The following is a 70,911-nucleotide window of genomic DNA, read 5'->3' as shown; positions in this document are numbered from 1 at the left end:
ATAATAACACTATAAAGTTCATATTATTATCATTCCCCACTTTGCAGATGAGGCACTAAGAGGTTATGTAACCTACTCAGTATCACATAACTGAAAAGGGGGAAAGCCAGCATTCCAAGCCAGACAGTCTGCCTCCAAGGTCTACAGTCAGAATCATTGTACATTAGTCTCTAGGCTTGGGACTCGCAAGCTTCAAACTACTCAACTGTAAAAAAGGGATGTGGGGGAGAGATGGTTTCAAAAACTTCTTTCAACTGAATTGCCTCTTCCCTTAGAACTAAGATTCATCAGTCGTGTATGTATATGCTTGAAGGTGAGGAACCTTTATTGAAGACGGGTTTTGAAGAAGGGCAGAGTGTATATATGGTTCCAGAATGGGAGGTGAAAGGGACCCCAGCCGACATAGGGTGATTAAACTGGAGAGAAAACTAAGAAAACAAATGTCAACGTGCATAATTGTGTGCATACGGCCAATCCCCCTCCACGTCCATCCCACAGCCCCCTTGGACTCTGCCTGAGGACGGCCTCATTACCTGTGATGATGCAGGTGAACCTGACGTCGCTGTCCTTGGACACAGCTTGGGACTTGAGTGTGGTCTCGAATACTGGCTGGGTCTCCTCTGTTAGCTGAGCAATGATGGAGCAGAAGGTGCTCCTAGGAAAGGCAAAGAACTATTCAGAGCAGCCTCCCCACAATACACCACAGCCTGGTGTTGTCCAAGGCAGCTTAAATCTTACCATTTCCATATGTCATCCTGGGGCCATGGCCAGCACTTAACTAAGTCTTTCTTCAAGGAAGCCTAGGCCTCTTAGGTGGGGATAGCCATGGTACCAAGGGCTAAAGGGAATCCTGACCCAGACCCATTATAATAGGAAGCCTTCTGACCACAGGCCAGACTCCTGAGCATGCCAGACACCCGCCTGGAGTCCCACCCCATCCTTATTAGGGGCCTTGCTTCACCCTCCACCTTTTGCCTCCATGGAAACTCGTGCATGTATAGACGTAGCCTCAGAGAGGGAGACCTCAGCATAGCAGATCCTCCACTCATGCCAGAGAGGGAAAAGCTGGCCAACTCTCAAGGATACATAGGTCCTAGGAGCTCAGGAGCCTATTCTAAAGCTTGGGCTCAGGGAAGAAAAAAAAAAAGCCTGCATTTGCAAGCATAGACCCATAGCAGACAAAGAATAAGCCAGCCAATGCCAGGGGTCTAGACCAGTGGTCGGCGAACTCATTCATCAACAGAGCCAAATATCAACAGTACAACGATTGAAATTTCTTTTGAGAGCCAAATTTTTTTAAACTTAAACTTCTTCTAACGCCACTTCTTCAAAATAGACTTGCCCAGGCCGTGATATTTTGTGGAAGAGCCACATTCAAGGGGCCAAAGAGCCGCATGTGGCTCGCGAGCCACAGTTTGCCGACTACTGGTGTAGACCCAAGTTCCTAGGGGTATTGAAAGAGAGACTTAAATGAATTCTGACCCTAAACAGAGCTATGGACCTGTCGTGGGAAGCCAGCCATGGCCCCCTGCTCCATCCCTGAAAACCACACGCTCAAGTGAACACATGGCTGGCAGCTCCAAGACCAACCAGCAGGACTGCCAAACTACAAACAGGACTTTTAGTTCCCTGTGACAGTCCAACTCCCAGAATTCAGAGGCATTTGTGGGCTCATTGAGTCCAGCACAGACTCACCAACACTGTTCAGCATTTACAGTCCTCTCCTTCCTGGGCACAGGAAGCAAACTCCCATGCCAGACCTTTTCATGGGCCAGCAGAGACTCAATGCGTCCCTAGGCGTGAAGCGTAACCACATAGCCAGGTTGTACGGTGCACAAGCTGTGCCCAGCCTTTCTCCCCCTCCAAATTCACACACCCTATTATGAGCAGCAGGGAGGACTGTGAGGGGTAAAGTGAAGAGAAGCAGTAAGCACTGTGATGAAAAAGACAAATCATTCAAAGCTGCCTTTCTCTGTGCCTCAGAGGAGGGGGTGGTCACCCACAGGCAGTGCGTGTCTCCCCATGATCTCTCCACCAGGAGAAGGCAGGGTGAGAGTCTGTGGGAACAAGCAAACAAGAACTACAACCCTATACCTTTCACATTCAATTTGTCATTTCCGTGGAGCTCATTCTGGATCTGAGTTTGAGGAGAAAGGATGCATCCCAAAAGGAGTATCTAAAATCAAGTAAGACTTCTAGACTGATGGGTGCAGCCATCGTATCTCTACAGGAATCCAGATGCCCAGACCTTCGGGGAGGACAGGAGTCCTCCCCCACAAAGACCACCTAGAAAGGGGATCCTGACCTCTCAATAATGGAACACTTGAGTGAGGTCACAGTTAGACACTCCCTGCAACCTTCTTACCTACAACTCCTCTGTCCAGTAAGTGTCTTTTCCTTTCCCTTTAATCCACTCAGAAACAGAGGGTCCATCAAGACCTAGACTATCAACTCCCTGACACTCAGGAAATATAACATCTGAAAACACTTCTTGCTGTTCTTGTACTAACAGCAATTTCTGACTTTGGGGAATACTAAATCCCAACCAACAGTTTCTAGAGGAAACTGCCATGCCAAAAGCAATCATATTTCTATGATTTTGCAACTAACTCAAACATTCCTAATTATGTCCTCCCTACTTAGTTTGAATCCTACCTTACTCATGAACATGAGCCTGAATGTAATATTCAGCTTAGGCTCTTAGTTTGAAGCTCCTTGAGCAAGTCTAAGAAAATAATTTCAACTATTGGGTAAGAAAGAAAACATGGAAATCAAGCTTCAAGAAAATGTGCAGAGACAAGCAAATAAAAATTTGCAGACATGCTAAATACTCAACAGGTAGTCATTTTGTGTTATTACTTTTTGTGAAGGGGGAAAAAAACACATCTCCCCAAACTTTCCACACTAGATCCTAAGCTATATTACAAAAAAACACGTTTAAATTGGAAAATCGTAGGAACTGCTGAAGGGCATGCCTGGATGAGGCCCTCCAGGGGAGTGGGTCTGGATGCATGTCAGGAGACAATAACTGCAGACACTGTCATGTTCCACTGAAGGTCACATGCTTTCTGTCCCCATCTTCCTAACCACTCTGACATGGGATGGCGTCAGTGTGCTTCCAGTCCCCTGGAAAGCCAGGAAGTCCACACACCTGGAAGTGGTCTTTTCCCACCCTGACACCTATAAGTCCTTCCAACTCTGTGACTTCATATGGCTATCACAGCCTAATCATGTGTTCTCTAGAGCAGCAGTGACCAATCTTTCAGACCTCACGAACCACTAGTGGTCCGCGGACCACCGGTTGGCGACCGCGGTTCTAGAGAACCAGAATCGGTGGTTTACGTAATGTTCAAAGGAACCTAACTTTGACCTTAGGTGTGGTTATTTTACCATGCTTTAAATGAACTTCCATGATGGTCTCTTTCATCAGTGACCATGCTCCACTTTGAACTAGTTGCAATACCCTTTCTTCCATCCAGAACCAGGTTCCTCACTGTCCTCCCCATCAAAGGAAACCTACATGGTAGGTACCAATCATCTCTGTAGACATTATTAGCTAGTGAGACCAGTTAGCTACTTAGAAATCCTTCTCTGTTTAAAGAAATTATAGCAAACTCCCCAAACCTACCAGTCTGGGATGAGGTCCAAGTGGTGGGAATAGCCAAGAAATGCTCCCAACTCTGATTATAATAGTCAGGGGTAAAGAGCTGTTCCCAGCTCAGGAGGCAGTCATTCAGTGGGCAAACCCCATCTATGGCCTGCTCAGGCCCTGCCCTGGCTCTGCAGCAAATTCAGAGAACAAGCTAATGCAGGAATACACTAACATGGTGTCCCCTGACCTCACAGAGTTCATAGTCTGCAGGGGTATAGAGGAGCTAAAGGAAAGGGAAATTCAGAATGAGAGGTGGCAGGAGGACTTAAGTGACTGAAGAAAAAAAATGTAAGGCAATAGCCATGGTTAGAGGAAAACTACACCTCCTTGGAGAGTGTCAAACCTAGATATGTGGTTACAAAAACCATGAAAACCTAGGATGAAGAAGTGGGTCACATGACTAGTGGCTCCCTGTTCTGGTTCCATGATGCCTCTCCCAAGTGCACAGAGATCTAGTGCAGGCATCCCAGAACCCATGCCTACTTCTGGGTCCCTGCGCCCCTTTCAAATGGTCCATGCAAGCATCATGTGTGGCCCCTGTGAAACCCATGCTCACGCGAGTATCTCTCACATCCTCCACCACCCACCCTCCACCCCTTCCCTCATTCCATGCAGCCTGGTTAGTAGTGCACAAGCAGTCACCCAAGGGCCCCTCAGTGTCCATACCCAAGAAAAAAAGGCAGTCAGAGAAATGTAATGCAAAGTGCATTTACCTTCCAGAGCTGGGGAGAGACAACCGGCTGCTTGATAAGCTAAGCAAAAACAGCAAATGGAATCATTAGGCCACAAAAGCAAGGAGGGGAGGAGGCGAAATCGACAGTCTGCAAAGTATTAACCAGCCATCATCTAGGGCCCAGAGGCCTTTCTATTAAAAGGGACCAGCTGTCTTAGTTGGCCTGTTCCGGTTAGCAAGTGGCCTCACCACCAGACACCAGTCTATCTGAAACCAAGAGCTCATTAAATGCAGCAGAGTCCGGGGAAATGGTTAGGCAGAAAGGAAGCCCATTAGGGCTGCGCTTTGAGAAAGTTGTGTCCCAGGCACTTCAGTCACTGCCCCCAAGAAAAGGCTTAGAGCTGCCTGGCATGGTTCTCCGCCCGCAGCATAGCATCCATGGGGCAGCTCCTGCTTCAACCCTCAGCCTTTTGAGGGAAAAGAGCCCCCATTCCTAGAAATCCCCTAATAGGCTGGGAAGGATTCAGGTGGCTTGGAGAACACCCATTAATGTGTTAAAGTTCGGTTAAAGAGGCCACACAAGGCAAATCAGCTGGGACAGTGATGAGGAAAAAAACAAAGCAGTTAATTCAGCAGGAACCAGGAGGCACCCAGTTCAGTCAGACCAGCACAAGGGCCGTTATGCCTAGAGCCTTGATCATCCCTCTGCCACGGGGCAGCTGAGAGTGGGCACTAGCTAGGGGCTGTGTAGGCCACTGGCTGGTGAGGAGGACCCACCTAGGGCTGCCCCATAGTGGAGATCCAGCCCACTAGATATGAGCCAACTTTTACCTCTCCCTCCTCCTTCCTAACACAAATATCTCCAGTGAAGTCTAGGACCACCACCTCCCACAGCTCTTGGGGAGACCTCAGGGGCCACCCCACCCACACTCACTCCTTGCAGCCGCCCCTACCATGGGAATAGCTCTCCCTTCATTGTCAGCAGCCCAGTCTGCTCAATGGCACTCGAGGTGTACATCTTTCACCACAAGAAAGCTCTACTGACAGCCTATCCCTTTATAACCAAAATACCAAACTCATCCTCTCTATCCAAAAAACCTGGCTTCCACTCCAGTGAGTTTGTGGATACCACCAGCACTCACCCAAACTCAGGAGCTCTAACCCAGGCCATTCTGGACTCCTCTCCCCCCTTCAACCACCAGGTTCAGTCAATCAACACTTCTTGACCCTTCTTTCTCCCTTTCTCTCTACTCCAGCTATTGTGTTCTGACCTAGACCCTCATGGCTCTATATCTGATGACCACCTCAACCCCCTTCTCCTTCACCCCTCATACCACACCCCTCTTCTGAAAAAAAAAAAAAGCTACAGTCCCCCCACCATATATTATATTGAATCTACTCCTTGGCTGGGCACTTAAGGCCCTCCCTGATCTGCTCACACCCCCACTACAACCATGGTTCTCTGATTTCCAACACTTAGTCAGGTTCTACTGTAACCAGGCCTGTTCCTAACTGGCATGACACATCCATTACTGGACTCCTAGCCCTCACTTTTGTCCTCCACGCTTGGAAAGCCCTTCTTCTTTCCTTCTGCTCAACTGAATCCTGCCCACCCAGCCTTCAACCCTGGATCTTTTTGTGGTTTCTACAGCCCCTAGCACAGTGCTAGGCATACGGTGGGTATTCAACAACTGTTGAATGGAATAAAGAAACAGAAAAAGGGAAGAGGAGGGGAGGAAAGAAGGGAAGTGCATCTTTCAAACAGGAAAGGTCCTGCCTCCCAGAAGGAACTGCTGCTCCAGAAAAGATGGGAAGAAGAAAGCAAGAATGCAGCTGTCTTTGCTCAGAGCTTTAAAAATCCTCTCGAGACAGCGTGGGAGGAATCTCCCATGGTTCCAAGGCACTGGCCAACTCCATCATTTCCTGACCATGAACTTCCTTTGCCTTTCTCCTCAGAATCGAGAGATTTCTCCTTTGTTGGGTCTGGATTTCTTCCCTGAGAAGTAGAGGGAGAGAATCATCTAAATTACAGAGAAAAATGACAGGTTCCACAGCTTCCACCTGCAAGTGGGCAAGGCACTCAGCTGGGAGAGTGACCCTGCCCGGTTCTCTCTCCAGGGCTGGTTGGGAGTTTCTGCTCCCTCACCCCATTGTCCTGCTTGCTCTAGGGCCCACCCATAGATGTCAGCCCGATCAGGAGGAATCCCGGGCGATGGAGGCACCGTGTCTTCAGAAGGTGGAAGATGTGACTATGCCCTGCTGACGCTCAGGGCTCTCACAGGCAGGGAACTCCGCGTTTACTGGCTCTGAGGGGTCAGAATAATCAGAGATGTCAAGCATTGGGGCAGAAAGGCCTAAAAGAGTTCTTAATGTCACTTTAACTTTAAAGAATGGAAACTCAGGGCTCAGGAAGGAAATGTCTCTTCATAAAAATAGAATTGGGCCTGGAGAGAACCAGGACTGGCCATGGAAGCCGGAGGCCTCCCATCCTTCTGGCTTTCAGATATTTGGGGCCATAAAGGGCCCTTGGAAAGTCCTGACCTGAAAGCCCTAGACAATCTGCCTGACCGAAGCAAAACAGGTGTTACAAAGTCATCCGTAGCAAACATCATAGGTTCTGCTGCTCCTCTGAGCTCACTTGGTGGGACCAGGGCCTCCAAGAAATGAGGGGGCAAGGATTTCTGAGTGTCCCTCAGAAATGAGGTAGCTGTAATTGCATCCATCCCACTGTAGTTTCTTAACCTACCCTAGCCTAACCTGCCGATAGGGCTGAAGTTCTAGAGGCTGGACTCCCTAGGAGGCTGGGCCTACAGTTTGGTGGGACTATTTATATGTTGGATCTCTGACCCCAGGGGACATTAGAAACACCCTTGGGCTGACTATGGACTAGAAACCTCTCCAGGGCCAGGGGTTGTGGGGAGGGGAGGTGTGTACTGGGAGACAAGTTCTAGACCTGAGCCAAGACTCCTGCTCGGCCGGGCAGCTGGATAGTGAGCATGATGTCCACTCTCCAGACTTTTCCCTAACAACCCAGACCCCTGCCCCCGCGCCCCCATTCTGCCTGGTTTTGAAACCACCCTTCCCCCCCCCCCCCTCCCTCCAGTGCTGCTGTCTCCAAGAAAGACCCTGCTTCTCTCTCCTACTTGTTCCACGGGTATTGACACAGGCCAGACATGGGAGGCAAAGCTCAGATAAGTCACTGTGACAAGTGTGAGACAAGTGTGAGGTTCCCACAAGGCAGTCGGCTTCCCCACAGGCTGGAATGCCAGTTTTTCCGTAGAGCCGGGAGTTAGGAGCAAGGGGCATTCTTTCCTGGCAGCCGGGGGCCGTGTCCAGTCTGACTCAGTCACTAACACAAGCCCTCAGCCCTGCCCCGGACATGTGATACCATTCGACGAGTTTTATGCAGAAACAGGTTCCGGTTACATTTGAACTTTTCCAACTCCAAGGTCAACAGAACTCAGCCAATTCACGAGGAAGTGCCTGGGACTATTTCCTAAATGCCCTTGGTGCCTATTTTGGTGCTGTTTCAGGAACCGAGAACAAAGAGAGGTGTCCAGGGCAGCTTCTCCCGAGTGGCCGTTTTCTGCACGACCACGAAGCCAGGTTCTGGGGCCAACCTCCACAATTCCCTCTGGAAAACATGCTCCGGAGTGGGAGGGACCCTGAGCTGCCCAGAGGGGTCAGGAAGGGTCATCTCCATGGCAATGCACGTGTCCCTGTGTGTCTGCGTGCCTCCGAGGGCCTGCCTGCTTCTCCCACTGCCTGTGTGTCTACACCTGGGATCACACAGGTCCTAAAACCAAGCACCCACACCTCTGAGACTCCCCGGAAAGGGGTCAAGGGCGCATCAGTTCGGCCCCTCCCTTAGCATCCCGCTCCCCAAAACTGGGCAGGGCAATCTTCAGACAGGGCCAACCAGCATCCCAGCTCACCCCCTCACCTCACTAGCCACCCCCCTCCACAAAGATCCCGGGGAGACTAGAATCCTGGGCCCATAGGAAGAACCTCACGGGCTTTGGTTTCTTTCCTTCCGGTGACCCCCGCCCCAGCTAAGAGCCCCCACTCCCGACCTCCCACCTGGTGTCCGCTCCCCTCCCTCCAGCCCCAGGAATTTCAGGCGCTCGGGCTTCCTTATCTCTCACTGTGGAATCCGAGGCCCGAGCAGCCAGTGTGGGGCGCGGGGGCCACGGGCGGGAGTCAGGCAGGGGCGGTAAGGACGCCTTGGGGCCCCCTGTGAAATCGCCCCCCAAAAGCCCTTTCTCCTCTGGAGCCTCGAGGAGCGTGAGGCCTGAGGCCCACGGGCTGTGAGGGGCCGTGAGGAGCCTGAGGGGACCTGAAGGCCACTGAGGCCCGGCCCCCGCTCCCAGGCTCAGGCCTCCAGGGGCCGGGGACCCACCCAGGGCCTTGCCGAGGCCTCAGTGCCCCCCATCTTACCCCTCCCGCACCGCCCGCCGACCCGCAGGGCGCCGCTCACCTGGTCTCCGGCCGCACACCCAGCAGGTAACTGCGGCTGGTGGGGCTGGGAGTCCACACGGGCCCGTCGTCCTCGCGGTCGCCCCGGGCCCAGGCCCGTCCGCCCGCGCCCCAGGCCCGGCTGGGGGCCCTCCGCGAGCCCATGCTGCTGCCCCACCGCCGCCGCCGCCGCCCGCCTGGCCCCGCGCGCCCTCCGGCCCAGCGCGCCGCCCGATCCGCCCGTGGCTGACGCGCGCCCCTATTTATAGCCCCGGCGGCGGCCGTCACCTGCCGCTGTCCCTCCCCCGGCGGCCCTGAGGCGCGGGGGCGCGGGCCCGGCCTGAGGGGCCACTGCGGCTGCTCCGTCGGCAACGCCCGACGTCCACCGCGGGGTCGTCCGGCGTCGGGGCAGGGGCGCGCTCTGGAGAACCCGACGGCTGCTCCGTCGGCAACGACCGACGTCCACTGCGGGGTCGTCCGGCGTCAGGGCAGGGGCGCGCTCTAGAGACCCCAGCGGCGGCGGCTGCTCCCTCCGCGACGCCCGACGTCCACCGCGGGGTCGCCCGGCGTCGGGGCAGGGGCGCGCTCTAGAGACCCCCAGCGGCTGCTCCCTCAGCGAAGCCCGACGTCCACCCGCGGGGTCGCCCGGCGTCGGCGTCGGGGCAGGGGCGCGCTCTAGAGACCCCGGCGGCTGCTCCCTCCGCGACGCCCGACGTCCACCGCGGGGACGCCCGGCGTCGGCGTCGGGGCAGGGGCGCGCTCTAGAGACCCCGGCGGCTGCTCCCTCCGCGACGCCCGACGTCCACCGCGGGGACGCCCGACGTCGGGGCAGGGGCGCGCTCTGGAGACCCCGGCGGCCGCCCCCTGCCCGCCCCGCTGTCGGCCAGCAGGCAGGCGTGGAGCCCCGCAGACGCAGACGTGGAGGCGCGCGCTCCGGGCCTGGGCGAGCGGAAGGTGCCGAAGTTCCGAGGAGCTGCGTGGAGGGTGCGAGGCCAGAGGCCAGGAGAGCGGGGCGGGGGCGGGACGCTGCTGGGAGCTCCGCCGGCCGGGCTTGTGGGTCCAGCCCTGGGACAAACCCGCTCACCTGCCAGCGCCCTCAGCCCCCCAGGAGGCCACGCGTCCTCTGGCTATGTGTCTCCCCTCCATTACCTAGCACAGGTGAGGGGCTCAGCAAACACTTCCGGAACCATTGACCCTCCTCCTCCCACCCCTTCAGCCTCCATTTCCCAGCTCCTGACGGGAAAATGGGCTGAGTCCTGAAGCCCAGAAAAAAAAAACACCCATTCGCCAATTTCTGAGTGCCGTTTCTCCGCGACTTTCTACCCTTTTCCTTCCCATCACCTTCCCCCTGCCCCCACCTGTCCTCCGTCTCCTTTTCCCCATTCAAAAATCATATCCAGCCGAAACCGGTGTGGCTCAGTGGATAGAGCATCGGCCTGCGGACTGAAGGGTCCCAGGTTCGATTCCAGTCGAGGGCATGTACCTTGGTTGCGGGCACATCCCCAGTAGGGAATGATGTGCAGGAGGCAGCTGATCGATGTTTCTCTCTCATCCATGTTTCTAACTCTCTCTCCCTCCCCCTTTCTCTCTGTAAAAAATCAATAAAATATATATATTTTAAAAAATCATATCCAGCCGCACCAGCGTGGCTCAGGGGTTGAGCATCGACCCAGGAACCAGGAGGTCACAGTTCGATTCCCATCAGGGCACATGCCCGGGTTGCGAGCTCCATCCCCAGTAGGGGGCGTGCAGGAGGCAACTGATCCATGATTCTCATCATTGATGTTTCTCCCTCTTCCTCTCCCTTCCTCTCTGAAATCAATAAAAATATTTTTTTTTAAAAAATCATATTCAGTCCTAGCTGGTTTGGCTCAGTGGATAGAGCCTCCGCCTGCGGACTGAAGGGTCCCGGGTTCTATTCCGGCCAAGGGCACATGCCTGGGTTGTGGGCTCGATCCCCCGTGGGGGGCGTGCAGGAGGCAGCCGATCAAGGATTCTCTCTCATCACTGATGTTTCTATCTTCCTCCCTCTCCTTCCCTCTCTGAAATCAATTTTTCTTTTAATTTTAATTATGTTATCCCCTGAACCACACAGCAGGAAAGTCAATTTTAAAAAATATATATTTTATTGATTTTAAAGAGGAAGGGAGAGGGAGAGATAGAAACATCAATGATGAGAGGGAATCCTTGATCGGCTGCCTCCTGCACGCCCCCCACGGGGGATTGAGCCCACAACCCAGGCATGTGCCCTTGGCCGGAATCGAACCCGGGACCCTTCAGTCCGCAGGTGGAGGCTCCATCCATTGAGCCAAACCAGCCAGGGCTGAAATCAATTTTTTAAAAAATCATATTCAAAGCTCTCCTCCGAGCCAGTCTAGGGTAGAAATAAGAAGCTTTCTTCTTAGGCAAAGAGCTTCTTAGAAAGTAGAACCCACCCTCCTCCTCAGATACCAAACCTATTCAGCCTTTCCTATCTATGCACAATGAGCCTTAGGGCAAACCTCCAAGCAAATTGGTCTAAGGACTAGAAAATCCCGGGTAGAAACAGGAAGTGTGTACAGTGGGCCCTGGGCTATCGAAGGGGGAGGCCTAGAAAAAGAGGAGTTTCCCAGTTTCGTGAAAGCCAGGTTTCTCGAGCAGCTTAATCCCGCTCTTCACACATCAAAGGCAAAACCAACTATCCCCATTTTTGAGGAAAAGAGAGGCAAAGGCTACGGGATTAACCTTTTGCACTTGGATGTAGAGTGCAAATTACTCTCTGAATGTATCAATAATTTGAAATATTAAAAAACCCAAATAAATAAGTTTGTATGAAAAGAAACTCCAGTTTTTTATTCTACTGCCGCGCTTTGTAAAATCTGGGGTATTTAAAAAATTAAATCCCGAGTAGAATAAAGGAATAGAGAAAAAAGCAAGCGAGTGCAAAGGGTTAAGCTTTAGAACATCTGGTAGATTTTGGACGATCTGTCTACATCTGTATAGATGTAACACCATGCCCACCCATAAAACGAGATGGTGCTGCTGATCCACAGGATGGGGGGCTTTTCCCGGTGAGAAGTGACTTAAATGACTTTATCATACCCTTTTGCTTCATTCTCCAATCAGTGACACATGTGTTGATTTGTTAGTATTTGTGCACTAAAAATTCCATTTGCAAATAATAAATATGTTCTTTTAAAAAAAAATAGGGCATTTTAAAAGGCCATAAGGCATGACCCACTGAACTAGCTCAAGAATTCATCTGGATCAAGCATGTCAAACTCAAAGGCTAACACGGGCCAAATAAACAAGGCATGCGGCCCGCAGGCCGTGAGTTTGACATGCTTCATCTGGACCTAGGTCCCTACTTAACAGAGATCTGAGTAACAGAAGGATTTGAAGATGTTTGGGAATTATCAGGTAAACAGTTCAAACTTGGAAAAGCTTGAGAAAAGCCAAAAGAAATAGGTGTTCATAAAAGAGTTCAAACTATCTGAAGAAGCATACATCTAATGCAAATTGAAATATAAATAAGTGCAAATTAAAAATGATACTGCCTTGCGGGGAGGGGCAGAGTAGGAGGGATCTTTTCCATTTGGGGATATATCTAGGCCAATAAATAAAAAAATAAGACAAAAGAAATTCAGTAAGAGTTCTTGCCTTTGAGATGTCCCCTATTTTGCCATAAACATATACAAGAAGATAAAATCTAGCCAGACTCAAGGTTCCCAAAACTTTCACCCCCTCTTCCCTGTTTGACAGATGCAAGAACTGAGGCCAAGAGAGATCAAATGACCGAGTTACAGAGCCCAGACTGGAACCTAGCTTCTGATTTCATCATTCTGTCACACTGCCAGTGAGTTTATTTAAGAGAAATAGGGATATGAAAAACAAAAGGAAATATATATAACCACCACACAAAAAATAATAACAATAAAAAAATAAATAAATATATATATAAAAATAATAATAATAAATAAATAAATAAATAGCCCTAGCTGGTTTGGCTCAGTGGATAGAGCATCAGCCTGCGGACTGAAGGGTCATGGGTTCGATTCCAGTCAAAGGCACATGCCCAGGTTGTGGGCTCGATCCCCAGTAGGGGGCATGCAGGAGGCAGCCAATCATTGATTCTATCTCATCATTGATGTTTCTATCTCTCTCTCCCTCTCCCTTCCTCTTTGAAATCAATAAAAATATATTTTAAAAATAAATAAATTTTCAAAAATAGGGATAAATACCGAGGAAATACTTCTGCAGAAAAAGCTATATGCTCAGCTCCATTCCCTGTAGTGATAAAGTGGGACTGGAAGTGGGTAAGTACATTACATTGATTTGAAAATTATTACAATTATTGAATATGGTGATTAAAAGACTATGGAGAGCCCTGACTGCTTTGGCTCAGTGGATAGAGCATCGGCCTGCAGACTCAAGGGTCCCAGGTTCGATTCTGGTCAAGGGCATGTACCTTGGCTGCGGGCACATACCCATTGGGGAATGTGCAGGGGGCAGCTGATCAATGTTTCTCTCTCATCGATGTTTCTAGCTCTCTGTCCCTCTCCCTTCCTCTCTGTAAAAAAATCAATAAATTTAAAAAAAAAGACTATGGAGAAACATAGAAATGTCCAGACATAATGTTAAGTGTAAAAAAGCAGGGTACAAAATCCAGGGCAGTGCAGTAAATGGAATTCATTCACACCTGAGTGAATCCCAGCTCTGCCCCCTTCCTCACTCCGTGGTTTTAGGGAAATTACTCAACCACTCTGAACCTCCAAAAAATAAAAGTAGCATTTGTCTCATAGAATCCTCGTAAGGCTAAATAAGAAAATGAATGTAAGAAGAATGTTTGTCATGTAGAAATGTTCTGTTAAGCACTGACATTATCATAATTATACCATAAAGTTAGCTATTAACTGCACAAGGATTGAAAGGTGATATACAAAATAAAAACAACTGCAAAGGTAAGATGGGATTATAAATGTGCATGTTTTTTTTTATTTCTTCTAATCATTCTATATCATTTTCCAAAGGAAAACTCAAGTTTTAATAAAGACCTCAAAGAAATCCCATACTTGGGACCTGGGGCCCGTACCCCCAGTTCCTAAGGCTGCTGTCAGATGATAGAAAAGGTCAACATGACCTGATTCTCTTAGAGAAGGCTGGGGGGGGGGGGGCAGGGTTGGAGGGGGCATGTTCTAGAATCTAGAAGATCCTGTCTTGCTCAGATCAGACCCTGAGAAAATCTGATTTTTCCACTCAAGCATTCATTCATTCACTTACTCAAACACTCTTTGAACCACTACTGAATGCAACGACCTGTGCTAGGGACTTTTTAAAATATTAGACTAACCCACAGGATGAATTTGGAACACTCTCCATAATATAACTGAAAAAAGCAAGCTTCAGAACACTTCGTGTAGAATGCTACCATTTGTATTAAAAATAGATATATAAATATACATATTTATAAAGTTGTAAATTCATAGAATTGCTCAGAAAGGATACACAAGATATAGATAACAGCAATTAACTCCGGAGAGGGAATAGGGTACTGAAAGCTGGCCTCCATTAGGAAGCTTACGTTTTTTTCCATTGTATACTCTTTTGTATTGTTTGAATGTCTTACCATGTATATGCAGTAATTTTTCAAAACACACAAACATTTTAAAAACAAGTAAAATAAGGTGTGCTCAGTGCTGAATACGCAGAGGTGAAAGGGCAGGCGGGGGTGGGGGAGGCAAAGTTGTGTTGGATTTGCTGAGCCACAAGTGTTAAAGTTTTCAAAACCCAGACTGTTTACATAAGTTAAGGGAACAGTTCTCTCTACCACACTCAACGAGCTTTATAGTCACTCAGCATATCATTTTACAGAGATAAAGCAGTTGGAAAATAAATACTAGTCATTTGTCAAGCCTCAGCCTGTGTTAAATTGTAGTTTCTAGGAGGGTGGGGATTTTATCTGTTTCACTTCATCAGGAGAGCACTCCAGCTAATGTGCAGGTAAGTGCTTCTTGCGGCAAGCCTTTTCTGATAAAAACGATAGCACAACCATTAAAAACACCTTGAAGAAGAAAAGATCAAAAGGTACTGGACCCTGAGGGAACCAGGTTCCCTACAGGGCTCGGCAGCATTCTCCGGGACGAACCCCCCCGGCCCCCCCCAGAAGGACGGTCTTCAAATGGCAAGTTAAATCCCTATGAGAATCAAAGGTCACAGAGACACTGCCTGTGCTTTTGTCACAAGCAATTGTGATGTGCAGGGCTCGCCCTGGGGTGACGGGGCCCAGATCGACTCCAAAGAGAACCTGGCACTCCACCCGCAGGGGAGGGAGGCATGTGGGTGTCTGGACGGCTGCAAACCCGACAAGCTGGCCTCCGGCCAAAGCAGCAGGTCACGGAGGCAGCACAGTGGTTGACACCACGGACTCAAGACACCAGACAAGCCTGACTCAGCACCCTGGCGTACAGGTGGCCCGGCCACTTGCTGAACCTCTCTGCGCCGGTTTTCTCCTCGGCGAAATGAAGCAAAACCGCGAGATCGATCATCGTGAGGACTACGAGAATCACCAGAAAGTAGTTAGCGACATGCTGGGCACGGGCGCAGGGCTTAAAAGTGCTCTTGTCATCGGGATTACTAAATAAGGGAGAGGTGTCCCAGCTTGGTCATAACTGACCATTGGCGTCCAAGTGTGAATGGCAGGCGGGGTGCTCTGAAGTCACAATAAGAATCCCTCACTTTTACCTGGCTGGTGTAGCTCAGTGGTTGAGCACTGACCTATGAATCACGATTCGATTCCTGGTCAGGGCACATGCCCGGATTGTGGGCTTGGTCCCCGGTGGAGGGCATGCAGGAGGCAGCCAATCAATGATTGTCATCATTGATGTTTCTATTTCTATCCCTCTTGGAAATCAATACAAAATTTTTTTTTTAAAAGAATCCCTCACTTTTATCTCGTGTTTCATAAAAATGCTTTCATACTCATCATTTCACAAAAGCCGGAGAAGCAAGTTAGATGGGCACGACTACCTCTGTTTTGAAGGGGTGGGGCCGGTGCAGTGAGGGGCTTTGTCCAGAGCTAGTTACAGCAATCACTAAACTGTGGAGTCTCTCTGAAACGGAGGCAAGCACCAACCTTTCCCAGCGCCATTAGCGTTTCCACTGAAAACGTGGCATTTGACAGAGGAAGAAAACGATTTCTGTTTTCAACTGTGAAAAGGTCGCGCGTGTTTATCTAACTTAGTAATGTATAACTGATATTCAATACCTCCCTTGAAAGATCATCTCTAAGAACTCAGCCAGCACTCACTTCCCTTTGCTGTGCTAGATCCTGTCAGGCAGTCCCACATCCCACCCAGCAGGACGGCAGCAGCCCCGTGGGTCAGAGGTCAGAGGACACCCCCCACACCTCCTGTTCCTTGTGCTGGGTCACGACCTAACTCTGGCGTCAGTGAAAAGGCAGCCCAGCCTCGAATATCTAATTCCAAGTCTGTCACAACCGAGTTCCCTGTGGCAGTGGCAAACCCAGGCCTCTTGGACACTGCAAGGACATGACAGAATTCCTCCCTCCAGTAAAGGGTTCTCTTAGGTTGAAAATCCAGGTGGAGGAGAGATAGAGGTGCCCAGAAAATTTCAATTGGCCCTAAAGCCAATGCCACTAGCCCAGGGTAACCTTGAAGGTGACTCTTGACCGGCATTAAGACCTTCCCTCACCCCTTCACACGGTCTCTAGAGAGTCAGGAAGTCCCAGGCTCCCAGGGTCCTAATCACAGCTCCAGAGTCCAGAGGACCCCGTGGACAGTGGGGACACAGCTCTCCTGCAGCCATGGGACATGAGGGGCGTCTGGGAAGACCCTCGGGGGGGAGCAGGGTGGGGACAGGCTCACCTGAAGAGGAATACAAGAGCCCACCTGCATGGTAAGAAGGTTTTTATTTGAAATATAGTCTGAGCAACATGAGTGTAGCCAGGAGGAGGAGGGGCTGGCCTGCCTGGGGCAGCAGCCTCTCTAATGGCACAGGAGCAAGAATACAAACACCCCAACGTCTGTGGGCCCCAAACTCCCTGGTCAGGAGAGGCAGGCGGCCGCGGACACGGCGGACATTCCTTCTGAAGGGTCTGCCCTCAGAGCCTGCCTGCCTGGGCCGCACTGCGGCTCCCCGGCCCCCACCAGGTGTGCTGCAGGGGTTTCTCCCACCCACGCAGGGAGCCTGCGGGACAGCCAGTTCTCCGGGACTACTCTGGGGGAAAGAGTCCGAGAAGGCAGGGAGGATGCGCAAGGTGGCTGAGGCCCTCGGCAGGCCAGGCTGGGCCAGCCCCCCTCCATCCCCCTCCTCAGGCTCTGTCCGCCCAGAGAGCTGGGAAGAGTCCCCTGGCTGAAGGCAGCAGGTGGGGAGCCCCCCAGAAGAGCACAGGAGTGGACAGCACTGGGCTGGAAGGATGCAGACAAGAGCTGGGGTACTGAGAAGCAGCACAAAGCCATAAATAACAGAAACTCAGATCTGTGAGGGTCCTGGGCGACCCCGCATCTCCTGGGGCCGGGGCACACCCATCTCCCCGCAGCTCAGGGCACACCCTGCTCCAGGGCACAGCCTGCCACGCACACTGGGCAGGGCCTTCTATTTCCCACTGTCCACACGGCAGGTGCAGCACCCACAGCACCACCCGGCCTCCGGTCACACCTGAGGGGACGGTGCGTGGCTGTCCTGGTCCTGAGAGGCCAGTGGTTGGCTCTGAGCGTCTCGGACAATGTCCTCCTCGGGGGCCGAGCCCGGTGACCTCCTGGCCTCTGGGTCGCCTGACAACGGCTCGCCGGTACATTCTTCCAGTCCGTTTTCCCTGGTCTCCATGGATCCCTCCTCCCCAGAGCCCTCTTCTGGCTCGGCCGCCTCCTCTGCTGCCTCGGCCGCCTCCTCCTCGTCCTCCTGGTCTCTCACCTTGTGGACGATGAAGAGGTGGCGGCTGAGGGAGCCGGTGGAGGTGTAGCACAAGCCACAGAAGGGACACTGGGCCGTGGAGCTGTCCACCTGGTGCTGAGGTATGTGGCTCTGGAACTCGATCCCCGAGTCTGTGGCAAAGCTGCATTTCGCGCACTGGAAAAGGGACTTGTGCCTCTTGACAGAGGAGACGGTCTCGCCATTGTTGGTGCCTGGAGCATCCTCCGCCCCGCTGACCCGTCTCTTCAGATGGTTCACCTGAAAGGGACACAGCGTCAGCCGAGTCCAGGCCGAGCTGAGCCCGACACAGGAGCCCCCAGCCACGACCAGTGTAGCCCAAGGCCTCGCAGAATCTCCGCCAGGCCAGGGTCACCCCGGCCCCGAACGCTTGTTTGACTTTGGTTTGTCTGGGGGTTTTTGATTTGCTTTTTTAAATGTGACGTATGCTGTGGTACAACATTCCAAAGATACAGGAAGGACACAGAGATTACATCCCTCCGGCCCACGCCCCAGGCCTGCTCTCCAGAGATCGCCAGATCGCCCGGGCTCTGGGGCTCCTCCAAGAGATATTCTACACGTATACCAACACAAAGCTGCTCTTCTACATGCTGATAGCGCTGCACACACGCCTGCCTCCGCCCTGTTCTTTTCACGGCACAACATGACTGGCGCTCGTCTCCATGAGGCTGAGACGGAGGCCACGCTCCCCTAACAGCAGCATGCGGGCCCACTGTGGGGATGAGCCGTCCCCACTGGCGGGCACTGAGTCACGTTCCATCTGTCATGCACACGGTGCTGCAGTGAACATCCTTGAACACGCTTCTTTGTGTCCAAGGCCCAAGACACCGGACAGATAACAGATAAGTCCAAGAAGCTGGCTTGCTGCATCAAAGGGCGTGTGCTTTTGGAGGGCGGGGAAGGGGGTGCATTTTCATCGCAGACAGATGTTGCCAAAATGCCAACTAACACCCCACCTGCTAAGTGGGCAAGGGCCTTTGCCGATCAGCGAGAGCCCTTCTCTGAACAGCCCAGGTGGGCGGTCCTGGGCCTCCAGGAGTTCTCAGCTCCCCAGGTGTGCGGGGCCCCTCTGAGGCACAACCCCCCATCACAGGGTGGGAAGAGGCTACAGTGAAGAGGGAGGCCAGGCTGCTCCTGAAGTTCACCAGAAATGGGCCTGGAACAGGGATGAGGTCACAGGACAAGGGCCCAACCCCAGCTGGTGTGGCTCAGTGGACAGAGTGTCAGCCTGTGGACTGAAGGGTCCCGGGTTTGATTCCGGTCAAGGGCACATGCCTGGGTTGCAAGCTCGATCCCCAATAGGGAGCATGCAGGAGGCAGCCGATCTATGATTCTCTCTCATCATTGATGTTTCTCTCTCTCCCTCTCCCTTCCTCTCTGAAATCAATAAAAATATATTTAAAAATAAATAAACAAACAACATAGAACAAGGGTCCAGGAGAGCAGGTGTTGGAGTATGGCTCTTCCCACAACCAGTGTAGGAGTGGGGGTGGAGGTCAGCAAAGCTTGGCCATCGTCCCCCGACAATCAGCCCCGCCCACTCCTACGACTGCAGTGAGGCAGGAGCAGGCGGGCGTGTGAGAAAGCCCCCCCACCCCGCCCGCCCCCGTCACTGAGCACAGCGCACCCCTAAGGAAGGGCTCCCAGCGACAGGGAAACAGCAGGACCAAGAGGCAATGCGTTGCCTCGCGGGTCTCTGTCCCTGTCCTTCACTTGTGTGCAGTCCCAGGTGGGGTCACACAGGCTCGAGAGCGGCCCACATTGAGGGACATTGTCAGGGCTGCTGAGACATGGCCACAGTGACCAATGGGCGCCCTGTGGCCTTCCCGGTGCCCCTCCAGCGCCAGGCCTCACTGAGCAAGCTGCTCTGGTGGGCAAGGGCCCCACACTCACCTGAGGGGAATGTCCACCCGGAGGTCTGACTTTGGACGTCTGGCTCAAATCAGGGTTTCTGATGCCATGCATAAGGCTGATGTGGCTCTCCAGGAGGGAGGGCCGAGGAAAGCTGGGGCTGTCCTCTGTGCAATACCTGCGAAAGGACGGCCAACGCAATGGTGTGAGATGGCAGGCCGCAGCGCCCAGTGGAGCCAGGCAGGCGGGCAGAGGGTGATGCTGCTCTGGCTCCAGGCCTGAGAGTCTGGAGTGGACAGAGAGTGGGCTGGGTGGTCCGCGGGCTGGCGGGGAGTGCTGGGTACTCCCCAGAGCACTCCGGGCAGCAAGCCAGCCGCGGGGACAGACAACAGCAGGTCAGAATGTGTGCACTGGCCCTCGGCCGTGAGCTTACCCTCCACTGCCTGGTGACACTGCCCAGAGGTCCGGGTGCTGGGCTGGTGGTCAGCATGAGGCCAGCGTATGTGCTGGAGCACAGGCAGGTGGTGCTGCCGGGCTCCCGGTCACACCACCGCTCCTCATAAACCCCAGGGCCCTTCACCACTGACCGGCAGTGCAGCCGGGGTTAGGGGAGCGGGAGGGGGGAGGCCTCAGAAGCCCCCAGGTTCTGGGAGCCGGTTCTGACCTGCCCTGATTTCTGAGCTAGCCACAGCACTTTCCCGTGCTTATCTCTTGCCTCTGATGGCTGATCTCAGAACAGAGAAACGCCATGGACAGCCTTTCTGGGTCTCAGACCTCCCGGCTTCCCCCTGCGGAGACTCACCCACACGTGTAGACCTTCTTGACGGTGTCGTGGTTGTTGCGGATGTGTTTGCGCAGGCTGCTGGGGGTGTGGAAGGACAGCTCACACTGCCGGCACGGGTACCGCTTCAGTGTCTGCAGGTCACAGAAAGCGAAGCATCGCAACTGTAGCAGAGTTCTGGGTGTGCCCCCCTTCTCAGGTGGCACGGGCCGGAAGGATGCCCCACGGACCCCAACATCTGTGGAACCCCCCCTGCCCAAAGCACCAGGCACCCTAAGGGGTGGGCCGCCTAAGGAGCCGCCGACCCCACAGGAGAGAAGTCCAGAGAACCCGGCGCGGCCCTGTGACCCGGGACGGCACTTACCCGACCGTGGCTCTTTTTCATGTGGGACACGTAGCTCTCCCGATCCGGAACCCACTCCTGGCACTCCTGGCAGGTCCAGCCAGTGCTCCTCAGCCGGGGCTTGCCCTCAGCCCTGCGATGGGCCTCGGACCTGCCCCAGCGGCCAGACGGCAGGGAGCTGCCCCGAGAAGCCACGCTAGTGGCCGGGGGCTCTGTGGAAACTCGAGAACCAGGGCGGCTGGAGGACGTGTCTGCTGACGACTGCAGGCTCGACAGCTCTTCCACGTTTCGGGGAACCCCGTGCGTGCTCTGGGGATGGGGAGAGCGGTTACTGACTGGGCAAGGGGAAAGAGGCACAGAGTCAGACCCTCCACACCCCCCACGCCGGGCCTGAGGCATGCGCCCTCCTCTCAGCCTCCTCCCCCAAGGCCACCCACCTTGACGTGCTGCATCAGCTCCGGCTTCTGCAGGAACAAGAGCGGGCACTCGGGGCACTTGAAGACGCCCACCTGTGCCTGGCTGGCATTCTGGTAAAAATGCTGCTGCATGTGCCTCTTCTTGTTGAAGATCATCTCGCAGGAGCACTTGTACATGAGCCTGTGGGACAAGCCCCAGGGCGTGAGGTGGCCAGGGCTCCGCTGGCAGAACCACGCGGCCCTCCACCCCGTCTCCGCTCTCTCTGAACCAGGGTGGGGCTTGGGAAAGCACGACTCTGAGCCAGTGCGCATTCTCCCCGGTCTCGGGATGGCTTCGGTGGACTCCAGACATCTCTGCCACTAGCCCCGGCTCCCAGTCGGACCCAACACCTTCCCCTACAGCACCCAGGCCACTGGGCTCTGCCCCCAGGCCTGCTGGCCCCGAGGCTGCACTCACTGGGAGGGTTTGTGGGGCTGGGTGGGGTGCTGGGTGGCGCTGTGGTCCGCGGTGCTGCTGGCAGTCTTGAAGGCCATGGGGCAGAAAGCACATTTGTGGAAAACCTGGCAGTGTTTCTCCTGGATGTGGCTTTTCAGCAAGGCCAAGGTCAAGTGGACGACCCCACAGTGGATGCACCTGAATGACAGGGGGAGGCGGGGAGGAGTGGAGGTTAGATCCAGAGATGGTCCTGGAAAAGGAGGAATAGGGGAAAAGAACAGAGCCGTGTCGGGACTCACGGTCACACCACCACTCATCTGAGAAGGCGGGTGCCCCCGAAACTATCCTACGGTTCTGAGGCTTCACTTTCCATCCTTCACTCGCACATGCTGAGAGCCTGCCTGCTGCTGTCTGGCATAATGCGGTCGCCCAGGGCCCCCCAAGCCCAAGGCCACACCTGGTAGAGAAGCGGGGAGAAACCCTCCCCTCCCCTCCCCTCCCCTCATTGGCCAGAGGATATTCGTCTGCAAACCAAAAACTTGGGCCTAGCTAAGAGAAGCTGGTCGGGGTGGAGAAGGGAGGGAGTGGTCAAAAAAAACCACGATACAAACAGTATTCATTTAATGTGGTACAACTGCAAGGGGAATTTCAAGAGGCTGTACAGAGCCTGTGCCCTCCCACAGGCTGGTACTCGGTCAGCAGGGATGGTCGCCGAATAAAAAACAGTAAAGAAATGCTAAGCTCCTCGTAACAACCACATTAAAGCAAATGGCCCCCAGCCCAGGAGTAAACACTCTAGAGCATCCCTGTCCAGTGGCACTTGCTCGGATGACGGAAATGTCCTATGCTGCAACGTCCATGTTGCTCTTCAAATTTAAATTGATAAAATGAAACGGCCAGCCCTGGCCGGTTTGGCTCAGTGGATAGAGCGTCGGCCTGCGGACTGAAGGGTCCCAGGTTCGATTCCAGTCAAGGGCACATGCCTGGGTTGCGGGCTTGATCCCCGGTGGGGGGCATGCAGGAGGCAGCCGATCCATGATTCTCTCTCATCACTGATGTTTCTATCTCACTCTTAATCTCTAAAATCAATAAAAATATTTTTTTAAAAAAATGAAACAGCCAGACTTACTGGCCACATTTCAAGGGCTCAGTAGCCAGTGGCTGGTGCCATTCTGAACCATGCAGCCCATCAGTGCTGTGATGAGTCCTTGGTGGGCAACTTTTCATTTCTGTTTCTCCCTCCTAATTTCTATTTTCTGAGTTGTGTTTAGCGAATGTATCATTTCTTATTATGTATGAACTGTCTGCAACCGTTTTTCTGAAATTGAGGCCGTGTTGGACTCTTCTTTTGACTTCAGATCTCTCTCTATAAACGCTGCCTTTCAGCATGTGACCTGCCTCCTTGCCAACCTGAACCCACGGAGTCACACCCCCTCAGGCTCAGTCCTTCCTCCTGCACATAGACACACACAGGGCTCCCTCCAGGGGCAACACCGCCTGCCACATGCCTGCCACATGCCTGCCCCGTCACCGTGACCTCTGGGAGTTCTCGGAGAGGGGCTGCCGCGTCCCTGAAGGAAAGGACACACCTTCACTTAAGAACTCGTTCGTGATCCACATAAACCGTCACAGAATCCTGACCAGCGTCCTCGTTTTCCTTCCGTGTGTGTGTGTGTGTGTGCGCGCGCGCGTCTGTGTGTGTGTGTCTGTGTGTGTGTCTGTGTGTGTGTGTGTCTGTGTGTGTGTCTGTGTGTGTGTCTGTGTCTGTGTGTGTGTGTCTGTGTGTGTCTGTGTGTGTGTGTGTGTCTGTGTGTGTGTCTCTGTGTGTCTGTGTGTGTGTGTCTGTGTGTGTGTCTGTGTGTCTGTGTGTGTGTCTGTGTGTGTCTGTGTGTGCCTGTGTGTGCCTGTGTGTGTGTGTCTGTGTGTGTGTGTGTGTGTGTGTGTGTGTGGAGGCGGCAGCAGGGGTTGCGGAATCGCCTCTGCAAACGTCTGAGCAGTGAGGAGCAGCCCGCAGAACCAGAAAGCTGTCTGCAATGAACGCCGATGAACACTTATCACGAAACCTGCACGTGCCGCAGTTTCTATACAAACTACTGACTTATATTTTTTTACTTTTCTCTCCTGTTAAACAATATAGTGACCAACCTTAGCACACAGAGTAACTTCCACACCACAAGGTATTCTGAGGGGGAAAAAATCCACGTATTTCCAAATTCCTCCACAGTGGCCAGGGACACCTGGTATGTGTAAAGAGCCTCCTAAGTGGCCTTATTTGTGCAGTTTGACTGAATTCCTGCAGGAACAGTATAAGTATCCTCTTAAAAATTCGCCTGAGCCGGAACTGGTTTGGCTCAGTGGATAGAGCGTCGGCCTGCGGACTCAAGGGTCCCAGGTTCGATTCCGGTCAAGGGCATGTACCTTGGTTGCAGGCACATCCCCAGTGGGGAGTGTGCAAGAGGCAGCTGATCGATGTTTCTCTCTCATCGATGTTTCTCTCTCATTGATGTTTCTAACTCTCTATCCCTCTCTCTTCCTCTCTGTAAAAAATCAATAAAATATATATATTTTTTTAAATTTGCCTGAAAATACATCCTCTGTACCCAGTAGACACGCTCTTCAGAGAGACCGCACTGAAAGTAAGAATGTGTCGGGGGGGAAACGCACGCCGGGCACCCTCAGTGGAGCAGAGAGAGAAATCCAACCCCATGACACAAGTCTTTACCAAATTGTTAAGAAAAAAGAGAAAACAGACAATGATAGGATCATATGCTGTGAGATATGTAGTTTTACAAAAGAGAAAGAGCAATAAAAACTTTAATTTTGCTAACAATCACAAATAATAAGAAAATAACATATTATTTAAGACAGCCTAAACGTGCTTCCTTATGACATCATTGGCCACTCTCCAAGTTATCAAGAGAGAATAATTTATACAATTCTAAATATATATGTAATATATATATACACATTGCGCATAGAATACATAAACATAAAAAACATAAAATATACAGGCTTTGTACATTGTCTTCAAGAAAAAGCAAAAGTAATATAAAAAAATAATACTGTAAAATTGTAGTAAAGCTCAATGAAATGGAACATAGGTACTTTTTGAGAATTTATTTTAAAATATTAATACTTACAGAACAAGAGAAAATATTTGCAAATTATGTATCTGACAAGGTACTTGTATCCTGAATATACAAAGAACTCTTACGACTTGATAATAAAACCAATAACCCAATTTAAAAACGGGCAAAAGATCTGAATAGACATTTCTCCAAAGAAGATATACAAATAGATGCTCAACACCATAAGCCATCAGGAAAAGCCAAATAAAAACCATAATGAGACACCATTTACACCCTCAAGGATGGCTAGAATCAAAAGTCAGAACGAGCCAAAACCGGTGTGGCTCAGTGGATAGAGCATCGGCCTGCGGACTGAAAGGTCCCAGCTTCGGTTCTGGTCAGGGGCATGTACCTTGGTTACGGGCACATCCCCAGTAGGGGGCGTGCAGGAGGCAGCTGGTCGATGTTTCTCTCTCATCGATGTTTCTAGCTCTCTATCCCTCTCCCTTCCTCTCTGTAAAAAAATCAATAAAAATATGTGTTTTTTTTTTAAAAAAAGGCAGAACGAATGCTGGCGAGGAAGTAGAGAAAGCAGAGCCCTCATGCCCTGCTGGTGGGAATGTCAATATGGGACAGCCATTCTGGGAAACAATTGGGCAGTTGCTCAGAAAGTTAAACTGAGTCCTGGCCAGGTGGCTCAATTGGTTGGAGCATCGTCCCCTGCACCAGCAGGTCTCGGGTTCGATTTCTGGTCAGTTCACATACCTAGGTTTCGGGTTCGATCCCCAGTAGAGGCATATGCGAGGAAACTGATCAATGTATAAAAGTTTTCTCTCTCTCTCTCCCACCCTCCTTACCCCACTTTCTCCCTCCAGCTATTCTACTCCTAGGTATGTACCCACAAAAACTGAAAACATATATCCACACAAGAACTCGTACATAAATATTCATTAGCAGCATTTTTTGTAATAGATAAAGGTGCCTATCAGATGACAAATGGATAAACAATATGTAGTATATACATCCAATAGGATATCATTCAGCCATAAAATAGAAATACTGTATATATGTTACAACATGGATGAATCTTGAAAATATTATGCTCAGAGCACATATTATATGATCCATTCATATGAGATGTCCAAGATAAATCTACAAGACAGAGAGTAAATTAGTTGTTGTTTATGGACTGGGGGATGAGGCAGTGGGAGAATAGTGAATATAGAGATTTTTGGGGTGAATATATAACTCTGAATATACTGAAAATCATGAGATTGGACACTTTAAGTGGGTGAACTGTATGGTATGTAAGTTATATCTGAATAAAGCTGTTACCAAAAAATCTATAATAATAAAAGGGTAATATGCTAATTAGAACGGGCATCTTCCGGACGTCCTTCCTGACAAAGCCGGGCGGGAGGGAAGCTGGCCCGGGTCCCGGGTGCCTGCGGGTGGCCAAAGGGAAGCTGGCGGTGCCAGCAGCCGGGGGAAGGAAGGCCTACTATTGCACGAATTTTCGTGCATCGGGCCTCTAGTATATTAATAATAGAAAGTCTTAACTGTAATGAAGAGTGTATTAGTGTTTATGTCTGTGGAATGCAATAATAGATCATTGGAGATTTTAATGTCTGTTATATTCAGTAATCCTTCCAGAATACATAGCTGACTCTCAATACATTTTAGCTGACATTTCTTACAAAAAGGCTTGAAAAACTATTGCTTTTGAAACAGTTTCCTTTTACTCTTATATAAGAAAGTAAATAAAATAATTAGAAAACAAAAAACTCTATTAATCCACCTGTATAGATTCAAAGTTAAAAATCTTAGTGTTGATTGCATGTCTATTGGATTGGATCTCGGAAGTAGCAGCACACACTTAAGTCACAGTTAGCACGGTATTTATGTTACAGGACACGGTAAAAACCGTCGTCAGGTGTTTGGCTTAACCCTTTGCACTCGCTGGCTTTTTTCTCGATTCCTTTATTCTACTCAGGATTTAATTTTTTAAATACCCCAGATTTTACAAAGCGCGGCAGTAGAATAAAAAACTGGAGTTTCTTTTCATACAAACTTATTTATTTGGATTTTTTTATATTTCAAATTATTGATACATTCAAAGAGTAATTTTAATCTCTATAATTTTTCATGGTGTGATGTTTTTTGAAACATTCACCCACATGAAGACCTGGTTTACATTCACATGTTTCGCAAATATAAATCGTCTCTCTTCTTCCTCCTTTGATTTTTCTGTTAGAACAAACAACACAATCTTTGTGTTTTTTGTTAGGGTGAGGTGTGATTATATGGAGCTTTCCATCTAAACGTTGCTCTAAGTTAGTGGATAATAATCTACCCCTGGAAGTTAGTGTACCATCTCTGAATTCTCCAACAAGATCATGTACTAGTTTCCTAATAAATTTCACATGCGTTATCGGTTTTTCATTTTTTTCTTTTTTGGCATTCTTTGTACAATATATAGGAATTTACAACACTGACCTCAAGCCCCCAGAAAAACAATTTACGCCACCATTTTAGAGTCTTCCTCATAAAACAGTATGTGCCTGTGTAGAGATCAGCTATATCAACACCCCCCATAAACTTTGTATAGTTGGTCACGACCTTGGGTTTGAGAACTATTTCCTTCCCACCACCACGCACTCTCCCTTCCACAGACTCAGTCTCTGAAGTGTCCCATGTACTGAGCATTGTGACTATCCTCTTGTCTTTCCACGCAAGAAGCATTACATTTTCATCCCTGAAAGCCACTATCTCTCCTTTCATTAGCTTTGGATGTTTGATAACAGGTGGATTATCTTTCCTATTGGGCATTATTGTCCCTGTCAAGTGTGTTTTTTCCTTGAACAATTTCTTTGCAAGAGTGACACTAGTGTAATACCTGTCAGTGAAGAAATGATAACCTTGAGAACCAGGTACTGAGTTCTTCAATCTTTCATGAAGCTCTAAAACTATTCTGCTAGTAAAAGGGAGATCAGGTCTCACCAACGTTTCAGATGTTATTCCTCCATAATAAGGGACAAATGAATGTACGTAACCACATTTTGAATCTGAGAGGACATATAAACGAATACCCCATTTTGTTGGCTTTTTAGGATTATATGTGATGAAGTGTATCTTTCCCTTGGAACCAACAACAGCCTCATCAACAGCAATCTCTCTTCCAGGACAGAATCTCTCCCTAAATTTCATTTCAAGGTATGACAAGAAGCAGTTGACCCTCTCGGTTCTTGTTCTCAAATCTTTACTTGACTTTTGATCGTTTTTCAAGTGTAACATCCAAAATATTTGCAAGAACCTTTCTCTTTTGAAAACAGATCGAAAAAATGGTATATGAGACTCAAAATCCATGGACCAATAACTCTGCAAGTTGGGGTGATTCAATACACCCATATTTAGTATTACACCAAGAAAAGCCTTCATTTCCTCTATCGTCACATCTTTCCAATTATTCCAAGTGGATCGCTGGGATAGTTCTTTCTGGCTAATTTTATGCCTAGCATACTCATTTGTCTCATCCGTTATATTTTTTATCAACGTCTCAGTAAAAAACAACTGAAAAAAGTCTACTGGTATGGCACATCCAGAAGGAACTTGAGGCCCAACATGTAACTGACCAGTGGAGAAAGGGATTCTGCTAGGCTCTTTGTCATTCACAGATGTAGATGTCCACTTTTCTTTTTCCTGTTTTCCCCTAGAAACGTAACTTTCACTGGGTCTTATACCCGATTTCTCAATGATATCACCTATATCTCCATCACGCTCACTCGAATAAACAATTGTGCGTCTTCGTTTTGCCTTTAGGAATTCAATGTCACTGTCACTGTCAGTACTTTCAGCCAGATCTTTGGGCAAAGCAAGGGACTTTTTCCTTTCTGGAGTTCCACTAGGACCAGCGATTTGTTCATCATCTCCACTCGCATCCTCGGAGAACTCACTTTCGTCACTATTACATTTTTTCCTTTTTTCTTCGTTTTCGAAGTAAAATTCATCATCGCTGCTTTCTATGTCTTTGGAAAACTTATCCATCCTGAGGAGGGGAAATTCACTCAGAACGTGCGACTGCTAGGGGGCAAACCAATCATCCAACTAAACCCTGTGTCCTGACAACATCTGTGATATGCTAATAGAAACCTAAACAAACCTAGGAGACGAGAAGATAAGGAAGGTTCTTTACCAAGGGAAGATGATGCAAGCTCAAAAAGGCATGATGCAACGACTCATGCCTTGGACCCTCCTACTCAAGATTGCTGCCTATGCAAAAGATAAGCTTAGGTGGTGGCATCAGTTGAGACGGCATTTACATTTTACTTGTCCTTTCATGCTAATGAAAACAAGAAAAGATACTGGAAAAATAGACAAAAATCCCCCTTCCCACCCCCCCCCACCCCCGCGGTGAAACTACGTGTCGAGTGTGGCTCGACATACGAGCTGCTACCGATGCTAACCGTGTCGAGTCACACTCGACATCCGAGTGCAAAAGGTTAAAATGTGGCCTGGGAGGCTGCCAAATCCCTGCTCTTCTGCAACATGGCGGCAAGGGCTCCACACAACCTGTCTGGCCGTTTTGTTTCTCATGCACTTTAGAGTCTCTGTTCTCCATAACATGCAAAGAAACCAGTCTTCATTTGGAAATGTTTATAGCAAGGTAGAAAGCTGGAGTCATCACTAACCCTCCCCGTCCTGACCCCCGTCACAAGCTATCACTGAACCCTAACGCTTACACTTCCTGGATTTCTCTCAACTCGACCTTCCCTCCGTCCCAAGTCCATGCCTGAGCTGAAGCCCTCAGCATCTCCCCTGGACCGTCACACTTGCTTCTCAAACAGTCTCCAGTCTCCACCCTCTTTAACATAACGTGTCCGCTTCCCAGAAACTTTCCAGCCAATCAACTGTCCACTGGATAAAGACCAAATGTTTACCAAGGAATGCAAGGCTGTGCAAGGCCTGGCCTCTACCAATTCCGGGTCTCATTCCTCACCTCTCCCCGCATTCATCCTGACCCACCTCAGCAGAAATGCTGAGCTTCCCATCACCCCTCTATGTGTGCTGGTATCCCGCCCATACCCTTGGTCCAGACATACTCTCCCTTTCTTCTGTCTGAAAACCTCCTGATATCCCCTCTCTCAAGTTTTCCTGGACCATTCGTCCATAGGGGACTTCCCACTCCGAGTTACAATTTCTGTGTACGTGTTTATAACCTACCAGACTGAGCTCAGGGGATGTGTCTTAATCATTTTTATATCTTCAGTGTCTGGCACAATGCTAAAGACAATAATAAGAACTAAAGAAAAGTTAAATGGACTAAAACAATAAATTTTTTTAAATACCAACGAGAAGAAAACCTTACTAAATTTGGGCAAAATTAAGTTTCAGAAGTGAAAGTGGTAAAATAAACCATGAAATGTAGGAACCCCCAAATGCAGTAAGCCAGCACAGGAGAACTAATGGGGGCGATGTGAAAGTTAGAGATCAGTGAGCTTTGGAGGGAGTTTTTCCCATATTCTTTTTCCTGAAAATGACTTCTTGCTTATATATGCCTGACACAATGGAGGAGATTCAGTCTCAAACAGACTTTTCTTGCTCTTACTCTGAGGCCGACCATTTTTTCCATTCTCAGGTGTCACCTGCTTCTCACAAACTGACAAAAACGAATCAACACGAAGACACAAGAGCCCTTCAAGTTTGGAGTCTTGCAGCTCCATTTGTTAACGGGAAGTGGGAACATTTCAAAGTGCTGCAATTAGTAAACTTATTGAAATGGTGCTTTCCATTTCATATGCCAAACACAATAACCCTGTGAGCAAATTAAATTAGCATCTTTTAAAGAACCAAGCTGACAAAGTGAATGTTACACCTTCCCCATGGAAGCGATTTTTGCTAATATTTAATTTTTTTAAGCTCCGTATTCCTCTCCCCCTTGCGCTTCTTGCTCTCTAGAACACATACCGATCAGCATGCTTGTCTGGTTAGGCTGGAGCCCGGGACTCTGAAGACCAAGCTCAGTGGCAAGTTCTGGGCCAGAAGGACCAGCCCCTGGGCCCCCCCCGGACGGGGCAGCGAGCCAGGCGGCACCCACCTGTAGCCCACCTTGCGGGCATAGTGCAGGCAGTTCTCCTTCACGTGGGTCTGGAAGTAGGCGGAGCGGCAGAGGGCGCCGCACTCCGGACAGCAGTACGGGGACTTGTGCGTGTGGATCCGCTGGTGGGCACAGAAACTGCACTGGTTGGGCAGCAGCATCTGGCACACCGGGCACGTCTAGGAGAGAACGCGGAGAAGACGGGTCACGCGGGTGCCGCAGGCCGGGGCTCGCCAACCCCCGGCTGCCTGGCTTTCCCAGGGCATGGGGCAGAAGGACCCTCCGCACCCTGCAACTCTTCTCTTAGGGTGCTTGGCACCCTACACCTCATTCAGAGTGTTGATACCGCCCGGCCGGTGTGGCTCAGTGGATAGAGCGTCGGTCTGCGAACTGGAAGGTCCCAGGTTCGATTCCGGTCAAGGGCATGTACATTGGTTGCAGGCACATCCCCCGGTGGGGGGTGTGCAGGAGGCAGCTGGTCGATGTCTCTCTCTCTCATCAATGTTTCTAGCTCTCTATCCCTCCCCCTTCCTCTCTGTGAAAAATCAATAAAATATATTTTTTTAAAAAATTAAAAAAAAAAAGAGTGTTGATACCGCCCAGCCGTTGTGGCTCAGGGGTTGAGCGTCAACCCATGAACTAGGAGGTTACGGTTCCATTCCCAGTCAGGGGTTCCAGCCTCGATCCCGGGTAGGGGGTGTGCAGGAGGCAGCCGATCGATGATTCCCTCTCATCACTGATGCCTCTCTCTCTCTTTCTCTCCCCCCCCCACCTCTCTTTGAAATCAATTTAAAAAACATCTACTTTTTTAAAGTGTTGATACTGACCCTAGCAAGCCTTATCTTGTTAATCACAGACAGAGCTGACCCTGTTTTCCCGATTAGTCCTGCGCGAGGGCTGTGCGTTTCTGCCCTCTGGCTTGGCAGAGGGCCAGCTTCTCCTCCCCAGGGGCCTAAGGCCCTTCTTGAAGTCGAAGATCTCACTTCGCTGCCAGACTCGCCAGGTCCTCACCCTGGCTTGGCAGAGGCGGCTCCTACTCAACACCCCGTCAGATGGTTGGGTGACTTCCTACGGGGACGGAGCGTGCCCCGGAGCGTGCCCCGCCGGCCTGCAGAAGCCCACGGGCACGCTGACTGAGGGGCCCTGCCGGCTTCCATTCCCTCAGCCCTGTCTCTCCACTCTGGGTGGCAGGGGTGGGACCGAGGGGAGGAGTCCCACGACCAGACTCACTGAAGTTCTAATGGGCGGAGCCCCGACAGCAGAGGGGGGGCACCGGGCTGAGCGGGGCCCACATCTGGAGAAGTCCTTCTTAGCAAAGAGGAGGCAACGGTGCTCTCACTGGTGGGGGGGGGGGGGGCGGGTGACCTGGGTCTGAGGAGTTGTGCAGAAGGACAAGTCGTTAGGGAGGACAGAAAAGGATCTCTGCTTTAATCAGCAAAATCCAGAATGGGGGGGGGGGGGCGGGGAGGCCTCTACAGGACAAACCCAGCTCTTTCTACAAATAAATTACAAGGGGGGGGGGAGTGAAGGGAACTTTTGATTTGATTTAAGAGAAATTTTCAATAACTCCAGTGTATGGCACTTATTTGGATAATGATTCAAGCCAGCCAAGTGCAAAAAGGAATGAGATGCTAACTTTATTATATTTTTATACTAGAGGCCAGGTGCACGAAATTCATGTGTGTGTGGGGGGGGGTGTCCCTCAGTCCAAGAGGGAGAGACAGAGAGAAGCACTGATGTGAGAGAGACACATCGATTGGTTGCCTTCCACATGCCCCTGACCAGGCCAGGAGCCTGCAACTGAGGTACGTGCCCTTGATCAGAACTGAACCTGGGAACCTTCAGTCCGAAGGCTGACGCTCTATCCACTGAGCCAAACTGGCCAGGGCGGAATCAGATGTTTTACATAATTTTTAAGTAATATGAAATTAAACTAAATAACCAAAAGCATTCCCTAAAAATTGGAAAACAGAAACATATAACCTAACTATACCTCAGGTAACTATATCAACTACATAGAAAAAAAGGATTGCTGTACTCCCAGTAACCTTTCAAATGCAACATTTTGACCTATACGTCTTTAATGAGATACATCCTGAGGGCAGGAGGACTTACAAACACACCTTCACCTTTCTGCAGTTGTCTTCATGTTACAAATAATATTGGTTTTGATACTTTGAAATTTGTGTGTATATGTGTGTGTGTGTGTGTGTGTGTAAAAGGAAAATCTTAGGAACCAAGATTTTTAGTATAAAATCAGTTCCATAAGCGCTTTATAATCTTACATCTGAATACCAGCATAAACTCATGATCTTTCTTTTCTCTTCTTTTTATTTTAAAATATGACTTCTTTATTGATTTTATAGAGAGAGGAAAGGAGAGGCAGAGAGACATAGAAACATCCACAAGAGAAACATCCATCAGCTGCCTCCTGCATGCCCCCTACTGGGGATCGAGCCCAGAACCCGGGCATGTGCCCTCACCGGGAATCAAACCATGACCTCTCAGTTCATGGGTCAATGCCCAACCACTGACCCACACCGGCTGGACTCTTTCCTCTTTTTAAAAACTTCTATTTCTTAGCTCTCGCCACTGAAAAGGCCTAGAAACAAAGATATATCGAGTAGCAATGAGAATCTCTGCTGCCCAGAATGTGGCCTCTAAATCCCATTCCGCAGTAAAAGAAACCTAGCTTCTTGGGGAAATGGCTGATTCTAGGTTTAGCACAAGAAATGTACCAGGGCACCTTGTTGGGGCTGAAAGGAAGGAAGCTTCTCAAGACTTAACTGGTTTGTGTCAAAAAGGGACATAGGAGTCACCTTGAAGAGACTCCCAGGGACCAAAGATGAGATAACCTGAGCATCAAAATGTATGACGGAAGCCCAGCTGGCATGGCTCAGTGATTGAGCATCGGCCTATGAACCAGGAGGTCACAGTTTGATTTCCGGTCAGGGCACATGCCTGGGTTGTGGGCTCAATCCTCAGTAGGGGGTATGCAGGAGGCAGCCAATCAATGTTTCTCACTGATGTTTCTCTCTCTCCCTCTCCCCTCCTCTCTAAAAATCAGTTAAAGAAACATATTGTAAACAAATGAATGAGTTCATGATAACACTAAAAATAACAGAGTGTCACTGACACCCATTAGGATGGCTACTATTTAAAAAAAAAGGAAAATGACAAATGTCAGTGAAAATGAGGCAAAACTGAAACCGCTCTTCCCTGTTGGTGGGATTGTAAATTTGTGCAGCCACTGTGAAAAACAAGCAGTATGGCTATTCCTCAAAAAGTTAAATACAGCCGAAACCGGTTTGGCTCAGTGGATAGAGCGTCGGCCAGCGGACTCAAGGATCCCGGGTTCGATTCCGGTCAAGGGCATGTACCTTGGTTGCGGGCACATCCCCAGTAGGGGGTGTGCAAGAGGCAGCTGATTGATGTTTCTCTCTCATCGATGTTTCTAACTCTCTATCCCTCTCTCTTCCTCTCTGTAAAAAATCAATAAAATATATATTTTAAAAAAAAAGTTAAACACAGAACTCCCATATGATCCAGCAATTACACTTTTGAGTAGTATGTACCTGAAAGAACTGAAATCAGGATCTCAAAAAGGTATTGGTACACACACGTTCGTGGCATTATTCGCAATACCCAAAAGGCGGAAGCAACCCAAGTGTCCACCAACAAATGAATACACAAAATGTGGTTTTTACGTACAGTGGAATATTATTCAGCCTTAAAAAGGAATGAGATTCTGACACATAGAGGACATTATGCTAAGTAAAATAGCCAGTCACCAAAAAACCAAAAAAATACTGTATGATTCCACTTATATGAGGTACCTAGAGGAGTCAAATTCATCGAGACAGGAAGTTGCCCAGGGCTGGAGGGGGAAGGAGGAGGAAATGTTGTTGAATGGGGAAAGAGTTGCAGTTTTGCAAGATGACGAGTTCTGGAAACTGATTGCAAAAGAGTGAGAATATACTTAATGCTATGGAACTATACACTATAAAATGACTCGGATGGTTAATTTTATGTGTATTTTGCCATAATTTTAAAAAAATAGAGGAGGGACCCTTAAAACACTACTTGAGATTGTTAGGGTATCAACTCACTACTGTGAAAACTATTAACTAAGGCAAACAAATTACCCCATTTTCCAACATAAACTATAATCAGTCCTCGTGGAAGAGGGAAAGATAATGTATAAGGGATCCCAGCTAATCAACAAAAAGAAAGAATAACATTAGAAAAGAAAAAACACCTTTCTACAAGTCGTAATATTAGTGACTCAAGCAGAAAGTACTGGATATTAAAATCATTAGGTAAAAGATAGGGAACTTCACAATGAAGGGATCAGGAAGCCACTGTCTAAACTCCCCCCTAAGGTTTGCATCATTAAAACGGAGACAATCAGACCCTTTGCACCACCCTGAAGTCATGAAATGTGAAGGACACGGGACTCCCCTCCTCAGCACTGACCCCCAACCTAATGGAGTCCTTGCTGCCAATTTCTAGTCTACAAAGTGTGGGGTTGAAAAAGAACAAGTTAATTATCTGAGGAAGCAATCAGGCAAAGCCAAAATTATCCTGAAAAGTTCTCAGGAAGCAATCAAACTCAGGACTGTCCCGGAAAACCCTCCGGACACATGGCCCAGTTTCCTCAACAAACCAGGGGCATGAAAAAAGGGGGGTCCAATCGAGTGGCTGGGACGAGGTACTTACTGTTCCAGACGAAAAGCTGAAAAGGCTTATTAGCAAATGTAAAGTGTGGTCCCTGTCTGGATCCTGATTCAAAGACAAGTTTTGCCATAAATGGGGAAATTTGAATATGGCCTTGTATTAGGGCATATTAAGGAATTGTTATTAATTTCGTTAGATATGATAATGACCATTAAGAACAAGAAGAAACTGTCTCTCTGTGCTGACATCCCACCCAACAGGGTGGCTTGGAATGTCAGGGGAAGGACGCCGCCAGCCACCGCACAGGGAGGCAGATGGGCTCAGGGGCAATCTCCCAGGAAGAAGACAGAAGGCCTGCACATGCCGTCCTGCAGTCACTCAACGACCCCAGAGTGGAGGGCCCCCACCCCGCCCCTCGCCTCTCCCCTGCCCTGGACATGACCTGAAGCTAGGGCACTGTTCCGGGAAACCCAGATCCAAAGCCTAGTTTTGATCCCAGACCTCAAGCCTCACCCTTTCTGTGAGACTCAGAGGCCGCTTTTACAGGCATGAGATTTTGAGGGATTAGAACGAGGCTGAGAGAGGCCTGACAGCCCCCCTGGGTGCTCCCTCCCCTCCTCTCTGCTGGGCCCTGCTGTCAGCTCCTATTAGAGGAGAATGACTTAGAGAAGATGCAGGACCAGCAGGTCACCAGTGGGGGGTCCTGTACCCAGACTTCCCTCACATGTTAGAAGACACCAGTGAGGAACCGTGCAGGGAAAAAAGAGGCCCAGGCATCAGACCTCCACTGGCAATGGCTCTGGTCACGGGACTCAGAAGATGCGATCCGGGCCCATGAAACCCCCTGAGGAGTCGGCTGGAGAGGCCATACTCCACCTGACTCATCGGAAGGAACATACAAACAGAAACGGAGGTGAACATGAGAGGCGACAGCGACCCTTCGGCACCTCTGGTCCCTTTAGGAGCTGCAAAAGCCCCATCGACCTGCCAAATTCCTCCCCGTCTCCACCCCCCTCTCCCGAGGCTGCCTCCCTCGTGACAGCTCCCTGTTCTCAAACACACGTGGCGCTTCACATACTGCTGTCCCTCTCCCCGAAGCCCCGCCTCTCCCCTCCTCCACGCTCAAAGGTCACGTGTGGCGTCACGATGAATTGTCCCTCTGAGGCACTTTCTGCAGCGATGTTGACAAGCCTGTTCCCACCCGGCTCTGCGCCTGCGCACACTCGGCTGTCTGGGCGGCGAGCCCTGTGCTGGCTGTGCCACCGGCGGGCGCTCCAGGAGGAACAGCGCGACGCCCTCCGGCAGGCACCGCTGAGCTCAGCTGGGAACAACGTGCAGAGCTCAGGGGCCGCCTGTGCAGGCCCCTGTTGAACTGACGTAAAAAGAGCTACTGGCTCAGCCAGCGTGACTCAGTGGTTGAGCATCGACCTATAAACCAGGAGATCACAGTTCAATTCCGGGTCGGGGCACATGCCCGGGTTGCAGGATCAATCCCGAGGAGGGGGTGCGCAGGAGGCAGCCGATCAATGATTCTCTCTCTCATCATGGATGTTTCTACCCCTCTCTCCCTCTCCCTTCCTCTCTCTAAAACCAATAAAAACATATTTTTAAAAGAACATAAAAATAAAAAAATTTTTAAAAAGAAGCTACTGCCGAAACCGGTTTGGCTCAGTGGATAGAGCGTCGGCCTGCAGACTGGAGGGTCCCGGGTTCGATTCCGGTCAGGGGCATGTACCTTGGTTGCGGGCACATCCCCAGTCGGGGGGTGTGCAGGAGGCAGCTGATCGATGTTTCTCTCTCATTGATGTTTCTAACTCTCTATCCTTCTCCCTTCCTCTCTGTAAAAAATTAATAAAATATATTTTTTTTTTAAAAAGAAGCTACTGTACTTTCGCCCCAAGCTCTGCAGCCCTGGCTGAGGGAAGCTGGTGAGGGGTGGGCTTGGCTAGGTCAGAAGAGACTCCTTCCCCATGGAGGCGGAGGAAAAGAGCCTTCTGGAGACGTCTGGAGCCCCGGGCGTTGCTAACTCAGACAGCCACGGGCACAGAGGATGCCAAAGGGTATTCTCAGCACAGATGCCTTTTTTTTTTTTTTTTTTTTAAATAAAGCCAGATCTTGTCAAACATAACCAAGGACGGGGAGCAGACAAGCACAGCGGCTTTCCTAGAGGGCTGAGAACACGATGGAAGGAAGAGGCCCACAGGTCAGCCTGCTGCGCCTCCTTCCACGTCAGCCCTGACACAGGCCCGCCTGCACTTTCCACCACGGATTCTGCCCAAAGAGCCGCGTCCACGGCGGGCAGCACGCAGTCAAGGATGGTTCTGAGGAGGACAGGCCGAGGCGCAGGGCAGGGTCACACTCCCTCGGCCCTGAGTCCTGCCCAGACACCTGCCAGAGACAGGCACCGTCCAGCAGAGACCTAGCCCGGGCCTGACGAGGGGCGCTGACAGCCCACGGGAGCGGGAGCTGAGTGAACTTTGGGGCACGTCCATATAAAGACTCACCCACTCGCCGAAACCGGTTTGGCTCAGTGGATAGAGCGTCGGCCTGCGGACTCAAGGGTCCCAGGTTTGATTCCGGTCAAGGGCATATACCTTGGTTGCGGGCACATCCCCAGTAGGGGGTGTGCAGGAGGCAGCTGATCGATGTTTCTCTCTCATCGATGTTTCTAACTCTCTATCCTTCTCCCTTCCTCTCTGTAAAAAATCAATAAAGTATATTAAAAAAAAAAAAAAGACTCACCCACTCTTCAGGGCTGCCCGTCAGCTGTGGGCGGGACACTTTTTTATTTTTTTAATATATTTTATTGATTTTTTTACAGAGAGGAAGGGAGAGGGATAGAGGGTCAGAAACATCGATCAGCTGCCTCCTGCACACCTCCTACTGGGGATGTACCCACAACCCAGGTACATGCCCTTGACCGGAATCGAACCCGGGACCCTTCAGTCCGCAGGCCGATGCTCTATCCACTGAGCCAAACCGATTTCGGCGGGCGGGACACTTTTCTCAGCAAACACCATCTATTCAAGCAGGTGGCTAACCGTCAAGCCAACATCCTGTTCGAAGACTAAGATGCCACCACTGCCCCCACCGATGAGCTTCTCTTCTCTCTCCCGGCCCAACACGGAGCCCGTGGGAACCAGGGCCCGCCACCCGCCCCAGGAAGGGTCACTCACCAGCCCCTCGGACTTCTCCGTCGTCCTCTGGAAATGTGCCGCCATGACCGTGTGGTCGCGGATCTGCTTGTGACATTCGAGACACTTGACCCCGTGCCGGATGAGCCGCACGGGGTCTGGGTAGAGCGGCAAAGCTGGAATGGTGGCGCTGGCCTTGTCCGAGGCGGGGCCGTGTTTGGGGGAGGGCGGGGGCGGGGAGGCCGCGGCCGGGGCCAGCGGGGCCGAGTTCAAGTTCGCGGGGGCCGCCGCGAACATTTGGTCCGCGGAGATGGGCTTGACGAGCAGCTGCGAGCACTGCATGACGAGCCCCTTGGTCTTGTGGTCGCGGGCGTGGCGCAGCAGGCTGCACTTGTTGAAGAAGACCAGCGTCTGCGAGCAGAGCGTGCACAGCACCTCGATGTGGACGCTCCGCCGGCTGTAGTGCTGGCCCAGGCTCTTCTCCAAGGCAAACGCGTCCCCGCACTCCAGGCAGCAGTACCCGCTGGCGGGCACGTGGATCCTGCTGTCCGCGGGCGGGCTGAGGTTGGGCGCGTACAGGGGCACGGGGTTGGAGCTGTGGAGGACCTTGTTGAAGACCTCCACGACCAGCGGGGCGGCCTTTTTCACCTGGTGCACCAGGGGCACGGACATCTGCGTGGGCTGTGGCTGGCTCCGTCGCTGCGCCGAGGACTTGGCCGTGACCGAGGCGGCCACGCTGTGGGGGACCAGGTTCAGGTTGGCCAGGTGCACGGCTTTGGGCAGGAGGTTGGCCGAGGCCGGGGTGGACGCCTGCAGCGCGATGCTCTGCTGCTGCTTCTTGCCCGCCTGGGGGCCCGGGGCGGCCCCCTTCGGGGCCCGGGGCCCAGAGCCACAGCTGGGAGACGGGGATTCACTGGCCTTGGTCACGCTCTCAAGCCCTTTCCTGTCGCCCTGAGGGCTCCCTGCATCTGTGCCCGCCTCGGGAAAGGGCTCGGCGGCGACAGGCAGGGCAGCGACCTCGTCCTCGGGCCCCTCGCTCGGGGCCTCGGCAGTGGCACTCCCTAGAGGTGACCCAGCGGGGGACTTACTGGGATCGTCTGGGTCTGGCAGGATCCTTGTGACGGTCCGTTTGATTTGCCCCGATGATGTCTTAATGGTTTTGATCCTGACTCTGGGGATCGCCGGTGGGGAGCTGGCGGCCACCGAAGGGGAGCCCTTGCTGCTGCTGTCGCTGCAGATGCTCCGGGGGCTGTCGGATGGCTTCATACTTTTCCTAGCGGCCTCCAGAGGGCTCCGGGGGCTCTTTGGTGACTTGGGCATTTTGGGGCTGCCTCTGGAGCCCTCTTTCGTGGGCCCTGCGGGGTCCTTGGTGTGGCCTGGAAGGTCCTCCTTGGGGACACTGGCGACCCTTTTGGCCTGCAGGGCCACCAAGGCTGCAACACAAGAGGACAGCTTGGAATGAGCCGGCTTGAGCCGCTGCCGCGGGGGCACGGACGAGCAGGAGCCGAGCTCGGCGGCGAGCCCCTTGGGCTCTGCAATACTGTTGCCAGGGTGACTGTTGAACTCCAAAGCGTCCCCAAAGAAGCGACTGGCATCCAGCTCCTTGTGGGGCTCCGCCGCCTTCTGCGCCCCGCGCTCATGTTCCTGCTGGCTCCCCAAGGGCAGGGGCTCTGGCTTGGGCTCTTTCTTGCAGAAGTGATCGAAGATATGCAGCTCGGGGACTGGAAACTTAGCCAGAGCCTCCAGGACTGGGCCCCCGACAGGCCCGCACCCGGGAGGGGGCGCGAAGTAGCTGTCGGAGTGCTTGGGCTTCAGCCCAAAGCCGTTATCTTTGATGGCATCCTCGGACTCTGGGCTGGAGATCGGACTGAACTGGCTAAAGGTGGGTAGTGGCTCTGACTTGCAAGGTTCCAGCTTGCCCGGGAAACTCCTGGCACTGTCTCCGTTCATGAAAGCGGAGTCAAACTTCCCGCAGTTGTGGCCCAGGCTGTGGGCCTCCGCAGGCAGGTCCGGGCCCCGGAAGCCATTGTGCAGGAGGCTGGGAGCGATGTGGTCTTTGTCCGCCTCGAAGGACTCCTGGCGGCTGGTGTTCTTGACAATGACACTCACGGCAGGCACGTCTGAGGATGACCCCGAGTGAGACAAGGACACACTGTCATCCATACACATGCCCGGAGGCTTGAGGGGATTCTCATTCTCCTCGCTGGGGGTCTGGATCGCCTCCTTGGCATCGAGGCTGGTGGGGTCTGGGATGTCAAAGGCAGCCAGAAGGTCATCGAAATCTGGAGTTTTCATATCCCCCATGGCTGGGCGCCGGCAAGGGCTATGACAGAAACAGAGAAGAGATCTGGTCACCAGGCTCCTGCTGGACTCCGCCCAGCGTCATCTTCTTTGCACACCCACCACACTCACACACACACAGCCAGCATGCCCACGCACGAACCCCCACACTCTGGGAAGTCACACACTTGTGCTTCACCCCAACAGGTTTCCAAAAGGCTAGAGACAGCGAGGGAGGGGCGAGGAGGGGGGGGTGTTTATATGCAGTGACAAGCCTGGCAGGCCTTACACCTCAACACCTAGAAATTCCTGGCTGGTTGCACAGCCAAGAGGCGCAGGCGTAGCACACTCCCTCCACCTGTCAGGGAACATCATCTCCATGGTCATGTGTATTGGCAAAGTCAATCACCCAGCCCCCGGAGAAAAGGCGTGGCTCAGCACCTCCCTTCTTTAGAAAACTTCTGGTTCACATATGTGCCGTGGCTATAAGTTCTGCTAATTTACTCGCAGTTATCACTGGCTTTGTATAACTCTGGTTTCTTGCTGCATAAATTTCAATCATAAGTACGCGCTAGAAAATTATATTATTCCCTTGGTATTTTTTTATTCTAGTCAGCATCTACTTAATTCCTTCATTTTCTCTCTAAAACTGTTATTGGTTGGTGAATAGACCACTGAACCTGAGGGGCAGGGTGACTCTTAAAGTGCCACGTAGTTATCAAATCGGCCAGGAACGGTTTGGGAAGAGCCTTGAATTTCATTTTAACTTAATATACAAGGAAAAGAAAATCCACCTGTTTCCTTCATCATCTGGAGAAGCAGAGCTACAGAACTATCACAACAGAGGTGAGGAAATCCCTATGACACTCCCACTTGGTGGAACTCGGAGCTGGCTAGCTCAAACCTGCCAGAGAGAGGAAGAAAAACTCACCTCACTGCCTCCCCTGCTCAGCCTATGAATCCTGCATCTGCTTCAGCATCTCACTGACACACAGAGGAGGCAACCAATCGACCTGTCTCTCTCACATCGATGTTTCTCTCTCTTTGTCTCTCCTCCTCCTTTCCACTGTCTCTAAAAATCAATGGAAAAAATATCCTCGGGTGAGGATTAACAAACAAACAAAAAATCCATGTACAGTGTAAGTTTTTTTTAAAAATTCTAATTATATTAAGTGTCCTTCCACAGATGACTGGATAAGGAAGATATGCTACATGTACACAGTGGAATACTACTCAGCCAAAGAAAGATTAAAGAAACACTGCCATTTGTGACAACATGCATGGATCATGAGTCCTATGCTAAGTGAAACAAGGAAGACAAAAAAGGACAAGAACCCAATTTCACTTTTATGGAGCATATAAAACAAACAGCCCGGCCTCCATGGCTCAGTGGTTGAGTGTCAACCTATGAACCAGGAGGTCACGGTTCAATTCCTGGTCAAGGCACAGGCCCGGGTTAGAGGCTCAATCCCCAGTAGGGGGCGTGTAGGAGGCAGCCAATCAATCTCATCATTGATGTTTCTATCTCTCCCTCCCTTTCCTCTCTGAAATAAAAATAAATTATTTCTAAAAAAAAAAAAAATCAACGAATTCATAGATACAGATAACAGAATGGAGGTTACCAGAGGGAAGTGGGGGGGAAGAGAGTAAAGGGGGTCAAATATACAATAACAGGAGGAGGCTAAACTTTGGGTGAGGAGCACACAAGGCAATATGCAGATGTTGTATTATAAAGCTATACACCTAAAATTTACATAATGTTATTAACCAATGTTACCCCAATATATTCAAATTTTTAAAAATCCTAATTGTGACATCTACATAGCAACATGGAAAGTTACTTATAATGTTAAGTTAAAAAAAAACACAACAGGTATGTCATGTCAGACTATGATTATAATGATGTCTGCATTTGAGTTAAGATTAAAAGAAAAAGAATAATTATACAGGGTGGTAGGATTTCTGGTGGGTTATTTTTTCAAAAAAATTTTTTGTGCAGATAGACTGCTTTTATAACTTTTAAATGGGAAAATAAAGAAAAAACACTCCGAACCGCAGGGAAGCAGGTGGCGTGGTGGAGGTACACCTGTTACCGCCCCAGGGGATCAACAGGTTTGCAGGTTTGCTTTCTTGCCCCCCTCCCAACCTCCGACCAACAAAACACATCTGCCTGCTTAAGAGTTCCCAGGAAATAAAAACCGCCCCATTGGAAAGCCGCCTGGTTATGGTGGATAATAATGAAGTGAACTGTCTATCCCAGTGGTCGGCAAACTCATTAGTCAACAGAGCCAAATATCAACAGTACGACGATTGAAATTTCTTTTGAGAGCCAAATTTTTTAAACTTAAACTTCTTCTAATGCCACTTCTTCAACATAGACTCGCCCAGGCCGTGGTATTTTGTGGAAGAGCCACACTCAAGGGGCTAAAGAGCCTCATGTGGCTCGAGAGCAGCAGTTTGCCGACCACGGGTCTATACAGAATATGGGTTGGCAGAGTAGCTTGCTGAATGCCTGTGCCTGGAGCCCATAAGCAGGAGCAAGATCCTGGGTATCAGTGACACTTGGCATCCCAATACCATGGAAACACCCGTGTGATATTCGCTTTATAAGCTTGCCCCCTCCCACCCTACCCCGCCGCACTTTTTATTTTTGTTACTTTTTATTGTTTTACTATCTAGGAAAAAAGATTGAGGAAGGCAGAGAGATTGGTCTTTTTAAGGAGCTGGGGAGAGCATGTGGGGAGGAGGGGTGTTGGCGGTGCGAGGGGGAGATAGCGGGGAGCCTACTATTGTCTCACTCTTGAAGCAGAGAAGTGTTACATCAGAAGAAAGCAATGTTCTCCGCACAGAGAAATCTCAGGAACTGGCTCAAAACAGTAGGAGGTGAGATAAGATATCTTTTGCTAGGAAAATCAGAGCTAGTAAAGGATGTGGCAGCTCAACATCAGCAGCAGGAGAAACATTTATAAACTTTGGATTTTAAATACCAAAGCTGATGCCATATACATACATACATATAACCGGCTCGGGCATAGCTGATGCTTTTTAAAAACCCAAGATCCAGCCAAAACCGGTTTGGCTCAGTGGATAAAGCGTCGGCCTGCGGACTCAAGGGTCCCAGGTTCGATTCAGGTCAAGGGCATGTACCTTGGTTGCAGGCACATCCCCAGTAGGAGGTGTGCAAGAGGCAGCTGATCGATGTTTCTCTCTCATCGATGTTTCTAACTCTCTATCCCTCTCTCTTACTCTCTGTAAAAAATCAATAAAATATATTTAAAAATAAATAAATAAATAAAAACCCAAGATCCAGCCCTGATTTCTGTTTTGCCCTTATAAGGAAAACACAAAACACTAGTCATCAATAACAGTGATGGGACTCACTGTGTACCTAAGTATTTGTATTTCTTTAAGCTTTGCTGTAAACTATCACACTGTTTGTAAGTAGAAAGCAGAAATCAATCAAAATATACCCTGGCCCTAGCCAGTTTGGCTCAGTGGATAGAGCATCAGCCTGCAGACTGAAGGGTCCCAGGTTCGATTCCAGTCAAGGGCACATGCCGGGTTTCAGGCTCGAACCCCAGTAGGAGGTGTGCAGGAGGCAGCGGATCAATGATTCTCTCTCATCATTGATGTTTCTATCTCTCTCTCCCTTTTCCTTCCTCTCTAAAATCAATAAAAATATAAAAGTAGAGAAAGAAAATATCAAGAAAAAGTCTATTAATAAAATTAGAAAAATTTAAATTAAAATAATGAGAAACCACTTTTGGCTCACCAAATTGACCAAGGTTTCCAGATGTTCCCTGACCCACAGGGGTTTTCATTTCCCAGGATTCAACCTCAGTAGAGAATTGTTGTGGCTTAAAACAGTAATATTTATTTCTTATAAAACACTTGCAAAGCATTCTCTAGCACTAACTTTTTTTTTTTTAATTCTCACCGAGGATATTGTGTTTCTTTGTTTGTTTGGTTAGTTGGTTTTTTGTTTTGGAGAGAGAAAGGAGAAAGACAGAAACATCAATCAGAGACTCCGACCGGGGATCAAACCCATAATCTAGCTATGGGCCCTGGACGGAAATCAAATCCACAACCTTTTAGCAGGAACGACACTCCAACCAACTGAGGTACCCGGCCAGGGCTCCCGCACTAATTTTACGTCAATCGTGTTTCATGCCTTAACTTAGGTTCATCATGTGACACATATATCCATGTTGACAGCCGCCGAGAGACCTCACTTTTAAGTAAAAAATGTCTTATTGAACCCCCCCACTCTCAAGAAAGCATAGCAAGTTAGTAATGCATACACAAGGCCCAATAATTCCACTACCAGAAACATATCCTAAGGAAGGTGATATGCACATGGCAAAGATGATTATACAGGATTATTTATAACACAATTATTTTATAATCAGCCTAGACTGTTTCCTGATGACACCACGTTGCATGTCTCATCACGAAAGGCCCAGAACACACCGGGCATCACCAAAAAGGACCCTGGAAACAACATGAAACCTGTGATCCTGCCCTCGTTCAGTACCTCGCAGGGCCCGGGCCTGAGTGTGCGGTGCAGTTTGCAGCACCCACAGGCTGAGAAAGACGCACCAGAGCTGGGCAGAGGGTCTGAGAAATGCTGAGGCTATCAAGTAGATGAAGACCTTTCTGATGAGAGCCTTAAAAATCAGAACTCTATTTTATTCTGCAGAAATGAAGATCTAGGGGACGGGGAAGCATAACCGAAGCACAGGTTTGTCCATCAAACCTCAAAATACTAGGGAGAAGAGGGCAGCATCTTGAAGCTTGAAATAAAAGATGCAGACAAAAGACAACTTGATCCATTAGTCAGAAAACATATGGAAGTTGTTACAGATAAACGATATAAATGTGAAAATGACCACACTTACTCAAATTGAGAAATAAAAATAATAAAAGGCTCTGAGGAACTAAGAACAAGAAATGTCACTACACCGATGAGCTTTCATTCCCTTAGTATTGAAGCTTTTAAATTTTAAATAACATTAAACTTGGTTGTCTTTTTTTTTTTCTTAGCAATATTAAGTTCAGCAATAGTAGATGAATAAACTTTCAATAACTGGACATGAGGAGCGCACCCTGAAAGCATTAAGAAAAATCTGATCGGTACAGAGAATAGTGCTTACTGAGACAAGGAGGCAAACAGCTCGTCACAGATTTACACTGTGAAAGTGAGAGCCGAGCCCTAACCGGTTTGGCTCAGTGGATAGAGCGTCGGCCTGCGGACTGAAAGGTGCCAGGTTCGATTCCGGTCAAGGGCATGTACCTTGGTTGCGGGCAAGAGGCAGCTGATCGATGTTTCTCTCTCATCAATGTTTCTAACTCTCTATCCCTCTCCCTTCCTCTCTGTAAAAAATCAATAAAATATATTAAAAAAAAAAAAAAAAAGAAAGAAAGAAAGTGAGAGCCGAGTGACGAAGAGGCCCTGGGCTATGAGACAACAAGAGTAAGGTTCCTTGAACTGGTGACTGTTTGTTGGCTCAGGACTAGAAGAAAGGACCCGTGTACGTGTGTTTTAGGACCTGTGGGTGAACTCTTTACCCTGCTCCCCCAACAGAATATGGCTTACATATATGTATATCATCTGGGTTCAATGGCTAAGGATTTAAAAATGGGTAAATGAGCCCGGCCGGTGTTGCTCAGTGGTTGAGCATCAACCTATGAACCAGGAGATCACGGTTCAATTCCCGGTCAAGGCAGATGCCTGGGTGCGGGCTCAATCCCCAGTAGGGGACGTGCAGGAGGCAGCCGATCAATGATTCTCTCTCATCATTGATGTTTCTATCTCTCTCTCCCTCTCCATTCCTCTCTCTGAAATCAATTAAATACATATATATTTAATTACCTACTTTTTAATATATACATACATATATGTATATATACACACACACACACATACATATATATACATATATATGTATATGTATATATTAAAAAGTAGGTAAATGAAAAGTTGCCCTCAGCTTTGCATTTTAGAAGAAGAAACATAGCAGGGGCAAGAGAGCAAAGAATGACTCAAGTGTGAGAGACAGACAGACAGACAGAGATAGACTGAAAGAAAGAGATGGGGTGAGGGCGAGGGACAGAGGGGAGGGACGAAGGGAGGGAGGAAGAGAAATTACTCAGCAGAAGCTGGGGCCAGAAGGAAGGGCTTGCGGTGGCTGCCAGGTGGAGGAGCTTCTCCCAGGAGTGGAAGCTGGCGAGGGGCAAGAGACTGAGCAAGCAGGCACGAGGTCAGCCGCCGCGCCCGTGACCTGCAGGGGCTTCTGTTGCGACTGTGGCTGGAACACAGACCACAGAGAGACACTGCATCCATGGGTGGGAGAGAAGGGAGAAACTTGAGCTGGACCAAAGGACATGGAAAAGAAAAAGAAAAGAAAAAAGGTCCCCTAGTCCTCCCGGGTCGATTCCTAGGCCTCTCCAAACCCCTGGCGGATGCCCCTGCCCCGGGTGCCCTTCACCTTCACCTTCACCCAGAGGCAGCTTCTCCTCTCCCCCTCCAGGCCCTCCCACCCCAACCGAAAATCCCACGTCCCAACAACAGACTGATCCTGCAAGCACTCTGACGAGACTCACAGGACACTGGAGCTGGAGGGGCCTCAGGAGGTATCTGGTCCGGTGGCTCCCGGACCCCCGTCTGGGGACCACTGCTGCACCGACTGCAAAAGAAGAACACGTGATTGAGATACAGTCCCGGCTCCCAGCTCCCAGCTGGAAATTCTGACTCAGTAGGTCTGGGATGGACCCCTGCATTTTTTTTTTTTTTAATTATTGATTTCAGAGAGGAAGGAGAGGGAGAGATAGAAACATCAATGATGAGAGAGAATCATTGATCGGCTGCCTCCTGCACTCCCCACACTGGGGACCGAGCCTGCAACCCAGGCATGTGCCCTGACCAGGAATCGAACCCTGACCTCCTGGTTCATAGGTTGACACTCAACCACAGAGCACGGCAATCCCTGCATTTTTTAAGCTTCCCACCTGATCACAGTGCACTGGTCTAGTCTACCTCTGCATCTTACACATGGAGAACTGGGGCTCAGAAAGGGAGGGTCACCCTCCAAACCTTTACCAGGTGCCAAGACTGACAGCTGGCACTGAGGACAAGAGGGAAGGCCCAGACCCTGTTCTCCAGTCCCCGCCCAGCCTGCTGGGCACACCCGTAGCCGCACATCTGCGGGACCAGAAGGCTCCCCCAGGGCACAAGCGTCCCACACGATGGAAGGAAGGGGCCTCCCGCCCAGCACAAGCCCCCTCACCCTCCCTGTGCTTGCTTCACTTCTTCCTCCTCACAGCCTGGTTCTCTACCTTTACTGCAGTTATTTCAGTAAAACGTTCTGCCGTCTGCTATTTCATAATCCCTCCACAGGCCCTCACTAAATTATTAATTAGTATCCCTGTGGATTTCTACACGGATAGGCATCCCACACCTACTATGTCCAAAATCTAAGCCTCAATTTCCTCCCAGGATTCCTCATTTCAGGAAGTGACAACTCCATCCTTGCAATGGCTTAGGCCAAAACTTTGACATCCTTGAGTTCTCTCCTCCGACCCGTCATCTGAGCCACACGCAAATCCTCTGAAACCGCCTCGCCTCAAACTGCATCCAAACCAGCCCTTTCTAATGAGCTCTGCCACCACTTTCTCTCCCCTGGGTCCCCGACAGCCTGCGGACTGGCCTGCTGGCCCCCACCTTTGCCTCCTCTCTTCACGCTCCACAAAGCAGCTAGAGCACTGCCTTTAAACTCCCATCAGGCCATGTTCTTCCTGTCCTCAAACCCTTCAAACCCTTCCCCTGTGTCACACAGAGTAAACCCAGTCTGTACCCCGACCTGCCCGGTGGGTGATCTAACGGCCCTCCTGTCCCTCGGTCACCCCATCCGCTCCAGGTGTGCACAGGCCCCCTGCTGCTCCCCAGGCACGCTGGGCACCTGCTCAGAGCCCTTGCACTTAATACTCCCTCTGCTTGAGATGTCCTTCCCCGCAGGCCTCATGGGCTCACTCCTCGCTCCCTCAGGTCTTTACTCAAATATCACCAGGTCTTACGGTCTTCTGACCACTGTACCACTCCCCAGCCCACCATCAATCTCTGCCCCTTTAATCCGCCTTATTTTTCTTCACAGCATTTACCATCAACGGGCCTGTTATATACAGGGTGGGCAAAAGTAGGCTTACAGTTGTTTGTATGGAAAAAGATGTGCAGGTTACGATTATGACAATCTACACTAATAAAAGAGAAAGATGCAAATAGACCATACCTTCGTGACACCCACCGGCCAACCAGGAGTGAGTATACAAATTAACCCAACAAAGATGGCGGGTTAATTTGCATATGCATGGCAACGACACAGGCGGTCCGCACCACCCCAGCCACTCAAGGCCTCTGGGCAGTGTGGGAAGGCGGGGCCGGAGCGGAAAGAGGTGGCTCCAGGGCCAGAGTGGAAAGTGGCGGCTCCAGGGCTGGAGCGGAAAGGCTGTGCCGGCAGCCAGGGAAAGGCAGGCCCATTCTTGCACGAATCTTCATGCATTGGGCTTCTAGTAGTTTTATAACTCAAAAGAATGTCACAGTGGCACAGTGCACTGAGGTACAATCTCGTAAGTGCTCAAACAAATAATGCAATAACTAACACTTAATAATACAAGAATAAACTCTGTGCTTCACGTACTCACCACTGTAAACCTACTTTTGCCCACCCCTGTAATTGCTCATTTCTTTGTCTGTTTAGAGCTCCTGTGTGTTTACTGGAAGGGAACCCGCCATGAGGAAGGGACAGTGACTTGACAGGCTCATCTGTCCAGAACGAAGATTGTTCAAGGATAGCCACAGAGTCCTGAGCAGGTTCATTACCAGTCAGGCAGTTGGCAAATTTGCAGTGTTATTTGTGTTTAGCCTTTAAAATGTTGCTATAAATAAAGAGACCTTGAGTCGTGATGGGGCCTTGCCAGCGGGAAAGGGGCTACCTGAGGAGCACCTGCCTGAGTCCTGGGCTCCTGCAGGGTGATTACGTTAAATATTTTAATGGTGGAAAGTGCCTGCTGGCCAGCGTCCCCACAATAAGGCCATGTGTCTTGAGGATGGGATCTGTGTGACACCAGAGGAGAGAGAAGGCTGGCTCTGAGAGCCACAGGAAGAAGAGGGCTTGGGGTGGTCTTGAGTCTTAAGAAAAGGGGATACAACTCTGTGAATATACTAAACACCACTGAATGGTACACACTAAATGAGTGAATTATATGCCATGTGAATTATATCTCAATAGAGTAATTATATTTTTAAAAAGATAAAAAGAAAGAAAAGGGGATAGGACCGTACAGCTGAATGAGCTGCTGCAAGTGGAAACTAGGTACAGGCAACAAAGTTTAAATAGAGCTGAGAAGCCCTAGCCGGTTTGGCTCAGTGAATAGAGCGTCAGCCTGCAGACTGAAGGGTCCCAGGTTCAATTCCAGTCAAGCGCACGTGCCCGGGTTGCGGGCTCAATCCCCATTGTGGGGTGTGCAGGAGGCATGCGATCAATGATTCTCTCTCATCATGGATGTTTCTATCTCTCCCTCTTCCTTCCTCTCTGAAATTAATAAAAAATATACTATTTTAAAAAGACATTATTTAAAAAAATAAATAGAGCTGAAAACTGAGAGATAGACAGACACTCTATAACTGGTGCCTCCATTACCTTTCATTAATGGGGAACAGATCCCAGCATTCACTGGGCACCGCACTTTGTTCGAGGGGAACAAGACCCAGAGCCTGAGGCAAAAAGGGGGATAGGACACCTCTTGTTTCCACATCATCCTTGAGGAGCCTCTCCCGCTGAACTCTGTAAAAGCATCATCTCTTAGGGGTGGGGACTCCTGAATTTAAGCAAGAAGCCAGTAGCCTCGGGCCTGCTGGGAACCACGCCTCCACTCCCTGAGCAGAGGGCCCAGGAAAGAGAAGGCGGCGGTGCCGTGGGACCACTCCGTCCCCAGCTGTCACCCATGTGTCTGGTGCACCCAGTGAGCCCCCAGTCTCATCACCACAGGTGAGCTACACTCCCACAGATTCCAAAATCAGAGGTTTGAGGGGACACAAGGAACATGCTATTAGTCCTGGGTATCTCTGTGGTTCCCTTAGATGACTTCAGCAGGAGTTTAGCAGCTGGTAGAATTTCTCTCCCAGCCCTAGCCAATTTGGCTCAGTGGATAGAGCGTCAACCTGCGGACCCAAGAGTCCCGGGTTTGATTCTGGTCAAGGGCACGTACCTCGGTTGCAGGCTCCTCCCTGGCCCTGGTCAGGGAGCATGCAGGAGGCAACCAATCGATGTGTTTCTCTCACATGAATGTTTCTCTCTGTCTTTCCCTCTCTCTTCCACTCTCTCTGAAAAGCAATGAAAAAATATCCTCGAGTGAAGATTTAAAAGAGTTTCTCTCTCAGGTGTTCTCTTTTTCTCTCTTTCTCATAACTCCACACACTTCTCCTTCCCATGCCTTTCTGTCCCCATCCCTTTCTCCATGCCTGCTCATCCCTCCCTCCTCCTTCTCTCTCAGCCTCTTCCTCATCCCTCTCTCCCTCCTTCCCTCCTTCCCTTCTGAACTGAGACCCAGGTGGGCTCTGTCATGATGGTTGCTCAGACCTCAGGGCAGTCGGCCTTCGGCAGGAAAGCAGGGCCCCAGCCGGGCAGCCTCGCACCAACAACCCAGAGTGGAGACAGGTGCCCACACATGTTCCCACTTGTATATGTTCCCAGTGACCCTGGGGCAGTGGTCGGCAAACTGCGGCTCGCGAGCCACATGCGGCTCTTTGGCCCCTTGAGTGTGGCTCTTCCACAAAATACCACGGCCTGGGCGAGTCTATTTTGAAGAAGTGGTGTTAGAAGAAGTTTAAGTTTAAAAAATTTGGCTCTCAAAAGCAATTTCCATCGTTGTCCTGTTGATATTTGGCTCTGTTGACTAATGAGTTTGCCGACCACTGCCCTAGGGGATGACAGGGAATAATATCCAAAGAAACACCCCTATGTGCCCTTCTACCATCAGACAAAATGGAATATGAAAGCCCTGTGTCTTTAAGACACAGGGTGAAATGCTTACAGATACAACAATGTGATGTCTGGGAACTGCCTCAAAATAGCGCAGGGCAAGAGGCAGAGGGCAGGGAGGGAGGACACAAATGCAGCAGGATTGGCCCTGAACTGATAACCGTTGATCTGGGTGAGGAGTCCATGGAGGTTTATCATCTTCTCTTCTCTACGTTTGTACATGTAAGCACAACAGGCACCAGACCCTTGTTTAGTGGATACCGTGGGTCCATCTAGATAATCACCAAGGTCACACCCATTAGGGTGACTATTATTATTTAAAAAACAAAAATGAAAATAGCCGGTTTGGCTCAGTGGATAGAGCCGTCGGCCTGCTGACCAAAGGGTCCCAGGTTTGATTCTGGTCAAGGGTGCGTACCTTGGTTGCAGGCTCCTCCTGGGCCCTCGTTGGAGCTCGTGCAGGAGGCAACCAATCGATGTCTTTCTCTCACATCGATGTTTCTCTCTCTTTCCTTCTGTCTTCCACTTCCTCTAAAAATCAATGGAAAAATATCCTCGGATGAGGATTTTTAAAAAACCCCAGAAACTAACAAGTGTCAGTGAAGTTGTGGAGATATTGGAATCCCCATTCATTGCTGGTGGAAATATTAAATGGTTCAGACACTATGGAAAACAGCATGGTGGTTTCTCAAAAATAATTAAACATAGAATTTACCATATGATCTAGCAATTCCACTTCCGGGGATAGACCCAAAAGAACTGGAAGCGGGGTCTCAGAGGTATTTGTACACCATATTCAGAGCGGCATTAGTCACAATAGACAAAAGGTGGGATCAAACAGACTATCCATCAAAAAATGAATGGGTCATCAGTGTGCTATAAACAGACAGGGGAATATTATTCAACCTTAAAAAGGAATAAAGATCTGACACATGCTACACTGTGGGAAAACCTCCAGGACATTCTGCTAAGGCAGTGGTCGGCAAACTGTGTGGCTCGCGAGCCACATGCGGCTCTTTGGCCCCTTGCGTGTGGCTCTTCCACAAAATACCACATACGGGCGCGCACGTACAGTGCGATTGAAACTTCGTGGCCCATGCGCAGAAGTCGGTTTTCGGCTCTCCAAAGAAATTTCAATCGTTGTCCTGTTGATATTTGGCTCTGTTGACTAATGAGTTTGCCGACCACTGTGCTAAGGGAAATAAGCCAGTCCCGAAAGGCCAAGTCCTGTGTGACTGCACTTATACGAGGTACCTAGAGTGGTCAAATTCATACAACCAGGAGTATACTGGGAGAGAGCAGGAGGAGTTAATGTTTCTTTATTGTTGTTTTTTAAAGAATATGTTTTTATTGATTTTCGATAGAGAAGTAAGGGCGGGGGAAGAACCATCGACTGGCTGCCTCCTGCATGCCCCCGACTAGGGATCGAGCCTGCAACCCTGACATACACCCTACCAGGAATCGAACTGGAGACCTCTTGGTGCATGGGATGCCGCTCAACCAACTGAGCCACACCGGCCAGGGCAGGGAGAGTTCATGGTCAATGAGCACAGGGTTTATGTGGGGGAAGATGAAATGGTAATGGAAGTGGATAGTGGTGTGATGGTTCACAACAAGGTGAATGTTCTTAATGCCACTGAACAGTGCTGAAAAAGGTTAGCATGCTCAACTCCGTTATGTATGTTTGGCTATAATTTAAAATAATAACTACCAAGGAACAGCAACAACAACAACAACAACAAAATCACTTGCGTCCAAACTCTCAGCTCTTGAAGGCCGGCCCAGGTCAGCCTGGACTGCATACCTCAGTGAGGCTCTCCAAACAAGGGTGTGGTGAGCGTTGCTGGGGGTGCAGAGCCGTGGAGAAAGGAGTCACTTCCACCTAGGCACATGGTTTAGTGACCAAACACCACCTCCAGAAAGAAAAAGAAAAACGTCTTTTAATTAGGCCTGAAGGTAAATGTTAAAGTAGGTTAAGATGATGATGATGATGATAATAATAATAGTAATAATAATAGTGTAAGTCAAACCCTGAGAAAAATCTCCAACATAAATTCAATGCAGGCCCCAAATGTAGTCAAAGACAAACCGTGTCCCAGCCCCAGACTTTCCCTCCTTCCCCCGCCCAGTGTGGAGGTTCGCAGTGCAGCCTCAACCTGGGTTCAAATCCCGGATCGACTACTTTCTAGCCATGTGACCTTGAGCAGCTCTCTTCCCATCTGTGTCTGTGTCCCCGCATATAAGCGAGTGTTATGGAGATTAAATGAGTTAACATTTGTAAAGCTGTTACGACAATGTCTTAAACACAGCAAACACGTGTTTGTTCATTATTATGCCACCAACCTCAGTGGCCAGCAAGCCAGACAGTTTTTCAGAGTGTCCCATCAGACTGCCGAACCCCTAACGGTCAGGCTGATTAGAAGCATGCACAAGGGACAGGGACAAGGTAAATGAGGGGCGCTGTGCGCTCCACACAGCTCACTCTCCAGTGCTCAGAAGCCTGCTGAAGCAGAGGAAGCACAGGGTCGAGGAGTGGGCACGGACCAAGGGACCGGTAAGCGGGGGAACGTCACAGGTGGGGAGAGGCAGGGAAGGGTCAGCACTGAGGAGGGGAGGCAAGTGAGAGAAGACAAGGGAAAAACTGGCAGAACCCATTTTTAAAACGAGGCGGTCCTCTGCCCTGGCCGGGTAGCTCAGTTGGTTAGAGGGTCGTCCCCATCCATCAACGTTGCGGGTTCGATCCCCAGTCAGGGCACATACAAGAATCAACCAATGAAGGCATAAATAAGTAGAACAACAAATCGATGTCTCCCTCCTTTCTTCTCTCTCTCTAAAAGCAATAAATAAACTAAAACAACAACTAGCCCTAACCGGTTTGGTTCAGTGGATAGAGCATCGGCCTTCGGAGCAAAGGGTCCCGGGTTCGATTCTGGTCAAGGGCATGCGCCTCGGTTGCAGGCTCCTCCCCGGCCCGGGCCCTGGTCGGGGCATGTGCAGGGCAGGAGGCAACCAATCAATGTGTTTCTCTCACATCGATGTTTCTCTCTGTCTTTCCCTCTCTCTAAAAATCAATGGAAAAAATCCTAGGGTGAGGATTAAAAAATAATAATAACAGAAAAAGAACAACAACTAGGTGGTCCTGAACTCTAGCTGAACATCAGGGTCACCTCGCGCACTTTGCAAACAACCGAAGCTTGGCCACAGCCCCAGGTTCCAGTTTAATCAGCCAGTGGGGTTGGGAAGGGGGTTTGGGGGGGACCTGCTGAAGGGTCCATCGGGTACCTGGACCCACAAATGTCAAACTAAAAAGCCTCATTCCTAATTCTGTTCACTCGAATCCTATTCCTGCATCCCTCGCTGAACTTCATTTCTGTCTCAACTTTGACAAACCAGAATTTAGTTTGGATTCTAAAGAGAGAGATAGACAATATTAACGGAAGAATCTAGAGGGGAAGGGACAAAAACCGATGATCCCAATTCCACAGAAGAGAAACAGAAAAGACTTTTTTCCTCCTGAAGTTTTTCCCCCTCTTATTTCGACCTTCACATTTCAAAATATAAACTGACAAGCAGACACTGTGCTGTCCAAATGAGGACAAAAGTCAGAGCCCGGGGCCGCGGCCGAGGTGTCTCAGATCTGATGTCCCGAGTCGGCTCTGAGCCTCTCCAATGAGCGAGCGTGCCCGGGGATTTCTTCCAGGTTAACCTTGGCTCCCGCGGCCACTGGCCTCTGCCAGGTTATCCGGACCGTCTCTTGTACCCAGCTAACAGGCTTGGCTGCAGCGCGGAGCTGGCACACCTGGGCACCAGGCCGCTCCTCCCGGGTCACCCTACCCCTGTACATGCGTTGATTTATAGGAGCTTTACAGTTTACCCAACGTGATTCCCACCGCACAAGGAACTGGCCGGTGGGGGGGCGGGGCCAAGACCGGAGCCCAGACTCCTTCAGGCCCCCAAGGACCAAGCGGCCCCTCCACGCAGGATTCTGAACCAGGGGGTTGGGTTTCACATGTCAGATTCCCGACACCCTCGCCTTCCCAAGGTGCTGTTCTAGGCGGCACACGTTTTCCTCCAATTTGGTCCTGAGACAGTCACCAGAGCCGTTGCCATAACTATGACACGCCCGAGGGTACTGGAAGACCAAGGTTAGAAAACAGTGTTCTAGATGAGAAGTCCTTCTAGGACCAGAAAGATTAAGAACTGTCAGAGCCAGAGACCCGGGGAAACCATTCGATTTAAGTCACTGACTCTGCAGCAAGAAAATGAAGGCCCAGCCCTAGCCAGTTTGGCTCAGTGGATAGAGCATCGGCCTGCGGACTTGAGGGGTTCAATTCTGGGCAAGGGCACGTGCCTGGGTTGCGGGCTCAGTCCCCAGTGGGGGGGGGGGTGCGGGAGGCAGCCGATCGGTGTTTCTCTCATCACCGATGTTTCTACCTCTCTCTCCCTCTCCCTTCCTCTCTGAAATCAATAAGAATATATTAAAAAAGGAAATGAAGGCCCAGAGATGTGAGGTACTCAAATGAGATAAAGTACATCCACTGAAAAGAGTTCTCATTACTGTGAAAGACTCCTGTTATGCCGGCCAAGGGGACGGGCCTCCCCTCGCCTTCTCAGAGAGGCCGAGGTCTCCTCCTCACAGTTACCCATTGAAATCTCTCCATCAAAGACCAGGCATAAGGCTTATGTAACACTCCAACGAGTGACTCTAGCCTTGGATGCACATCTAGGGAGCAATACTAATGCCTAACCCCACCTTAGACCAATTAAATCAGAATTTTTAGGGGTGGGGGGGGGCACCCAGGTGGCTGATGCTGTCTGGGATAGAGAACAACTGTCTTTAGACCAGGGACCACCGGCCTCCAAAGCCCCCCATAAAAGCTTCACGATGCAGGCTCGTGGGCCCACCTGGGAGTGCAGTGGGCCCAGGGGTCCGAAGCCGTGACAGTCCCTGGGTGGTTAGAGAACGAGGGCACTGAGTGAGTCCTGGGCGGCCAAGCAGCCGGCCTGGGAGAGGCTCCCAGATCCGACTCCGATGCCCGCTCTTCGCGGAGAGCTAAGCCCCCCTGCTTCCGTCACCAGTAGCCAGGGCAACCCTCCCGAACGAGGCGGAGGCCACTGTGCTCTGCACAGCCCCGCAGGCTCCCGTCTCACGCACACTCAGGGCCCCACTGGGACTTACAAGCCACGTGGGATCGCCGGCCTCCTCTCCCGGCCTTCCCCCTCCTCGCTGGGCCCCAGCCACTGATTTCCGGGCTGTTCCATAAACTCTGGAGCATTCTCTGGCCTCAAGGACTAGCTCTCTTGCTTTTCTCTCCACGTGGATGGCTCCTCCCTCAGATAACGGCCTGGCTCGCGCTCACCGCCCTCCTATCTCTGCTCAAAGGTGTTTTTATCGGCGCGCCTTCTCTGCCTTCCCCTCCCACCGAGCCTCCCGGTCCTCCATCCCTGCTTTGTTTTTCTCCAAAATACTTTGCACCATCTCTCAGACTTTATATTTTATTTATTGTCTATGAGCCCACACACACCAGAATAGGAGCTCCATGAAGGTAAGGTTCTTCTTTATTTTGTTCCCTGTTACATTCCCATGCCTGAAATAGAGCCTGGCACGTAATGGGCACTCAAATATTTATTCTAGAAATGAATACATCAGAGCCGCCAATCTCAAAACATAACTTATACCAGAAGATCATAAGAAGCAGATTATGTCAAACTCACTTCTCCACTAATCTCATCAGGCAAAAGCCTTTTTAAAACCAGGCTAGAAGCCTAATGAAACAGAAACCATTTAGAAATAAGCATTTCCCATCCAAATGGGTTTGTGAATCAGAGACCATTGGTTCCGAGAAACAGATAAAACTTTGGAGACAGAAAATGAGGTTGAAAGGTGATGATGGAACATGGGTTCCAGGGGCCGCCCTGTATGTGTGCCGGCTCAGGGGCAAGCTCTGAGCACACTGACAGCGACGCTCGCACAGACCAGGGAACAGACAGGCTCCATCCAGCCTGGGTCCCAGTCTGACCCAGCTCATCACCAGACCCACGAACCTGAGGACCCTTCCCTCCCTTTCTCCCGCGGACACCCCGCCCAAAGCCACAGACGGTACTGGAAACCTTCGTCAAGGCGGCCACACAGAGGCCGGAGAGCATCCCGCCTCAACCACGTCTCACTGATGTCACATGTCCCACTCCACGGCCCTGTCCTCGCTACCGCTTTCCCTACCACCTCCCCAAGGTCATCCTAAGAGCAATCCTCCCCAAACACCATTTTCATGACGTCGCTCTCTCTGCTCACAAACCTACGAGTTTCCCCAGGTGTGAGCTCCAACTCTCTGGATAGGCTCTTGAGAACTTGGGAATCTAGGACTAGGCCACTCCCCTTTTGCTGTCTATCATAAGGTATAAAATTGTGACGGGTTTTCTTCTTCTTCTTCTTTTTGGTTAATCCTCACCCGAGGGTCTTTTTTAGAGTGGGAGAAGAAAAGAGAGAAACATCCAGGTGAGAGAAACACATTGCTTTCTGCACACACCCTGACCAGGGCTCCGGGCCAGGGAGGAACCTGCAACCATGGTACATGCCCTTGACCCAGACCTTGACCGAAATCGAACCAGGGACCCTTTGGTCCACAGGCCGATGCTCTACCCACGGAGCCAAACCAGCTAGGGCTTGTTTTCTTTCTGAATGCTCCAAAAATTCTTAAACTGAGCATATAAAAACAACCTCCCCAACCCTCTAAGACTCAGTTCAAATTCCCCCTCTGCCTCAGAGCCCCCTGTACCAGTCCCTATGTTCCGCCAGCAGGACCCCAGGGTGGCCCTACAGTCAGCAAGGAGGTGGGCTCAGCACCCCCCCAGCAACAGCTGTCGTGCCTGGGAGCTTCTCTTGTTCTCTTTCGGGAGTTGTCCCTTCGGGCAATCTGCCCCTAGGAGGCTGACTGGGCTCCCCTGTCTTTCTCTCTGTTGACTTAATTAATTCCTGATAATTATAGCTATTGTTTGGTGATGAACTGCTAAGAGTCTGACCTCTCCCAGAGGTAAATATTTTAAAGTGGAAATGCAAAAGCCACAGAGGAATGGAGCTCCAATGGTGGCATGCTAGGCCCTAGGATTCCTTATTTGCGGACAAGCATCTATACCTTCCTCTAAAGTACTGGTGCTCAGAGGAACAGTATCAAAGGGAGACAAGGAAAGACGAGCCCTAGCCGGGTTGGCTCAGTGGATAGAGTGTCCACCTGCGGACTGAAGCGTCCCAGGTCCGATTCCAGTCAAGGGCACGTACCTCAGTTGAGGCTCCTCCCCAGTCCAGACCCTGTTCTGACTCCTGCAGGAGGCAACCAATCGATGTGGTTCACATCGATATTTCTCTCTGTCTTTCCCTCTCTCTAAAAATCAATGGAAAAATATCCTCGAGTGATTAAAAAACAAAAGAAAGATGAGATGACATCCTTGCCACCACCTCCCTCCTCCCAAATGGCCACTCGATCCATTGTGAGCGCCATAGAATGTTCCCCAGAGGTAACCCCAGCCATCTCAGGGGTGACCTGTGGGAAAGGAACCACCACGCTCAGGAAGAAAAGCCCCCTTAAGACACTTCTGGTCTGGAAGCAAAGTGTTCTGTAACGGCTTTCTGTGGGGGAACCCCTTGAGGGCAAAGTTCATCTCACAGGATCCTTTTACGTTCCACAGGTCGCTCTGGGGGAGGGGAGGCCCAGGCCCACCTTTCATAAGCCACTGTGGGTGACTGATCAGTCAGTGACGGCCCAGCTCCTACAAGGCTCCACAGAATCTTCAATACAAGGAAACGTTCTAATTAAAAATAACAGTACCCTGCCCGGCTGGCGTAGCTCTGTGGTTGAATGTCAACCTATGAACCAGGTCACGGTTCGATTCTCGGTCAGGGCACATGCCTGGGTTGCGGGCTCGATCCCCAGTGTGGGGCGTGCAGGAGGCAGCCAATCAATGATTCTCTCTCATCATTGATGTTTCTATCTCTCTCTCCCTCTCCCTTCCTCTCTGAAATCAATAAAAAAATATATAAAATAAATAAATAACAGTACCACCCTAGCCGGTTTGGCTCAGTGGCTAGAGTATCAGCCTGCGGACCAAAGGGTCCCGGGTTCGATTCCAGTCAGGGGTATGTATCTTGGTTGCAGGCTCCTCCCCAGCCTGGGCCCTGGTCAGGGTTCATGCAGGAGGCAACCAATTGATGTGTTTCTCTCACATCAATGTTTCTCTATGTCTTTCCCTTTCTCTTCCACTCTCCCTAAAAATCAATGGAAAAATATCCTCAGGTGAGGATTAACAAAAAAATAAAAATAAAAACTAACAGTAGCATTAATCACACATCTAATATTTTTAAGTGCCTGAGGGTGTACCGCCTTACTAAAGTCTCAGAGAGTACGGCGGTTTTTACCACCTCAGCCAGTTCAGGTCGGGTCTGGAGTCTGTCTAAGGAGGCAAAGGCAGAGGGTGGCCCTTGCCCACGCAGACCAGAGCCTGGGCTGGGCCAAACCCCAGAAGAATCCGAACAGCTGCTCGCTGCCCACCCCTGGACTCCCTTCCCTGAAAATGCCAAAGCGCGGCCTCAAGTCAGATGTGCTGCAGGCCCTGGCACAGCCCCGAGAGGCTTGCATGACAATCGACACCTACCTTCACGCCCCTCCCTCCAACCCAACCCCCCAAACCCCGCCCCTCGTCCCTCTCTGCTCTTCAGCCCGATAAAGGAACAACTTCGGCTTCAGGAACTGAATTGGCAGAAAGAGGCAGAATGCTGTCAACAGCAGCAAACCTGGGCAGTAAAAGCGGAGCAAGAGTCACTCCGCTGGTCTACATTCCGCTCCATTGCCAAGAGCAATGCGGTAAAATGCGCCTATGCCCAAACACTGGGTGGATACAAGGGAGAAAGGTCCTCCCGCCTCAGCCCTAAGAAAGGCTGAACCTCCGAAAGGGAGAAATCCCAGTGAGGTTTACACACAAGAACCCCATCTCTGTAGAGTCCGGTGGTCCCCAGGGTGTAACACCAAGACCTCCGGCATCTTCCGCGTCCACGGGCAGATGGAGCCCTGTGGTCTAACGGAGAAGGCCCAGGACCACGTCCAAAAGGAGTGATTTCTTTAAAAGCACTCTTACAGAAAAAAACCAACAAATGAAGCTGGGAGCCAAACCATTCAGATGATGACTTTAACCGTTCAACTGCTGAACGGAAAAAAGAAAAAGAAGCCGAGTCAGACTCTCCTCCCCAGCTCCTCCCAGATGAGCTCAGGGCCTAGCGCAGCAGGAGGTCCTGGCCTCGCTCACCTGCCCGGAAGGGCTGTGTCTGCCGCATCCCTAACATCGCATCTCTAACATCGTCTTTGAAATGTAACCAGGTTGGGGTGGCCAGCTGCAACAGCACTGTCTTCTATAGGGACACAGTTCTGCACAGCTTGAGTTTTTGCTTTAGGGCATCCAATGTTTGTCTCTAAAATGAAAAGAGATTTACCTATTATTTGTTTGCTTATGTAAAGACACATAAGCCTATAGAAAAAATCATATGATGGCCCTAACTGGTTTGGCTCAGTGGATAGAGTGTCGACCTGCAGACTGAAGGGTCCCAGGTTCGATTCCGGTCAAGGGCATGTACCTCGGTGCGGGCACATCCCCAGTAGGGGGTGTGCAAGAGGCAGCTGATCGATGTTTCTAACTCTTTATCCCTCTCCCTTCTTCTCTGTAAAAAATCAATAAAATATATATATATTTTAAATCATGATGGGGGGGGAGAAAAAAGTAAAAACCACCCCCATCCCACTATTCAGAGGTAAGGAATCTCACAGTGAACTCTGTTCTGCAGAGAGGAAGTGAGCTATTAGGAGTTAAACCTGGGGTGGGGGGGTCTGTGATTTTTTTTTAACCCTTTGCACTCGCTTGCTTTTTTCTCAATTCCTTTATTCTACTTGGGATTTAATTTTTTAAGTACCCCAGATTTTACAAAGCGCGGCAGTAGAATAAAAAACTGGAGTTTCTTTTCATACAAACTTATTTATTTGGATTTTTTTATATTTCAAATTATTGATACATTCAAAGAGTAATTTTAATCTCGACATCCGAGTGCAAAAGGTTAAGTATATTTTTATTGATTTCAGAAAGGGAGAGGGAGAGATAGAAACATCAATGATGAAAGAGAATCAATGACTGGCTGCCTCCTGCACGCCCCCTGCTGGGGATCGAGCTCACAACCCGAGGATGTGCCCTTGACCAGGATGGAACCTGGGACCCCTCAGTCCGCACGCAGACCGACGCTCTATCCACTGAACCACACCAGCTGGGGTGGTGTCTGTGGCTTTATTTTTGCAGGAGACCCTTAATGCCACCTCTGGGCTACTCGGAAAATGTTCAGGGGCTCCAATGTCCCTGAGGCTCTCACAAGCAGAAATTACAATGTCCTATAGGGCCCCTGCCCCACACACATACTGACTGGAGGCCAGGAGTTCATCTGTTCACTCAACTACTAGTCAGCAGACTACGAGGAGTCAACAGATTACTTTTTCACTCAACAATGTAGCAGTCTTTCCACAACCAGTCACACATATAGACTTCATTATCCTTTTTCAACTCCTACAGTGTGTTAATGCGAGGAAGGCGGCCGCCATCACCTCTCGTTACAACACCTTCAGAACCTGAACTGGAGAAGGCAAAGGATTTACCGAAAGTCACACAGTGAGTGAGGACGGCCCACGGTGCTAACAGGTTTGAGAAATGACTCTGTGGTGATACCAAACTTGGAAGGTGTTCATTAACTTTCCTTTGAGTCATAAAAAGGATCAGCTATGTCACTTACACACACACACACACACACACACACACACTTCCCACTGTCAAATAAAAGTGAATGGTTGGCTGAAGCGACACTCTGATCCCCTGAAAACATTTCTCAAAAGTCATTAGCTAATGGGTATCACACCCTACGCGCCCAGAGAGTGAAGGGGAGAACACTGGCCCAGATGTCCACAAATGGAAACAGATTTGGGGTGCACGCAATTGCTCCAGCTCACAGACGTCAACACTCAGAACTCTCTCCTCTTCAGGATGTTCCTATTCTTCTGTAGGAAAAGATAAACTTGAAAACAAACTTACACATAAAGATAGAGCCGAAGATAAAGGTCTAATACAAACACTAAATATTCAAATGTTGACAGTAGCTCCGGGTCTAGTTAGTTTTATTTCCTTTGTATACCTATCTGCAATTCGGCATGAATATTCCGAAATTTTTACATTTTAAAAGAAAATTAATCCACAATCTCGGTTGGTCAATTTGGCTTTCATTTTTCACTGTAGAAAAATAGACTGAAAACTCTAGAGGGTCCACCATTCTACCCAGTGTCTCAGAAGCAAAGTGTAAGAGGCTCAAACCTCATGAAAACTGCAATCCAATAGGAAAGCTCCCTGCCGCCAGGATGAACAGGACACAGGAACTGCTACTTTCCTTTGTCTCCAACGTGTATGGAAACACTGCCCTAGCTGGAGTAGCTCAGCAGTTAGGGCATCGGCCCACGCACCAAAAGGTCATGGCTTCAGTTCCCAGACAAGGGCATGTACCTGGGTTTCAGGTTAGATCCCCGAGGCAACCAATCAATGTGTCTCTCCCATCATGTTTTTTTTTTCTCTCTCTCCCCCTCCCTTCCTTCCACTCTCTAAAAGTTGGGAAAAAATATCCTCAGGTAAGGATTAAAAAAACACATACACACACACACACACACACACACACACACACAACAACAACAACAACCCTCAAGTTCAAAGAACTCTGTTTCCAGAACAACTTCCAATGTATCTGTCCACAGCCCCATGCCCCTAGCCACAAAATCACCCATGCCCCTTAGAAATTGGCAAACCTCACTTGGGATGATGAACACAATACAATATAAAGATGATGTATTATAGAACTGCATGCTGAAACCTATATAATTTTATTAATCAATGTCACCCCAATAAATTCAATAAATAAATAAATGCAAACCTCCTACAGGAACCCAATTCGAGGAAACCCCTTTTTCCCGTTTTAATTCTAAAAAAAAGTTATTCCTCCTGTTCCTGAAGTGCCACAAACACAGGATCCTACCCAACTGATATGGACTCATTCATTCTACCAACTAATAATCATTGTGGACTACAGTATGCAGAGCTTGAGAAAAAATTATGTTAACAGAAAGGGTTAGTTTTCATGGAGCCTGAGAAAAACAAACAGGAATTGAAGAGCAAGAGTGTGTTAGCATGTCCCAGCCCTGGTCTGAAACGGGTGGGGGCAGGGAGGCAATGGCCAGAGGACAAAAACATCTGTCATTCTGCAGTTTCATTTCTCATGGCCAGTTAATACCCTGAGTCCATGCATCAGTCTCTTCCAAGTTTGATTAGTAAGTCAGTCTCCTGGGACCCAATCAGCTCTGAGCACCCTACAAAAACTGATTTTGGGGTCTACAAAAGTGAGAACCAGACCCTGAAGCATGGTGATCCCGCCATATAAAGCCACCTTCAGTATGACATCTGTCTCTGCTCTGTAACTGCAGCACCCATCACTGTAAGTATCTGATGTATCTAAGATTCCCTGATAGCTCCCCATGGTTTACAGAATAAAATCCAAACTTTTTTTAAAGGAAATTCAATCAACTTTATTTATTTATTTTTATATGTTTATTGATTTCAGAGAGGAAGGGAGAGGGAGAGATAGAAACATCAATGATGAGAGAGAATCATTGATCGGCTGCCTCCTGCAGGCCCCCCACTGGGGACCAAGCCCGAAAACCAGGCATGTGCCCTTGACCGGAATTGAACCCGGGACCCTTCAGTCCACAGGCTGAGGCTCTGTACACTGAGCCAAACCGGCTAGGGCTAAAATCCAAACTTCTTGACCTGCCTTTTACAGCTCCAACTCAGCTTTCCAACCTCATTGCCAAACCAAGCCTCTCATGATTCCATGTTTTCACACATGGTTCCCTCTACCTAGAATGTCCTTTGCCTAATATTGCCTGTAAAATTCCTATTCTTCTTCCGAAGCCCAGTTCAAAAGTCACCTCCTCCCTGAAGCCCCCCATCTTTAGTTCTTACTACTCCCAACAAGTCTCTAATTACAGCTGCATTAGAGAACTTACTAAATACATTGTAGCTCATCTTTTAAAATATCTGACGTCCCCTGAGCTTCAGGGATGGAAGTCACTTTGTATCCATAAATCCTAGCACAGTGTCACGAATGAAATGGGAGATCAATGTTGAATGATTGATCACATGGAACATGGCATTAAGTTATTTAGAAAAAAAGGGAGAGAACAGGGGGTCTCACAAAATTCCAGAATTTAATTATCTACATATTTAATGTCATCCAAAATGACCAAAATATGCTGGTAGGCAGCATGGATGTTTAAAATGTTTAAATAAGGGGACTCTTTCTCCCTCCCCACATGGGAGTCTGTACTTGTTCTTCAATAAATCTCCACCTTTGCTATACCAAAAATAAAAAATAAATGTTTAAATAATAGTAGCAACTAATATTTGAGCTATTCATTACAATGTTTACATGGATTAGTTAATGTGATCCGCATGACAACCTCATGAGATAGCTCCTTTTTATTTTTAGGTAACCTGGGGAAGCTTGAGGCTTTCCCAAACAGGAAACTGAGGCACAGAGAGGTTACAAAGCTCAAGATGATTCTGTTAGCAAGCTGTAGAAGCAAGATGCACTGGCTCTGGAATCAGGCAGACCGGGGTTTGAAAGCAGATTGTGTTACGAAGGTGGCTTTAGATAAGTGGTCTTCTCCCACTGGGCTTGTTTTCTGTCCCCTCTGGGCTTCTACCTGCCAAGGGGCAGGACAACCCCTTCCTGTTGCTTGATTGAGGCTTTTTTTTAAAGTATTTTATTTATTTTTACAGACAGGAAGGGAGAGGGATAGAGAGTAAGAAACATCGATCAGCTGCCTTCTGCACACCCCCTAACTGGGGATGTGCCCGAAACCAAGGTACATGCCCTTGACCGGAATCGAACCCGGGACCCTTCAGTCCGCAGGCCGCCGCTCTATCCACTGAGCCACACCGGTTAGGGCTTGATTGAGACTTTTCCAAGGCCATCAAGTAGTTAGGCTACTCCACACTGACAGCCTTGCCTTACCTGCTTAACTCAAAGGACATTCCCCACACGGATGCCAGAGACCTTTTAAAATGTAAATGTCATTATGTCACAGACTCAAAACCCTTCACAGGTTCCTAACAACACTTGGGGATGCCATCCTAACCAAGGCCTGACCCCAGGGCCCTCTGTGATCCCACCCACCTCTCCACAGACTTATCTCCCCTCTCCTTTCCCCCTCCAGCCACGCAGGCCTCTTTCACTTCCTCAACTGGCCAAGCTCCGAGCTGCTCCACACATGGTTAACTCCTAACCCTCCTTCAGGGCTCAGCCTTAATCGTCACTTCCTTCCCTGAGCCCCCAACTCAAATCAAGGCCCATCCTGCTTTCTCACAACTCCCTCTTTTTTTTTCCCTTGCACACGTCGCATTTTGAAATGATTAGGTTTACCCCCCTTCCAAGTCTTAACTCAAAAGGCACCTTCTTGGGAGGCCTTACCCAGGCCACGCGAATGTAGTAAATTCAACCCCCACCAGATATCTCGTATCCTCTTTCCCTATCTTCTTTTTCTCCTTCGCACTTGGCCCTTTTTTAACAGGCTCTATCTTTCGTTACATACCTCGTTTTATTGTCTTCTCCTCCCCCCACCCCCACGAAAATGAAAGTTCCACAGGGGCAGTAGTTATGTTTTTGCTAGCTTTCTTCACAGCATCTAACACAATGCCTGGCCCATGCTTCTGAATAAATAAATACGTGTTTGGATGTCATTTCAAGATTATTTGTTGCTGATCGGGGCCTTCCCCCGCTAGGGTCTAGCCTACGATGAGCTCCAAAGCTCAAACACGCCTTTCTGGTTGACCACGGTATTCCCAACACCTGGGCCAGTGCCTGGCACATAGTAAGTGCTCAGTAAAAACTGATCGAATGAATCAAAGCCGCGACCCACTGGGGGGGAAAAAATGGGAAAATGGTCCGAATGTGCGTTCACGCACCAGGACTTCCTCTTTCACTGTGTCGTGGATCTGCAGAGTTTGAGGAAACAGACCCCCTGCGATCCCGCCAAGCACCTCCCGGGCCAAGGCATCTGTCTGTCCACATCCTGTCTGCTCAGCCACACTGTGCGCTCACGGTACGCACCAGCAGATGCTCGGGGGCAGGCCCTGCGTGAACACAGGCTGCAGGCGAGGGCCGGGCCGCCCCGGGCCACGCACCATCTTGCCGCCCCCCCCCCCAAGTCCCACTCCCCCTGCTGCCCGTCCTATTCCACGCGCGTCCTGGGGCGCCAGACACGCTTCCCTGGATGGGCCTGTTGGGATGATTGCAATCCAGGACTTTTCATGCCACCTCTGGCCTACTCCAAAAAATAAAATAAAATAAAGTAAAAAGTAAAAAAAATAAAATAAAATAAATTCCTGGGCAGCTCCCACGGCCCGGGGTGCGCGGCGGCAGGCGGCACCTCAGGTCGCAGGACCCCTCCCCCCCGCACGCGCTGACCCGCGGCCAGGAGGCCATCTGTCCGGCGGACGCTCCCGTCCTCCGCGGGTCACATTGAGCCTCCCCCGGGTTGGCAGGAAGGGCCGATGCAGGGACCGTTTCCACCCGGACCCACGGGCCTGGTCCCCCCCACCCCACCCCCAGCCAGGACCCCGCTCCGGGCAGGAGGACCTGTCCGCCCGCGAGGAGTCCTCCCGGGTCAGAACTCGGGCGGCGGCGGCGGGGGAGCGGGGGGCGCCCGAAAGGGTCGCTGCGCGCAGAGTCCGCCTCCCGACGGCGCCAGCTCCTCGGGCGGCGGGGACGGCGGCTGACAGGCGTCCCGGCGGGGAAAGTGCCCCGTTAGCGGCGCCCGGGCGGGGGCCGCGGGGCTGTCGCCGGGGCGGCCCGTGTCCCGCGCGGGGAGGGCAGCAGCGTGTCCCGCGGGCGGCGGGCGGCGGGGGCGGGTGGGAGGCGGAGGCCGGGCCGCCAGGCGGCGGCGGGGCAGCGGCGGCGGCGGCGCCCGGGGCGGCGCGCAGGGTCCGAGGCTGCAGGGCCCGGCCGCGGGCGGGCGCGCGCTCCCCCGGCCCCGCTCCCCGCGGCCCGCGCTCGGGCCACCCCGGCGGCGGCCCCGGCCCCGGCCCCGGCCCTCCCGGCCCGCGGGGGGGCGCTTACCTGGCGGCGGCGGCGACAGGCCCCGGGCTCGGCCGCGCGCGTCCGCGGCGCCGGCTGCGGGAGCCCCAACATGGCGACGGCGGCGGCGGGCGGGGCCGCGGCTCCGGGGGCGGAGCGGGGGCGGGAGCCGGGCTGGCGGGACCCGGCTGGGGCCGCGGGCGGGGCGCGGGCGGAAGGCGACTCGGACCTGGGCACCGGCCAGCGCGGCGCGGCTGAGGGGCTGCCCGGCCCGGCCTCCGCCTCCGCCTCCGCCCGACTCCTCCCCGCGGCGCGGGCCCCACGGCGGCGAGCGGGGCTGCACCCCGGACCCCGGACCCCGGACCCCGGCCCAGGGCCCCTCCTCCGACCCGGCGAGCGCCGCTCGGCCCGGCTCCCCGCGACCTGGGCCTCGTCCTGTGAGGCGCCGCGGGGCAGGCCCGAGGCCTCCGCCGGGGCCGCGTCGCCCACTAGGGGGCCGGGCGCGCCTCCGGGGCCCGGACGGCGCCGACAGGAAGCGGGTCCCCGCGGGACTTGGGGCTCGCGCGGGCCTGGAGGTGCGGGGCGCGGCCCGGCCGCCGTGGGGACCAAGGGCCGGGCCGCCGGGACGGGTCTGAGTCCTGGGAGCGCGGACCGCGCGCGGGGTGACCGGCGGGGCGGTCGCAGGGCAGCGCGGGGACGGGCGGGGCGCCCCAAGCACCCGGCGCGCCTGGCTCGCGCGGCGCCGAGGTGGCAGCGGGTCGGGGTGCGGGGCCGGGAGGAGAGGCCCGCTTGCGGGGCCGGGAGGAGAGGCCCGCTTGCGGGAGGGCGCGGAGCGCTCACTGGGGTCAGGAGGGCGAGCTGCCGAGGCCAGCCAGGCAGTCCCCGGGGTGATGCTCTCCCCGAGTTTGGGGGCGAGAGGGAGGGAGAATGAAAAAGGAGGCCTGTGGCTCCAGGGGTAGCGACAGGGATAGAGACAGGTGTTTTGTTTTGTTTCCATTCGAGGAGGAGCTCTCAGGTTGAGGAGCTGAGAGGGGAGAGAGTAAGAGATAAGGTGATGAATGGAGCCTGAGAGGGGTGGGAAAAGGCAACTGAGTTTTATTTATTTTTTAATTTTTTTAATATATTTTATTGATTTTTTTACAGAGAGGAAGGGAGAGGGATAGAGAGTTATAAGCATCAATGAGAGAGAAACATCGATCAGCTGCCTCCTGCACACACCCTCCTGGGGGTGTGCCCGCAACCAAGGTACATGCCCTTGACAGGAATCGAACCTGGGACTCTTCAGTCTGCAGGCCAACGCTCTATCCACTGTGCAACACCAGCCAGGGCAAGGCAACTGAGTTTTAAAGGATGCATAAAGGTAGGCCTGTCTCTGCATCCTGCGCCCTGCGTGTGTCCATGGGTCAGCTGCCCTCCACGAGTCCTCAGTCACCCGTGGGCCTCTGCTGGGGTTACTGTCCTTTAAAACAAGTGCAGTTGGCCCTGGCTCAGTGGATAGAGCATTGGCCTGCGGACTGAAGGGTCTTGGGTTCGATTCTGGTCAAGGGCACATACCCGCATTGCAGGCTTTAAAAAAATTTTTTTCAAGTGCAATTGGTTCAAACTCCTATTTCACTTTAAGCGGGAAACCAGCATTTCTAAAATATCTCCAAAGATTCCTCGGGGGACTTACATTTCTCCTAGTTATCACTGACCACTTCGGGCTCTTTCAGGAAATTGGTCACTGTACTCTGGATACTACCCCATATAGGCTCCCCCAAAATGCAGTGCCGGATGTGAAAAACAAGCAAAATGCCAAAATGTCCTATGATTGTTAAATAAATTATAGTTTATTTGTAGCCATTAAAAGTCCGATTAAGATGACGTAGCGCAGTGGGCATGACTCAGTGGTTGAGCATCAACCTATGAATCAAGAGGTCACAGTTCGATTCCTGATCAGGAAACATGCCAGGGTTATGGGCTCCATCCCCAGTGGGGGGCGTGCAGGAGGCAGTCAATCCATGATTCTCCCTCATCATTGATCTTTCTATCTCTCTCTCCCTCTCCCTTCCTCTCTGAAATCAATAAAATATTTTTTTAAAAGATGACATCATCCGAAACCGGTTTGGCTCAGTGGATAGAGTGTCGGTCTGCGGACTGGAAGGTCCCAGGTTCGATTCCGGTCAAGGGCATGTACCTTGGTTGCGGGCACATCCCCAGTGGGGGGTGTGCAGGAGGCAGCTGGTCGATGTCTCTCTCTCATCGATGTTTCTAGCTCTCTATCCCTCTCCCTTCCTCTCTGTGAAAAATCAATAAAATATATTTTTAAAAAATGACATCATATCACCCTGTAATATATAAGTATACATCTATGTACCATGTATACATTAAAAAATGGGATTTTTTTCTTTGACTTCTGTATTTCTTATTTTTATACTACATTAATGTTTCTCCATGTCAGGAAAAAATGATATTCTTTTTTTTCCCCCCTTTGGTGTTTTGTTTTTTAAGCCTCACCTGAGGATATTTTTCCATTGATGATTTTTTCCCACTGATTCTTAGAGAGAGTAGAAGAGAGAGGAAAAGGCAGAGAGAAATATCGATGTGAGAGACACACATCGATTGATTGCCTTCTGCCCGGGCCCTGGTAGAGCCTGCAACCGAAGTACATGCCCTGGACCGGAATGGAACCCGGGACCCTTCAGTCCACAAGCTGACGCTCTATCCACCGGGCCAAACCGGCCAGGGCAATGGTATTCTTAAATATATTATTAAAGGTATCGTTACGAAAGGTATTTCTTTAAAAGGTATTTATGGAATTCAAAAGAAAGAAATTAGGAATCCAGCAAGGAACTTGGAAGTGGGTGTTTGAAGGACAGATGGGGACTGGCAAGCAGAGACAGGCTAGTTGAGGAG

At 50.5% G+C, this 70,911-nt stretch overlaps 2 protein-coding genes across 5 annotated transcripts in view; both read right to left on the bottom strand.

Annotated features, from left to right (window-relative positions):
- Positions 1 to 9,442, bottom strand: part of ALPK3 (alpha kinase 3) — a 62,957-nt gene extending 53,515 nt beyond the window's left edge. For 3 of the 4 annotated variants that reach the window (XM_079764040.1, XM_079764042.1, XM_079764041.1), the window contains exons 1-3: positions 8,803 to 9,442; positions 4,366 to 4,404; positions 534 to 655 (exon numbers count right to left, since the gene is read on the bottom strand). In XM_079764040.1, the coding sequence (XP_079620166.1) occupies positions 534 to 655; positions 4,366 to 4,404; positions 8,803 to 8,945 (304 nt within the window). In that variant the 5' untranslated portion in view covers positions 8,946 to 9,442. The remainder of the gene's footprint in view (positions 1 to 533; positions 656 to 4,365; positions 4,405 to 8,802) is intronic. The other variant, XM_079764043.1, reaches the window with a different exon arrangement.
- Positions 9,443 to 14,442: 5,000 nt separating this feature from the next.
- On the bottom strand, positions 14,443 to 68,486 carry ZNF592 (zinc finger protein 592). The gene is made up of 11 exons (XM_079764053.1): positions 68,059 to 68,486; positions 53,629 to 53,737; positions 47,392 to 47,474; positions 38,551 to 40,831; positions 30,698 to 30,876; positions 21,557 to 21,733; positions 21,121 to 21,280; positions 20,705 to 20,992; positions 20,362 to 20,474; positions 19,602 to 19,737; positions 14,443 to 17,948 (listed from the first exon to the last, which is right to left on the bottom strand). The coding sequence occupies exons 4-11, from the start codon at positions 40,810 to 40,812 to the stop codon at positions 17,430 to 17,432; spliced, it is 3,834 nt and encodes a 1,277-aa protein (XP_079620179.1). The 5' UTR covers positions 40,813 to 40,831; positions 47,392 to 47,474; positions 53,629 to 53,737; positions 68,059 to 68,486; the 3' UTR covers positions 14,443 to 17,429.
- Positions 68,487 to 70,911: the final 2,425 nt, after the last annotated feature.

This window comes from Cnephaeus nilssonii (assembly GCF_951640355.1).
Source record: "Cnephaeus nilssonii genome assembly, chromosome: 24".
NCBI lineage: Eukaryota > Metazoa > Chordata > Mammalia > Chiroptera > Vespertilionidae > Cnephaeus > Cnephaeus nilssonii.
This window is presented reverse-complemented; position numbering and strand designations above follow the sequence as displayed.

Excerpts from the sequence above, each read along its gene's own strand:
- ZNF592 (XM_079764053.1), bottom strand. The coding sequence starts at position 40,812 with ATGGGGGATATGAAAACTCCAGATTTCGATGACCTTCTGGCTGCCTTT. Across the intron at positions 30,877-38,550 it reads CGGAGAAGTCCGAGGGGCTG|ACGTGCCCGGTGTGCCAGAT; the intron begins GTGAGTGACCCT and ends GTTCTCTCCTAG. Across the intron at positions 20,475-20,704 it reads TGAAAAAGAGCCACGGTCGG|ACACTGAAGCGGTACCCGTG; the intron begins GTAAGTGCCGTC and ends TGTGACCTGCAG.